This window comes from Trifolium pratense, linkage group LG5, assembly GCF_020283565.1.
Source record: "Trifolium pratense cultivar HEN17-A07 linkage group LG5, ARS_RC_1.1, whole genome shotgun sequence".
NCBI lineage: Eukaryota > Viridiplantae > Streptophyta > Magnoliopsida > Fabales > Fabaceae > Trifolium > Trifolium pratense.
In genome coordinates, this window is record NC_060063.1 from 53,979,762 (window position 1) to 54,050,885 (window position 71,124).

Sequence of the window (71,124 nt, forward strand, 5' to 3'; positions counted from 1 at the left end):
TAAATGAGCAAGGTAAAATCAAACATAAAATAAGCAAAGACTCTGATGCATAAAGACAGTTTGTCAGGTTCATTTACAGTAATGTTTTGCTACGTGAAGTTATCTGTTTATAAGAAGAAGCGATTGATGTGTGCCCTTACGATATGATGTTCACCAATATCGGGCTAGCGTCATTAATTTAGTCTCTTTTTAGGATGAAACATTTAATCTCTTTTTAAAGCTTTCTTGTGGGGGGCAAATGAGGAAATTAGAAAAATTAATTGGATTAGTTAGAACCATGTGTGTTTACATAAGGAAAAAGGGGCTTTAAGTGTGCGTCGAATTTGAAAATTTAACTTTTCTTTGTTGAGTAAATGGTGTTGAAGGTTGTATGTAATCAGAAGAGTATAATTGATTAAGGTGCTAGTGGCGAAGTATGGGCGAAAAGATGGTACAATTAAATAGGTGGGAGAAATGTGTCTACTTGGTGGAGGGATTTAATAAAGGTTAGAGATGGTGTAGCTTTTAGTGTAGAAAGATGGTTTAAGGAAAATATTAAGAGGGGTGTGGATAATGGAGAAAATACGTTGTTTGAAAGGATAGATGGTTGATGTCCCTTTTTGAGATAAATTTAGTAGACTTGTTTGAAAGTGCTATAAATGTTTTTGTCAAATGCGTTTGAAATTCTTGAGGTTGTCAAAGCCGTAAATTGTTATCCAAATGTTTCAATTGCTTATTGATCTCTATTAATTACGCCGATGACTGTTGCATCCGCAAAAAGAAGTTTTTCAAAGTTAAAATTATTAAAAAACTACTTGAGATCGTCAATATTACAAGAAATGTTGAATGAATGATCTAATCATTTTATGGATTAAGAAAAGCAGGGATAAATATATTGATATAAACACAATTGTTAATCTTACAAAAAAAAACACAATTGTTAATGATTTTGCATTTAAAAATACTCGTAAAAATTATTTTGTATTAATATATAAATATTAAATTTTTGTATACTATTTATTCGTTAAAACTAAATTACAGTATATATATTTTCATAGATTACTAAAATTAAAATTATAGAAACGGCTCTGTTTACTGTTTAGTTTCTTGTCTAAATGAAATATAATACTAGCTAAGTGACAAAGAAATGATCAACAAAATTTTCCATTTAAAAATTGTCTTTCACTTTTGGATTGCAAATTAAAAAATTGTTACAATGAACTGGAACGGGGTGGGGAGCCGAATGCCTTGATAATATATTCTTTTACAATTAATAATATACTGTTTTAAATTACATTATATGGTAAATAAGTATTTTATATTTGTACCAAAAATATATATTTTATATTTATGTCATGTGACTGCTGGGCTAAGGAAGCTGACATTCCTCTGCTAAGGAATCGGTTTAGGGATTAGTTAACAAATCCATTTAAATTTAGGTGTCGTTTAATCATCATTTCTGAGTTCATATGTACTCTATCCTTTTTAATAGTCTTTGGACAAGTCTTCATTTGTTCCTAATAGAGACATTCTTGACAATAATAATAATCTAATTACAAAAGTCATATGCATTACACACACTAACAATTGCAAGAAGAAGCAGCACAATTTTGAATTTTGGCTTTCGCTAGTTTTTTTTTTATGTGAAATTGATTGACACGTCTTTAGGTCAAAAAAGTGTATTTAGATTCTCTAAAGTTATAGTAATTTTTTACATTTTATTAGTTAAAATTCTAAGGTATTTTCATCTTTGCAACACAAGTAAATGCCCTTATATATTCAATATTTTCTCTTTTTTAGTTAATTTCTACTTGAATTTTGGTAAATTTAGTAAAATCAAATGTAGAGAATCGGCGAATGTTAGAAGCAGATTGCGAGATCAAAATTGACCATTTGGTGGTAGATATTTGGATCCCTTAACCATTTAGTCCTGCATTCGATCTTCGATCGATGTATATGGAGGAGCATTTGTTGGAGAGGTCAACCTCTTAAATAAATCTCAGTCAACTCGAGAAGATTAGCCTCTGTAATTGCGCATAGAGAATACATTTAGTTTACCCCAAAAAAAAGTTGAGCATGCTTACAAAGAATCAAACAAGTGTGCAGACGTATTGACAAGTATTGGTTGTCAATTAGATCGCACAATAATATTTTATGATTCTTGTCCTACTCCAATTAGGGAATTGTTGTTAGGTAATGAATTGGGAGTTAACCATCCCAAGAATGATCTATGTGTAATATTTTCTTTTGAGGCTTAGGCTATCTCTATTATCAAAAAGAAAAATATGTAGAGAATCCAAATAAGAGAAAAGTTCCACAATATTCATGTATTAATTATTCAATAAATATTAGTAGTTATTTGCTTATATTTGAAAGTAAATGTAGTATAATCTCAAAGGATGGGTAAATAATGACTAATACTCTATGCAATCTTTAATACATGAGAACAATTTATTTTTTAGATACATTAAATAATTAATATATTTGACTTATATTATACATTAAATAAATTATTTATTTATTTTCTGTTAAGTAGTTAGAAATTTTACTCTCAAGGTGGATAATGGAATATTCAGAGTTTGAACCTCGATTTTTATATATAAGATATAATGTTTTTACCAACTAAACTAAACTCCGAAGAATAAAATACATTAGTTATTATTTTTTTGTTAAGTAGTCTAATGACTAAAAATTACACCTTAATAGTGAATAAGTGAAATATCAAGTAAATCTCAACTCATACATAAATAATGTGATGTTCCTATCAACTGAGCTATGTTCACGCTGATGGGACCAAGAATGAGTGATTATAAATAAATATAGGCTTAATTAATTACACTTTTAATCTCTTATCTTTATTTTAGATTTCAAAAAGTTGATCGCTTATTTTTTTAAAGTTTTAAGCTGGTCCCTTATCTATTCTGCATGTTTCATGTTGGTCCTCCCGTCAAATTTTTAAGTACTACCGTTAAATTTGGACACGTGTCATCTTTTCAAGTGCAATTAACCAGTAAATATACTAATAGTTTTTTTTTTTACGAAAAATATACTAATGGTTGTATGCTTCTTAATTGGGAGGACAGGTGTCAGTTTATCCGTATAATCCGCGTTGTATCACGTGACTAATGCTTGCCCACCTTCTTAGTTCACGTGGCCAACTCATAGTGCATACTTTCGGGCCCCACCATATTTTTTATGTACAACTACAGTGTACTCCTCCATGTTTCACCTTATTATCGTCTCAAATTATATTCTCTCGCAAATTTTAAATGTTTTTTTTTTTCTTTACAAATGAACAGAAGACAATTACTTCATGCATATTACTCAAATTCATTATTATCGGGTTAAATATAGTGCTAGTGGTAAAACATAAGCTTTTTAACATGACTAATGACTCATTTGAAATGCATTAATAATTTGAAAAATAAATTATAATCTTTGTTTGAAAAACATTTACGAAACATGTCTTTTTTGGTCATATGAGCTTATAAGATATACCGTAAGTTATACGCTTAAAATATGGTCTTATCAAACAAAGTCTTAAAGCAAAAAATTGATGGATGTTTCTTTTCGTGCTTTCTGACTTTCTCAAGCAGTGAGTGTTAAAGGGGAGAAAATCTGAACAAGAAAAAAAGTAGTGAATTAAGTTGCAATTTAAGTAACGAACTTTATAATACTTTTGTCCCCTACACCCTTCTTTCACCACCTATGCAGATATTTTTATAAGGTTCGCTAGTTAAGTAGCGAATTGTGTTTTCCAAATTTTGTGCTCCTTTAAAACTCGCTACTTAAGTAGCGAGGGACTTGAGTAGCGGGAGGGGTAACTTTGGAACCTTAAGGTCACGCGAGAAAGTCAGGGGTGCAAAAGGAAGCACACAAAATTGATTTAGACATAAAAAACATAAAGACTTACAAAAATAAATTAAGAAAAATGTTAACTAGTCGTCGGGGCACTAGTTAGCGCATAACCCATAGATTAAAAATGTCAAATTTTATCAAGTTAAAAATTGAACTTTGATCCTCATCATTATCAATAATTAAAGATCTAAGTCTTTATTTAGGTCCTTAACCTTTAGGTCGACTCTATTGTTCCTATATTTCATGCAAAATCATATATTTCGAATAGTAACAGATGACAATGCTGTCACTATGGTCCATTGCATAAGCTTGTTTTCTTTTTCTTTTTTCTTTTTTTATTTTATTTTATTTTATTTTGAACACATAATCATCTATTCTATCTAGATAGTGATTTTATGTCCAACCTAAATAGTAAATTTCAGTACACATAAATTATTGAATCTTTAATTGCAGGTTAAAGATTTGAACCTCTTAATTATCATAGGAATCACACTGGTTTGATATTCTAAGTGGTTCATACTTCATTAAAAAAAATGTGGTTTATAATACCCACATAAATTTCGCAGCACATTTTTGTAATAAATTGTTTAGAAGGACTGCAACATTCAAGGAGTTTGAACTTTAGAGTGATGGAATTAAATGTGGATAGGGCTCAAATCCAAACCAATCCAATTAAAAATCGCAAATCGATTCAAAAAAATTGAAAACCGCAAAAAACCGAATAATTTTGGATGCATTTGGTTGCCCTTTTATAAAAACTGTTCGATCAGATCGGATTTTGGATTGATTTCTCAAAACCGATTAAAATCGAAGCATACTGCATACATATATTTTAATACTTATCTTTCTTTTTATTAGTATGATATATTACATTAACCTATTATATGTTGGTTTTAAATTATTTTAGATGCCTTGTAGTTACTCCAAATTCATAGTCTCATTGTGCATATGAAACCTGTACTTTAATAACGGCAAGTCTTCGAGCTATTACAGACGAGGGAAGAATGAATTATAGTTGGAGTGCTTTGAATTAGAAGATTCATCAACTTTTGAAATTGAATTGGGAGGTTGCTGTTAAGCATTCCTTTCGTGAATCAAACAAATGTGCAGATGCTCTCGCTAATATAGAGTGTTCATTGAGATGTGATAGTGTTTTTGACAATAGGTGTCCGTCACAAATAAGCAATTTAATACTTGTTGATATGTTGGAGATATCTACCCCTAGACTAGTCAATTTGTATTTTATTTTTTTTGGGGGGCTTATGCCCTCTTCATTATAAAAATAAAAATAAAATTATCTATTTCTTTTTTTTTTTGTTACAAAAAATTATCTATTTCTAACAATGTCTTAAAAATAAAAATGGATATCAAATTGGTAAGACATTTAAATCATAGTTTTCAACTGCTAGATACTTATAGAAATCGAAATTTAAATTTTGTATTCTTTAATTCTCCATATTCAAAGCATATGAGTCTACTTACTATTATTTGAAAAATATATCAAAGACTAACTTAGTTTTATAAATTTTGGTCAAATACCAACTATGACATGATTATTCACTCAAATTAGTGCATGTGACGTTAAGTATGAGTGACAGTTGTCATGTACGTAGTTAACGTTTACGTCATCAAAACACTAAACAAAATCAAGGGATATATCTGATCTCGTCTTACAAATTTAAAAATATATTTAATAATTTTTAAATTTTAAGAGAGTATTTAACTAAATTTGCGACTTCAAATAAGTATTTACCATTTTTTTGACTAAAAAAAATACTTCATCCGTCATAATTTGATTGACGCAGTTGACTGTTGTGCGCTATTCACACATGTTGATTTGACCTTATTTTTCTACTAATAAGCAAAAATAAATATGAGCATATAAGATGTTGTTTGATTCGTCTCGATTAGTATTTTCAAAATATCAAATTTTTATAATTTTTACTATTATACAATTAAAAGTATTAATTATTAAAGTTATACATCAGCATACGTAAAATAGTCAACTGTGTCAATTAAATTGGGAGGAAGAGAGTACAAGGAGAAGCAAGGTGGGGTTGTTTACTTGTTTACACATTGGAAGCATAGTTACTCAGACCACGTGAGAAGCTGGTAGTCACGTGCAATCATCCCCTACAGTTGGTCTACCCCCGCGTGCGGTGGGGACCTCTCTGACGTCGTCGTTAGTTGGTAACCGCTGTTAAGGATCGTTACTTGATCTGTTATTCTGTTATTACGACTTTTGCCCTTCATTTTAAAATCCCACTTTACCCTATTTTTAATCTTCAATGCTGACATACTACTAATTACTAATATTTATTTTATTCATTGAAAAATGTAACATCTCAAATTTTCGGGACGTTAATTAACTAAATTTAAACCGAAACGATGAACTTATTTTTTTAAAAGAATAAAATAAACTCATAATGCTAAATATTTAGTATTATTTAGTATTATAATAATAGACTTCTCCAAATTAATAATTTAGAGTAATGTAATTTCAAAAGATTGAATCTCTCTTTAACTCAAAATAAATTTCTAAACTAAGACTATTGATCTTTTACTACCCAAACACTCAATCTATAGATGATCATAACTCCGGATGCTTGTGAGAATGACAAGACTAGCACCGATGTCCACGAATTTCGGAGCCTCAACTACATGTCACCACGTTTCTGCTACGCAACTCTGATCTACTGATTTAGTAACATGACCAAATTTAATATTAAAAATTAAACAAGAAGTAATATGTTAGTGTGGTTTCTATCTTCACGTTGGAGTACAGATATAAGGATTGATTCTTAGTTTTTATTAGCTAAATATACTACTTACTAGTAAATCCTTAACCCATTATATATGCTCCACATATTATTCTTTTACTATCGATACATGTAATTTATTTTTCCTTCTAATTAAAACAAATACATTAGACCATATTATAAAATAATATTCAAACCCAATAAATTATAAAATATAATAATTTAATTTCGACAATGATAAAATATTTCAAAATAAAATCCGTGTAAAATATCGGAGTCTTACATTCTACCCTCCTAAAATAGTTTCGTCCTCGAAACTGCGGGGTCTTACAAAAAATTTCATACTATATCTTTGTTCAATAGAAGTATAATTTTTTCATTGAAATTTTTGATATCCTGATCTATATATTAGTATTTCTTTAACAAATAATAATTTAAAAGTTAAAATAACATGTACTAAATATAAAGAGGATATAAAAAAATTTGGTTTCGACTATCATAATACCAACAATACCCTTAATTTTTTTTATCAACAAATTTTTTTTATTAACAAATTCACTATAACATAAGGCACATCTTTTTTTTTTAGCAGCAAAAATATTTTATTAACAAACTCACTATAACATAAGGTATGTCTTTATTTTTTATTGGACATTAGTTAGACATAGACAGGCGCGTACCCGCTAGTTTAAATAAAAAGTAAACAAAAACTCATTTTATATGAATATCGGTAATTGAAAAGGTGAGTCTCTTGAAAAATAAAGGTTAGAGTTTATAAAGTTGAATTTTTGGTTTTTCACCACCAATTGAATCTGGTTCGGGGGTCAGTTCTGGCATCAAGTGATTCCAGTCCCCTCCCGATCGCAGTTGCGGGAGATCGAATTTGAATTTGATATAGAGTAGCTTTTCATGACAGAAATTAACTTATTTTCTTTATTTTCTTTTTTTACAAAAGAAAATGAAATAGTTTTTTTTACAAGGAATTAGTTTTTTTTTATTAAGTATTATTAGTGAGTATTTTACGTCTATCTTAAAATAAATTTTATACAAAGGTAGAATAAATTCTTCAACCTAAAATAAAAACAGAAGATATGTATGATTAAAATTAAATATCGAAATACCATATGAAATTAAAGTACACTTACTTGATAATCAAAATTAGATTTACCATCGTTACTTAGTCAAGGTAACACATTTCACTAGAACCATAGCGGCCGTTACAAGTGTCAACTTTTTTTAGGAACTCGTTACATACTATCACCTCCGATCTTTTTTATTAGAAACAATTGGCTTTTTAATTTATTGAATAAGTAATTATACTGTTTATATTATAGATCAGATAAATCAGTTATTTAATAAATATAAAAAAGAGTTTTTTTTTTTATAAAAAAGATCGGAGTGAGTACTACATCACTTAAGAGACAATTATTAAACCATGTGATGAAAAAAGTAAATAATTTGATTAAGTACTCCCTTCGGTCATTAATATAAGAAAACTTTTATTGTTTAGATATATTAAAACATTGATGCATCTAGAGTCTAGATACATCAAAGCTTCAATGTATCTAAAAAGTGAAAGTTTTCTTATATTAAGGAGTAAAGGTTAAGGGAGTATATGTTTGGATTCATTTTGGATTCATCAAAAATTAATTCTAGGTGTGTAAAATTAATTTTAACATGTTTAGTTGTTTTTTTTTTTTGGAAAGGTAAAAGCTAATATATTAATAAATCCAAGCATAAAGAATGCTAAGGTAAAGAAATAACAGTACAATAATTTATTGTCTAATACATGATATACACCTCCCACAACACTACAGGAAAATATGAAAATTCTCACGTTGATGCACCAAAGCAGAGAATGAGGAACATCACCACTACATGTTTAGTTGTTAGTATAAAACTATAAACTATAATTTCTATTAGTTGTTTTTCAATATAATTAATTTTACATCCATAATTGTTCTAACTTGAACCTAAAATTTATAGATTTTGACTCTAAATTTAATTTTTACACTATAATTTATTACTCCCTCCATACCACAATATATGTCACTTTGGGAAAAAAATTTATACCACAATATATGTCGCTTTATATTATCAATGAAGCATTTAATGTTATTTTTCCCATTATACCCTTAACTATTTATTACTCTCTCTTCTTTTAATTTTTCAATTTATTCATTCCATACTATAAATGAAGGACAATTTTGTAAATCAACTCATAATCTCTATTTTTCATACAACATTAATTATATTTCTTAATATGTGTAAAAATGCCAAAGCTATATATATTGTGATACGGAGGAAGTATTCAATTCACTTTTACATAAATATATTGAAACATAAATTATTTTACATACACTTCACTTTTACATAAACCTAAATTTGGGTATTTCTACTAGCAATGAATTAATAAATAGTCATAATTTTGATCTATTTCTTGCTATTAAGAAAATTCGAGAAGAACTCTTGGTGATGTTGTCGTGTAGTTGAAAGTGCAACTGATTTTCTTTTTCACGTGGAACAGTGAAGTGATTATTAATGGGTGGTGTGACAAGGGAAGGACATGGAAATTTAATACTTTTAACTAATAGGGATAAAATGAGAAAAAGGAAAGAATGTGTAAATGTTATGGGCATGAACTGAGAAATTTGTGATCTCATAGAAGTAGAAGCAATATTAACCAAACATACGCGAGAGCACGTGCTGGAGTGGAAAAAGAGTACTTCACTTTCATTGTCAAAAACATTATTAAAATGCTATAAAAAAATATTATTAAAAAAAAACCTAATTCACTTTATTATTTTTGGTATACTATATTAGGCTAATGCTACGGTGGACCACATTCACAAGTAGTCTACCGATTATGAATTTTACGAAATTCACTGTTGGATCGAAAGTTTATATCGTATAGATCATCTATAAATTTTTTAAAATTTTTTGAAAATCATTTGATATGTTATTGAGACCCATTAATATTTACGTTGTTTAATAAATCGTTAATCTTGATTTGTGTCAATAACATATCAAATTATTTTCAATTTTTGTAAATTTTTCTATGAATGATCTATATGATATAAACTTTCAATCAAACAGTGAATTTTGTAAATTTCGTATTTGTTATAATGTTATTCATGACTGGTCCACCATGGACCACTTGATAAAGTGATCCATATTAGAATTTACCTACTATATTAACCATTTACCGTAATTCTCAAGAGAAAGGGTTTGATAGTTTCACCACGAGATAAATAAAGTGGTCAAAAATTATTTCTATTAAAAATTAAACACAAGTGGATGGATAGCTGTTTTGGAAATTTGGATCGATCGTGCGTCTAACCTTTTGGCAGAGTTTTATGTTTCGTCAGATTCGTATCTTCCGGGCGCGAAAATGACCTTTATCATTCTCTTACTCTCAAAGAAGAAAATAAATGTGCTTATCAATTGGCTTAACATAATGCTCGATTAGATGTTAATATTAAATTGTCGGCTTCTTCCCCTCCGCAAGTAGTGCATGTGCCGATACAACAAATGTCTTGATGCAACGTTGTCATTAGTTTATTTTATTATTTTTTTTATCTTTTCAATAAAAAAACTCAAAGTTTTTATCATAAAATTAAGACGGAATTTATTAATCTTTTGAGTCCATTTGCTTAAGAGTAGTTCACTTATGTTGATGACGGTGTTCTTTCTCTCTCTCTATAGTATTCTATTCCATCGGTTCTTATTATAAAAGGAAATTTACTTTATAAATTCATTGAAAATCTAATGTATCTAGTATTTCTCTTATAATAATGATGGGAGGGATTATTATGTCCATGTCATTTTCTTTCTCGTGACGGTGTCACGTGGTGGTGGGTAAGGGACCTACAAATGCACCCATTAAAAAGCAAACAAAAAAAAACAAAAACAAAGAAAAAGAAAAAAGGTAAGGCAAAAACTTAGTGGGGGCATGTGCTCTTATTTTTCTCAACTCACCTGTCGTTTATGGGTCATTCAAATCTGAAAGCGATCCAACCACACACTCACACAAACAAAAGAAAGTGGTTGTTACTTGTTCTTTCTATCATCACATGACGTGGTTCACTCACGTGCCACTATCTCGTGTTTATTTTTTTTTATCCTCGTTTCTTTGTCGTTTTGCTTCATAGATATAACGTAGACCCACATATGGTAGGACAAGTGTCTCCATCCACTCTAACACTGATTTGAAATATATGGAAACACAAAGTAGAGTAGAATTACCCATTACCCATTACCCACCCATGGTGGTTTTGTTGTTATGTTCAAATTCATTTAAATAAATAAAAAAAAACTTAAATCGAATATTCACATTTAAAAATTGAATGAAAATGTTGTGCAATTCAAATGTAAAATTTTTGTTTCAATCTCAAGTCATTGTACTAGAAATAAAAAATAATTATTCGCCGGACCTTTGCCCCTCTTTTATACAAAAAAGAAAGTATTATTTGCTTTATATAGATGAAGTCTTGAACATTTTTGTTGTACAAAAACGATATTGTCCCCGGTCGAAGTTACGAGGCGAGGGTATGTTAGTCCTCATAGCTTAGGATATCGTGTCATTGATGGTGTTAATGTTTCAACTTTAAATTAATCATGCGATTTTTTAAACCATCGATATTAATAGTTTTTTTTTTTGTCAAGTAGTTAGTGGCTAGACTCTCACACGCCATCAATATTAATAGTTAGTAATTAGTATTGTTAATTTTTTTGAACTCCTAACTTCTTTATTAATTCACTATGTAATTCATCCTTTCTATCCACCAAATCATCCTTAAAGCTCTGACTATTTTTTCAAGGTTTGTTCACTTTAGAATACTCTCTCACGATTATCTCATTTACAAAAGACACTTCGATGAATAGAAAAGTGTAAACGTTATTTATAAACTACCCTAATCTTAATTTCTAATCAATATGAATTTTTTTTTTTGTGAACGGGATGTTTTTTTAAAAAAATTGGGTCAATAAAGTTGCTTCAAAGAAATTTAAGTGGTATTTTCAAAAAGAAAAAGAAAAAGAAATTTAATTGGTTGGTTGCCTTAGAATCTCAGGACTAAGTTAAACCACATGTTTCATTGTGGGCCTTAAGCCGATGGCATCTATCAACTGTAACCAGAATACAGTATAAAAGAAAAACTTCTATTTTCACCCTATAGTTCTAAGCTAAACCTCCTTTTGGGTTTCCAAAAGCTCAAATTGACCAAATTATCTTCAACTCCATATTTCAAAATTCCTCTTTCATTTCCTTTCATTTAAGCTTCAGTCCAGTGTCTGGTTCACTATCTTTTTTTCTTTATTGAAGTAAATTAGTAATGTATATGAACTGAGTTTATGCAAGAACTAAAAACTCTAAATTTAGATGCGGCACACGAACCCACTTTTGTTAAAAGAGGCTCAGGTTGATGCTACTATGCTAGGATCTGATTTGCAACTGATTGCAAATATTTTATGCTTCAATATCTGTCATGAAAATCTACTATCCAATTTTACCTTTGTTTTATGCAAGACCTAGGCAGTTCTTTGCAACATATAAATTTCCTTTCTTCCACACATGTTACCTAAACATCAACATGGACCTCTTTCTAGAATCCATTACAAACCAAAAATACAGTTAGTAAAGCAAATTATCTTTTTGCTTTACATGAAGCGCCAAAAGTTCAATGCATTGATTCAGCACCAAAATCACAACAGCGGAAAAAATATATATGAAAACTATGTCAATATAATACCAAGTTCTTCATCAACCAAACTGAAATATGCACTATTATAAACCAGCAAATTCCTGCAGCTCAATGGCAAACCAATATCCATACTAACGTGGAAAAAATGCAGAAACCATCTTCAATAGCCAGTTTATCGTGAGAAACAATTTTTAACATCATGTCCTTTCACCCAAATCAGCAATAAAAAAAAAAAAACTGAAATGCATAATTCCATAATCCCTTATAATTCCATAATTCAATTAATGGAAGAAACAGAAAGCAAAACACACAACAAAAGAAAGAAAAAAATACTACAACAATTCATAATTACATAACCCCTAATACAAGTACATAATGGAAATTCCTGATGTACAAACTAGATTGTAATTTTACTAAAACCATAAGCATAAATAACTTATACCCTATATAAGTCTGTGCAAACCAACAAAAAGTTACCTTATACCCTATATAGAGTTTATAACTAATACCCTCCAACATAAAGTTAACACTGCGGTTGCCCTGAGACCCTGAGCCAAGGGGCAACCTTTTTACATAGTTGCTTGAAAACAATAATCATTAAAATGGAAAAACAGAATGCGAAAAATAATGTAGATCAAGAACAACCCATGTTTTCCAACATGATGGACTTGACAACATCATTTACAAAGGCATTAAAGCATTGTTGGCAACATTTGGACATTAAACTTGACTTCGGATTCTGAATCTGTAGAATATTGTCAGTGTGGCTGCATACTGAGTTTGAGATGTACTTGGAATTGCAAGCAGCCAAGATGGTATGGGTGGCTTGCCTTGCAACTACCTTGAAGGTTTCAACACCTGCATGACAAACAACTGCATGTCAAATAATTTCATTCAATTAACAAGTATCATACACATGCTACCTGTTTAACAGTTTAAAGCATAGATACACCGATACAAGTACAACAGCAACAAAATTTTCTCTTAACAATTTTGGTCTCACTTATCACATGGGAAAATTGAGAAACCACAATAAGTAGAATATAAGTCTAGCATTGAGGTACTCTTTCTCTCCCTCTCTCTCACACACACACACACACACGTGCGCGCATCTAATGAATGGAAAGATGAGTATATTGAATGATAACATGGATATGCTGAATGTAGAATGGATACCAAATGAGTTTACCTAATTGTTTATCTCTAGTTAACCACTTCAGATTCAGTTTAACAAGAGACTGGATCTCTGTTTTTGAATCCTCAAAATTTTTCGTGATCCCATTCCCAAAGCTTTTGGCCAACGTCTTTTCTTTATTGAAAATACCCATATCCTTATTAGAGGTGAAGACACGGCCAGATTGGCAACTCGAGGGTGCTGATCCTACTGAAGTTACCAAGTTAGCAGCCTGTCTTTGTTCCTTTGCAACATTTCTTTCTTCGTGACAAGGAGCACCGTGGGTAATAGTATGGGCCTTTCCAGGCAATGGATGTTGCCTGTATCCTTCTGAATGAGTAGTATTGTTCCTCACGTGTTGTAGCATCTCGTCACATGTGACCCTACTTTGCCTTTTCTCTCCCAATATTGGAGACCGGTGATTTTCCAATTTTTTTTGGAGACTAGAATAGTCACGCTGCTCCTCCATTCTGATGTGCCTAAAGTCTGATGTTATGGGCTGTTGGTTTTTCAACTCTGGGAAACTACGAGGTGCGAATGATTTTTCTCTAGCACCACTACATGGAGGATCATTAGCCACTCCCTGTGGAATGCTGCTAGTTCTTCTAGGAGTCTGTTTTGTCACCTTTACCCTATCCCACATTTTCCAAGCTTTGCGAACATCGTCTTCCAAGGCACTACTAGATTGAGCACCTTGGACTGTGGATTGTGGATGGCCTTTGGAAGCCATTGAATGTGAGTCATCTAATTTGCCATGTGATAAAGAACTAGAACCTTCTTTTTGACTACTTGTGCCACCAGATTGAAATGAATTGCTATGGAAACTTAATTTACCACTTCTTAAAGAATTCCAATTTTCACGAAGCACCTGAATCTTATGTTGCGCACGCTGGACGTCCGACATAGGTTTTTTACCTTCAGGTCTACTCACTCTATCAAATAAAGGAATACTAGAAGACGGATAATTGTTTTGTTGTATAGGAGATGCCATTGGTCCTCTGAATACTTGGCTGCTTGTTCCTCTCACATTATCTAAGATGACTACATCAGGCTCAGCCATTAGCTTAACATTTTGTTGGTCTAACCCATCATTAGCATTAGTCTCCCGGGCAGCAGCAGCACAATCAAAACAAAACCAATCACCTTCAGGAACGGTGTAGCCCAAGCCAACACAATATGTATGGGAAGCAGTGTCACAAAGATCACATATTATTATAAGATTGTCATCTTTCACAACATTGCAAATACTGCATTTGAGTTCAGCATTAGAATTGACAGGACCAGTTGTCATATTTCCATGAGGATGATAAACCTACAAGACATAAAAAATCATCAACCTATTAGTTAATAACATAACAGCAATGCTATACGTTACGAACACCTCCTAAATGAAAAAATACAAACGCGTGTGCTGAACTTATAAGAAAAGAATAATACTAAGTGATGACACAATCGCAGAGGATGAGATGAACGGAATTGGAGACAAATGAGTCATCCTAGAGTAGAGAATCATACAAGACTTGGTTAAAATAATTCTTGCCTTGTTTTCCTACTTAATCTTAATTTATTTCCATATCAGGGAAGACTAAGCAAAGGGGAAAGGATGCCACGTGTCATTTGTGGGTTTCGTTTTCAAACATCTACTTAATCTTTAACATTTTCCATAATATAATGCGTTTAATTTCAATGCACTGTCAGCGTAAACGCCTTTATCATAACCACTTTTAAAGACTTTTTACTTTGCCTATGCATGAAAATTAAACTCAACATTGCATTTACATAAATATTATTAGCTCAATTTCATTAATCACCAACTGTAAATAATTTATCAATACCAAAATTATGAAAGGCATTTAATTTGAATGCAGTATAAGTGGAGTCACTTGCAAGTTGCAACATCGTTTAATGAAGTCTAACTACAGAACTAAGATCATTCATACATCTATTTTGAGCTCAATAATTAGGGTTTAAGAATTTGATTTAGGGTTTGAGAATGACCTGGTCACGAATAGGGACCTTAATATCCCGATGGTAACAAAAAACGCCATCTTTAGGGAGTCTACGAACGTTTGAGAATCTCTGGCGACAAATTGGACATCGAGATTCGTGTTTCGCCCATTCCATGATGCAAACGAAGCAGAAATAGTGGTTGCATGAATCAATTTTCCCCGGGATTGGAACTCCACGTTCCATGTAGCAAATTCCGCAGCAATCATCATTGTTTTCTTCATCTTTCTCTTGGGATTTTGGGCGTTTCTTGGAGGTAGCTAATGGAGTCGACATTGTTTGTGTAACCCTCTCAACTGAGCTATGAATCGAAATTCGGAAATCGTGAATTTTGATGAAGATGATGATTTGCACAATAACAGTGATGGGTCAATGCAAATTTGACGAACGGGATTATATAATAGGCCCAATTTGTGTGGGCCTCTTACAATTTGTGAGATTTTTAGTGATGGAAAAGATACACTACTAGAAAATATATTTTGATAAGATTTTATATTATTGGAATATTTTGATTTAAATATAGTGAGGGTAAGATACACTAAAAATCTATTTTGATAAGAAAAGATACACTACTAGAAAATATATTTTGATAAGATTTTATTTTATAATTGGAATATATATATATATATATATCTTCCGATGGAATAAAATGAGAGGATTATGAACTAATACGATGAAAGAAGAGCGATTAGTGTGCCTCAATATTTTGACACAATACAAATTGTAATCGTACTTTTTTTTGTCTCTTATGCAACTCTGATAGCATATGGTTAATAATAATAGGGCACTCGTGCAAAATTGTGATGCTTAGAAAATCACATAAATTACATGAATCAACCACATGCGTCTCAACTACAAAACTCATAGAAAAACAAACACCCAAAGCTACCAACAACCAAAAGAAGAATAAAACTTTAAATTGTGACCCATAAACAAATAAGAGATTGAATCCACTGAGCATTTAAATCAAAATTTAAACATTTATCTTTATCTTCAACCACTACACCAAGACAATGATTTAACATGATCAATTAAGAATTTCTCTCTTTGATGAAAGTCAATTGAGTTTCAAATTTCACTTTACTCTCAACATGTATGCTAACACCTTTGATAAAACCTTATATATACAACCCACCAAATAGATTGATCTAAAATTTGAAGCCTTTTATGTTTTTTTTTTTTACTAAATAAAAGATATTCATTCATTCAAATTGATAAGAGTACATCGATGCAATACAAATCAAAATCGCTAAAAACAAAAAGGATGAATCTGCGAACAAACTCACAGCATCCGTGTTAATAGCATCAAACGGCATATTGCAAAAGCCTACATATTTGACTATATTGAAGTTTCCGGAACATCCATGTCGCCGGATCTGTAGCGTTGATGGTACAAAAGTCATTGATTGGATCTGCACTGGATCAACCTTAATCTTCAAACCTGAAACAAATGAACACCGCACAAAGACGGGACAACAATACTCCGCACTAAGACGGGACAACAATACTCCGCACTAAGACGGGACAACAATAATGAAAATCAAAACAAAGGATAAAATCGCAAATATGAAAACAAAACTATAAGACTTAAACTATGTGAAAATCACTTATTTGTATTAAAAAGCAAGAAGAAAAAAATGTAAAGGGGTGATTTTAGGCCAAAAATTGACCTAAAACCACCCCTCTATGGGTGAGAGAAGAAGAAGAAGAAAATCAAAAAGAGTTTTAGGGCCGGCGGTGGTTAAAGAAGGTTTTTGTTTTGGTTTGTTTTGAAGCCTTTTATGTTAAAAACTAATTATATATGGCTTAAAAGAGCTATCATAAATCATAAAAAAAAAAAATCATTAGAAATAATGTTTTTCATATATATTTTGATATTTTATTTTTGTACTAAAACTGTGATAATATGACGGTGATTGCTTTTCAACTGAAAATATAAGACTATATATAATTTTGATATTCAAGAACGAGATAATTGAATGAAATATAGAGAGGTGAAGATTTATACACACATTTGAATAAATAATGTCATCTTGAGATTCTATAAATCTGCCAATTGCAGGGTCGCCCGGAGGCAAGCAGGCCCACAACCCAGGGCATCCAAATTTCGGGGGCCTCAATATTTTTTTCATGCCCATCAAGTAAATAAACAGTAGTCAAATATTGTTGTTGCGATTTCATAACATGAAATTAATGTTGTTGTATTGGTTTTTGGGTGAGTTCAGTACCAAAGAGGGCGTGAGTTCAACTCCCACTACATGAGTTTTGGTGTGAACTTTTCATAATATTAACAATACTCTTAATTTTTTTAGTAGCAACAATTTTTTTTATTAACAAACTCACCATAACATAAGCCCAAATATTTTTTATTTTAGCACAATTTTTTTTATTAACAAACTCACCATAACATAAGACATATTTTTGTTGTTGACATAAGTTAGACACAAGCAGGAGCAGAACGCGCGTGTCTGGCCCGCTAGTTTATTATAAATATTATTTTTGGATAAACAACTTTTATCGATACTGTAATGTTATTTTGAAAATTCAAGTTTTTTGTTTGATGTTTAAAATTGTTTGGTACTGAAATGTTATGCTGTAAACCGCATCAATCGAACCAGTTCAAGCCGCATTGGTTTGGTTTGAATAACTTTTTAAAAACTAACCGAACCAAACCAACACACATGCATTTTTATCTCGCGGTTAGAATAAATTTTATGCTCAAAATCGAACCAACCTGCGAGCACAGTAAGTCTAAGTAACAACTTCATTCATTCTCTCAATTTTTTTATTTTTTTTTGTAAAAGAAAAGAAACTAGAGGAGTACGGAAAAAGGAGGTCCACATAAATATAGAAAGTCTTCAAGTGAGGATGGATTTTGATATCTAATCTAACAAAACGGTAACACCACACAACGTGTACGTAAGAGAGCAAGAGACGCCGTTCTTCCTCATATTTCGGAACCTTCAAGCTACGGACATTGATTTTCACAAGGCCATATCCGTCATTTCACATCCTCACGCGTTATAGCACAGATCCTGAAACTCAAACTCACTTTCACACATTCCTAATGGCTGATGTTACCTATCTCCGTCACCACCACGAACCCGACGATGATCAAACCCTAATCCCTTTACCCTATTGGTCTTCTTCCCCTTCCGATTTCGATTTCGATTTTGATTTATACTCTTCCGATCCCGAATTCCCTCCCAATCACCACCACCACAACCACTTTTCTCGTGAAACTTTCGTCATGGATCTATTCCAACAACGCGTGGAACAATCTCATGTCATCGATCATACCGATCCTATACATCAATCGATAAACGACTCTGTTTTCGATAGTTTAAGTCTTGATTTAGGTTTCAATACTTCCGATTTCAATTTCGGTATCCATAACAACGTCGATGATGATGATGACGACGAAGACGATGATTTTCCTGATACGAGGGTTTCTGGATCAGATCCGATCAACGGTTTGCGTATTGTTGAAATTGATTCGGATTCCGATTGTGAAGAAGATGTTGAAGGAAATAATGTGTTTTATGGGATCTGTGTACATTCTGATGAAGAAGATTTTAATAACGTAATTGATGAAGTTGCGAATTTTCCTCTCCGTTGGGATTCACTTCAGTTGGAGGATAATCAAATATATGAAGATTTTGAGTGGGAGGAAGTTGATGGTGGTTTAGATGAGAGGGATTTTCTTAATAACATGGTTCCCATTCACGGTGGTTTAGATGAGAGGGATGTTATGGTTCCCATTGACGACAATAATAGGTCGGTTAATTCCGGTTCAGGTCGCGCTATTCCGTTTATTGTAGAAGAAGAAGAACAAGATCTAGAAGAGGTTAACATGATGATGAGGGTTGGTGGAGGAATGGAAAATCTTGAGTGGCAAGTATTGTTGAATTCGGATTCTGATAATATAGGCACAAGCCCTGAAACTTATCATGTAATTGCAGAGCCTTTTGGGGAGAATGATGATTACTTTTACACTGCAGAGTATGAGATGATGATTGCTCAATTCACAGATAATGATAACCCGTTAACCGGTAGGCCTCCGGCTTCTGTATCCGTCGTTCAGAACCTTCCTAATGAGGTTGTGACCAAAGATGATGTGGAGAATAACAATGCGCTATGTGCCGTTTGTAAAGATGAATTTTCTGTTGGAGAAGAGGTGAAGTTGTTGCCGTGTTCTCATCGTTACCATGGTGATTGTATTGTGCCTTGGCTGGGGATTAGGAATACTTGTCCCGTTTGTCGATATGAGTTCCCCACTGATGATGCTGATTATGAACGTAGGAAAGCCCCAATGTTGGCCCGGAGCGCTTGATTATATGTCATTTTTAGGATTGGATACTTGGATATGATTTCACAGTTTCTTGTTGCTAGGCTGTTAAGAGTTTAGGTTTTTTGTCCTGAAAAATTGCATGTGCGTTAATTTTTGAATTTTCATGTGGAGATTTTTAGTATAAGTATGTTCATCTTCCAATTGTATTTTGGGATACATCATAAAACTGAATCATTTTTCTAAAGAATATATACATTTGTTCTGCTATCTTAATGTTCATATTCTTATGGATTGTTATCTTTATCTTTTTTCAGTATGTATAGAACTCTGAAGTGTGATCAGGTACAACCTTAAACAACCAGAATGATGGGAGGGACGGGAGTTTTTTTTTTTAAAATTATTTGATCATGATTCAGCATTCTGAGTTTCACATGTCAATATACAAATTGACTAACTTGGCCTATTAGTTTGTTTTTGGTTCTCTTCTGGTGTTCTGTTCTGTTGTTTAATAGTGGCTATGGTTGCCTTATATTTTCGTTCTGTATTCACTGGTTTTGGTGGTTTTTTTTTTGCCTCTGAGTAAACAATTCTTACCAGAATCGCTTTTTCCGGTTAGTGTGTTTTCTAGCACTTGTCATTGACTCATTGCAGGGTTAAGGTTTGATGACAACTGGAGTTCAGGTTTATGGCTTCCCTGTTTTTACAGCAGGCTAGGCGCGGTGAGACTGCCATACCTACTTTTCTTGTATAATAATACTATAATTAGCATTTTACTTATGCAGTTATGTTATGCTTTTAGCAACAGGAATTCTAGTTACATATACACTCAAATGTTTAGTGAAATTACCTAAGACTGGATTAACGAGGGAATACAAAGATGACATTTTTGCTTTGAGTCGGTCAGTCTGATATTTTGGTTGATAATGAACACCTAGAGATTCATTCCTTTCTTAGAGTATTTTGGTCTGATATTAATGAGGGAACACAAAAGTAGTATTTTTGTTGATATGAACACGAGATTCATTCCTTTCTTAGAGGCCTATCTTACCAACAGTGGATTTTTATTGTTATGTTTCTGTATAATTGAGTTACTCGCTTAAGATTCGTAATCATGAATTTATTACCAGGAGTGTCCATTCTCACTTTAGAAACAATGATATTTTTTTATAGAAGTTTATTGAATAAAAATGACTATAGAGATGCATGAGAGAGGAGACGTTCTCTATCTTTTCTAGTGCACAACGATGAGGAGTTGGATTCTCTGCCGTTATACAATCGTGCATCCATACGATCTTCATCTAATGGCCGAGATCACTTGACTGTGTGCTCTTTCTATCTGCATTCTGCAGTGAATCTGTCCGTCCCCAATGATAACGAACTGAGTTAAACGTTGTCCTTCTGCAATGTACTATTATAGTATTATTACTTACCCTTGGTCCAATCATATGGTCTGGCATTCTATATCTTCACTACTAGGTTTTGCAAACTATTTTTTAGGAAACTTTGAATTTTGCAGTTTTAAGCATTTATTTTGTATGTGTCTTGCATATATTGTTTACTAGTATGTTGGTTTTATCTCATTAAATTGAGTCATTTAAAACATATCAAAACCTGAGTGTCACTAGCACACCAGAAACTTGTTGACTTACAATTTTCTGTCTTGTGTTAGACTATCTTCTGCCACAAATTGGCTAAAAGATCCATATGCGACGCCTGAAGCCGGAAAGTTGCCTGTTTGAAACTCCACTTGACAGTGGAGCTAAGTGTTGGCAACTTGCCATAGATCAGATCATGAGAATCATCATTACAGCGATATTAGACTTTTGATTGGCATAACTACTAAGTTAATGATTCATCGTCATTGCCCACCAGGGAAAAATGGAAGTTTAATAGTAATAGCTTATGAAGTTATGATGATATATAGTCCTTGTAGGCAGCTAAAAATGCATTTTTTTTTCTTTTCCTTTCCCTATAATATCTGGCATTGTCTTTAATTTAGAACGTGAAAATACTGCGCACGACATCTTCATTTTTAGACTATGTCCTTAAATACTGTGCACGGCAGTCATTCTTATATATCCCTGGGCTGAGTATAGATGTAATTAACACGGATTGGCATTTATTCTAGGGTAGAATTATAGAAATTATATACAGAATTTGAAAAAAGAATTGCAGATAGAGTCACAAAGCTAAGAGCCAGCATTGTACTGATATTGGATATATGCTGCTAACTACATTTTAGGCATACATAGTCCAAAAGTCAATGTCTATTAATTACCTGATAATGTATCAAAACTTGGTCATGATTTTTTTTACTTTTTTGCATTGCCTTATTGTTCAATTTCTTGTGTCTGTATGTCACTCCCTCAAATCAGTTTGCAGAGCAAAAGGTGTATATTCTAATCATTATTTGTTGTTAACTGTGGTCACCTTTGTATTCTTTTCCTAGTTTACAGAACCAAGATTATCTACGGCACTGAACTTATCTAAAAATACAGAAGTAAACTTAAATGCCAAGAAACTCCCTTACATACTTGTGTCATCTGCGTTAATTAATCTCATCTTTGAAAAATCTTCGAGGCTATTAATCCCTACTCTCTCTTCACCTGAGAATTTCAATCCTAATGCTTCATTGACACTTCTACTATCCTTCCCCAACCCAGAAACCCATTTTGAACAAAAGCCTCCAAAACATGGAAAATGGAGGTGATTCTTTGACCCATATGTATCCCTCTCAAGGTTTACATGATATTCCATTTTAGTAATACCAACTCCACCTTTCTAACAACAGCGGCAGTCCTATTCAGATTTCAGTCCATAAATCTTCTCCCAAGACATCATCAAACAGTATCAACAACAACTCTGGTAAAGCAAAAGCTCTCCTTGATGATTGAAAGAAGAAAAGGATGTTCTCGAACATAGAATCTGCTCGCAGGTTGCGAATGAGAAAGCAGCAACAAATTGAAGTCCTGCAATATCAAGTGGATCGTTTGCACTTTGCAGGCACTGAACCGTCAACTGTCCACAAGGATCATTTACTTGTTGGAATGTAACCAACAAATCAACCAAACAAAATGCTCAACTTGAAGACAAAGTTTCCTCTCTTCAAGTGGCCCTGTCTGATATGTTGGATACTACCAGAAATGCCGTTATATACCACATCCCCAATGGCTTCCCCGCCAACTCTTCAACTCATCCAGTTGCAACTTCCCGATCACAGCAATTTTGAGTAGAAGGACGCGATTAGCTCTGTAGAGGTATATCAAAATTTCATGATTTGTGATCTAACTAAGAACACTTATTATTTGTCATTTATTTATATATCTTTATTTTCGTGATGCATTTTGGGTGCAGTATAAACAATTGCATGTCGAATCTGATGCAAAGACACTTTCAGCCTGAAGCTGTGGTTGGTTTCAGCGATGTAGTCCTAGAAATCTAGCTGACAGGTAATTCTTGATTTTGAACATGGGATGATTCATTACTAGATATAGACAGACTTTACCTCTTCAATCAAAAGAACAGAGGAGAAAAAATTAGGACAAAAACTTAGGCATGAACTGTTCCAACTGTTCTCTGCTAAAAAAACAACATAACTGTCACACAAATTATTTTGATCAGGTCTAAAAACACAACAAAAATAGTACCCATTGTACTGCATACAAGTTTTGTCCAAAGAAATACTTATTAAAAGAACTGATAGAAGGGACGGTCTTGGGGATTATCAGCTTCTCTTTTGCGCTTATTTTGGTTTGTGCTGCTTTCACCCAATTCGGATGCTTTGACATTTTGGTTTGCGCTGCTTTCGTCCAATTCGGATGCTTTGACAAAAATGCACCTACACATACATAGATCACATTCATTTACTTTATGGAAAAATTGTTTAACAAATTTTAGCCCATAACACATGTTTTTTAATTTACTTGGGCATCTTTGGCTTTGCAGTTTTGGTCTTCTTTGCACCACCTATATGGGAAAAATTGTAGACTCTTATTAGATGTCAGCATAAAACTATTATACAGACACCGACACAATGCTAATTAAGTATCACGTTACTGGTAGTTATTTTACTACTGTTTACAGGTAAAAAAAATAAAATAAAGATAAGGAAATTAGAAAGTGTGTTTAATTTAGCTTTTTGTTTATTATTACAAAATAAAAATTATGCAAATGTTAACAGAGTGCACATATCATTATTATTTTTCTCTTACTCTTTTCAAGCTTAGTCATAAGATGCCTTGCGAGTTCTGCATCACACTTTTGATGTTTTTCCAGATCACTACAAAATGAAGAATACAAAGAGTTATGAACATTGAGAAAAGGAACTAGCAGTAAATATATACTGTCCATTAAATGATTTATGTGCTCTGATAATTAAATCACTATCAAAGGAGTATTTTCAACATAAAAGGAGAAAAATGAATATTAATGTCTAGATCAAATTTGGCTTTGTTTAATATGCATAAGTAAAATAAGCGTTGTATTATGCACACATTATTCTCACATTTGGATCAATAAATTTCATTATATCTCATTTAATTTAATGATGAGATCTATTGATCTAATGGTATAAACAAATTTATGTATGATACAACGATTATATAAGGATGTTTTCTCTCCCGACCTCCCACGTTTCTTTTATACCCTTAAAATCTTATTTTGCCCTTCAAAATTCTAAAAAATTGAAACACAAAATTTCGGTTTTTACGAACTGAAAAAATTGGAACACAAAATTATTTCGGTTTATGTTAACCGAAGAAAATTTCACGCAAAACCTTTCTCTACCTTCTCTCAAAAAAGCAAATCCTTTGGGGAATTTAGGATTGTTTGTATTTCAATTTTAGATCTTGCTGTTTTAACAAAACAGATCCTTTGGGAAAATTAGGATTGTTTGTATTTCAATTAGGATCCTCTTGGTCTTGGGTTGTGGAGATCTTGCCGGAGTTTCCGTCGCCGGAGTGTTCTCGTTGTGCTTTGTAGGGATGTGGTGGTGGTTGTGATTTGAGATAGTGATGAAGGTGGAAGTTGTTGTGTGGTTGTATAGTGATAGAGGTAGTTGAGAAAAGGATTAAATTTTATTTTTTTGAGAAACAGAGCAGCAGGTCGTGAAAACATGGTGTGGCTGTTGTGATTTGAGAAAAATGAAAACAAATTCGGTTTATACGGTTTATATTAACCGAATTTTTTAAACCATGACAAAAAAATTCAGTTGTACAAACTGAAGTACCCCTAAGGGCAAAAACAAAAATTTAGGGGATAGAAAAGAAAGACGGGGTCGGAGAGAAAACATCTTATATAAGTTGAGCAATATAAGTTCAGGCTCATTCTAGGGTGGGTGGGCAAGTGAAATAAGTCCAACCATCAAAATCACAGATATTTGTATATTTCAATACTTTTATGTTTCCTCTCCAAGGAGAACTTGAAATATTTTAGAGAAACTCAATCACATGCATAAGGCATGACAATCAATTATAAAACAGAATGTTTTGTATTAAATGTATATATCATGATCAAGTTTAAACATAAGGCAAAAGAGAGGAAATAATAGAATGGAGAGAGTTACCTGAGTGTAGTAAAAGCTATATTGAATTTCTGATCTTTATTAGCTCCCATGTGATCCATCTTGAATGCATAATAAATAAAAAACATCAAAATAATTTTCCGAGAGAAAAAAAGCTAATAACATGCTTCGTAATAGACTCTTTTCAACATTCATTCATTAAGTAAAAATTACATGAAATACATTATAATTTATATAAGTGTCCATTTTCATCAAAATAAAAATATATAAGTGTCTGTCCCGTGAGCTTAACTCAATTGACAGAACATTGCATTATATATGCAAGGGACTGGGTTCAAGGCTATTTGACAAAAAAAAAGTCTATTCTTTTGAACATTTATTAAGTGAAGCTTAGGTTGCCTTTAGAAAACTGAGTGAATTATCTACAATTAATTAAAAGTAGCTACATATAGTCCACTAAGTATGAATATGAGTTTTAACGGGTTGGATAGTTCAATTGGTTTAAACTAAGGGTTAAAAGGAGTTAAGGTATAAAAGATTCTGGGTGGTTCCAGATTCAAGTTTTGGTGGTTAAAATTACCTGATATGTTTTTAATTATAAGATTCTTTTGAAAATTTAGCTTGAGAGAGATTATGGGAGAGCCATTTTGGTATTCAAGAAAGAGAGATAGAGAGACCGACATTTTATTTATAACTTGAAAACATTATGTATATGAGTCACTTCTTTTATATATCTAATATTTATTTCATTCATAATTGATGTAAGACTAACCACTCACACTTGAACCCAACAATCTTCTCCTCAATTATAAGTCTCTCACATCCTATACTTGCACAATTGCTATTACTAAGGGAACATGACTCTTGACTACATTTGAGAGACTTTCGATACAAGGATCTATATGAAATCGGCTTATAACATAAGAATTGGTCAATATTTACAAACACATTTTCATGAGGTCATATCTCATCTAATATGAGACTTCTCAACACACCTGTCACACCCAAGATAGATAGGTCTACATCTCAAGCGTGGCCTAATAGCAAGTTACCCACTAAATCTAGATTATATACCTCTAATACGATATTAAAATTTGAATTGGACCTAACTTAAATCTTATAAAATCGATTTATAAAGTGAAAACTGCTCACTGCTTATAAAAATAATTTCCATCCATATATAATCTAATCTAATGTAGAACTTCTCAATAATTAAATGGTACGAATATGTCATTTCAAGAATTCAAAAACTACATGTGAATCTTTCTGCAAAGATTCACATGAAGAAAATCATTGATGTTTTGACTTTTGATGTTGAAATACACAATGTGCCTTCTACAAAGACTACCATAAAGCTTTGAATTTGGATTGCATATAGTAAAAATTTTATGCAGTTATACAGTTAGAACATATCAGACTGTTTGGTTAAGATCAGATGGTCTAGATTTAAAGTAATCATGTAGTTCGATCAAGTTTTCTTTCAATTTGGAACGTTCGATCATGGTTGGACAACCAGATCTGTCCTGACTGCATGCAATTCGGATCTCTAAAGCTTTCATAAAACATTTAATCCAAAAAACCCTAAAGCTATCACAAAGACATTTCACCACAAAAAATGACCAACCTCAAATAATACACATACCCAAAAAAGATTATCTCTGAACTAAAATTGCGATAATATGATAGTAATTGGTTTCAATTAAAATATAAGATCACATAAATTTTCAATAATCAAGAATGGGATAATCGAATAAAACATAGAGAGACGAAGAGTATACACACCTTTCAATAAATCGATTTGTATTTAGATTTCGTAAATCTGTGAATATTGAGAATCAGATTTTACAAATGAATGCAGCGTTTAATTAGAACAAGACTAATTTATTGTTAGGGTTTTCTGATTCAGCGGCCACTATACTTTGTTTGGTATTATATTAAATGGAATGAAAGACAGAGCAGGGCCGACCCTGAGGTAAAGCTACAAGTGTCGAGACACCAGGGGCCCAAGATTTCAAGGCCCAAATTTTTCTTATACTCATATTTTGATAATAGTGTTATTATAAAATAAAAACAATAACACACGCCTCATGAAAGGATATCTCAGTTGAACAAATTGACAACTTTGTCAATTGAGAAGGATATGTTGGGAAACATTAATGCTGATGTGATTATAAATGATTTTGCATTTCAAAATACTCGAAGAAACTGCTTCTTATGAATTTCAGAGTAAAGACATTTTCGGATTTTTTTATACTAAATAAACAATATTCATTCATTCAAATTGATAGTGTATATAAATGAAATACAAATTTAAATTCGCTAAAAAAGAAGAATTTGCGAACAAACTTACAACATCCATGTTAATAGTATAAGCCTATACATATTTGACTATATTGAAGTACCCGAAATACCCATGCCCCCAGATCTGTAGTATATTTTTTGGTAACCTCAATATTATTTCTCTTGTCCAAGACTGACACGAGTCATCAAGTTAGTAGATTACAAAACCCAAGGAGAATATACAGAAGCGCACCACCAACCGTTTATAATGGTACCATGTCTTTTAAAATCAGAGAAAATTTAAACTTGAATTCAAATCTCGTCAAAGTTATGCTGGATTCGAACGCATAGATTTTGTTATCCTGACATCAAATATTTTCAATCTTCTAGACATATTTATATTTTTGACCGATTTTTAAAATTTTAAAATTTCGAATTACTCAAAGGATAAATTTTAAGTAATTTAATTTTGGCATTCAACTGAGGAGGTATATTGGCATTCAACTGAGGAGGTATAGTATAGGTATGACTCGTTCCACAATTTATTTGCTAAATAAGACATCACAAAAATATAATTTTTACTATTTACACATCTTTTCTTCCCCCTAAAATTTTTACCCTTGCAAAAAAAAACTTCGGAATGCGTTTTCCGATATTTTTTTTTTGCCTTGAATAAAAATTTTCGAATTTGAACTAGAAAAACTTCAAAAAATAAATTTCAAAATTTTTATTCAAGGTCAAAAAATTTCGAAATTTTTATTCAAAGTCAAAATTGGTAATTCGGGAGGGAAAAGAGAGTCATAGGGAGAAGAAAAAATTTCTTCACCAAGAGGTGCAACAACTCGTTAGTATCATTCGGTCCAAGATTTATACTTATTTTTCGGTTGGTTTGATTTGTAATAAGTAAGTATTTGGAAAAACGTGACAATTTTTTTAAAGTATTGAATAACTTGTTTTATATGATATTTGGTGGCAAAAAATTATTTTAGACAACCTGTACTTAGAACAAAAAATTGTCAATGTATTTCATTTGGAGAAAAGAATTTCAGTTTTCTCTTACTCCTAAACCAAGAATACTTTTAAAATCAAACAAAATACAACATTTTTTTAAATAAAATAAAAAACATATTGTACTATATTTAATTTTAAAATTGTTTTAAAAAAACAAACAATACAATGTATTTAATTCCTTATTTTTTAGCAAATTATGCATATCATTTATCTCTACCATTTTCTTTATTATTTCTTTGTTGTGAATCTCTCGTTTAATAGCTAATATATATAAATAAATATAAGAAACCAATAGCCTAGGGTCCATGTATGTAGGGATACAATTTTTTATATACATATTATTACTATATTATAAAAAATTATACTTTATTTCATTAATCTGATTGACCTACGAAGAACAAATTAAATAGTAGAAGTTTTACAAACCCCTCATGTAGAACATTCCCTTTATGTTTTGCAAAACGATTCATTTTTGTTCGGTAAGATATCAATTTTCAGATGCTATTGTTATGGGAAATGGATTAAATGCTGTTACTGCGTTGACGCAGTACTCATTTCCAACCGTCCGATCAATATAAGCGGCTGAGATTAAACCGTCCGATCAATCATAGTCGTCCGATTGCTTTTAGACGGCTGAGATTTCTTACTGCGTGTAACTGCGTGAACAGTTACAGCAGGCAATCCTAATCCATTGTTATGTACTTTTGTGGTTTATCATTACTTTGTGCTTTTAAAACATATTAAATGAAATAAGTTATTTTTTACATTTGCCTTAGGGCCGATAAAACGTTAGGAACCACGTTTTTTTTGTTTTGTTTTGATAAGCATGCATTAGACACAAATATGGTGTGATCACAAAGATATGGACATGTGATCACAACATTCTAAGCTGAAGTTGAATTAGGACATGTAAATAATCCACACTTCATATCTCTCCTAACAATAGAGTTTCATATTTAAGGGCCAGTTTTGGAATTTTTTTAGCAAATATTAGATAAACAAATATATCATTTATTTATTCCCTGATTTTATCATTGAATCCAAAATAATCTGAGCATCATTTCCATTGGCCCAACAGAAAACTTAACAAGAGAATGGCACAAAAAATGCATAAAGAATGTAGAAGAGCACCTGGAGATAGAGACTAACTTTGTGAATAATTTTTGTAGTTTAAGATGTAGTGTAGTCAATAAGTGAGGTCAATGATCATTTAAAAACTATATATAGGTGATGTGTGTGACATTTAATTAAAACTTAAGGGATGTTAATATAATTTTCCTTAAACTAGTTATTATACCATGAAGAAAATCTCTTCCTCCCCCTCCACATAGAACTGAGGTAATCTTTCATTAAAATAGAGTTGGCAGATGGATATCCTTCCGGTTTATGAAACATGATTTCATCCATCCGCGCTTGAATTCCATCAGAAAACGTCAAGTCTTGTAGTAGTTCCGTACGTGTTTGGTCTGCTCCAACAAGAGAATTGCCTACACGGCTTAAAACCTTGGTAGGAGTAGGACTAGGTTTTTGAGAGTGATTGTTTATTGATTTCAATGACAAATGGAAAATACAGAGAGGGAAATGACCCCGAATCTGACCAGAGCAAGACTCCTATAGGTGGCTAACGCCTCCTACTCATAACTAACAGATGAGTAAGTTACGTCATCAAGTTAGTAGATTACAAACCCCAAGGAAAACACACAAGTGGAACCTTCACAGTTCATGATGGTACCATATTATTTTAGTTTTAGAGCTCAATTGATTTCTTTCTTTTCAGCTAAAATTTCCATCGGTTGCATATGATTACCATTCAAATGATATTTCAAAGTACTATAGTTTTTTAATCAAAATAAGTTCAAAATGTAATTGACATAAAACTCAGTGAAAATGATCATATACAAGACAACAGCAAGAAGTGAGGAGCCTCTAGGGATATCTTACACAACTATCATCACGCAGGAGTTAGGATCCTCTCCATTTGAGAAACGGAGAAGATCCTAACTCCTCGGGCAAGGGGATAAAGAAAAATGGATGTTAGCTGAGTGCCTGACCACAATAAGAGTTACCAAAGGGCACATGCTCAGTTGACTGTCATAGAAAATAAACTTCTCTCCAACGATACCTTTGCCACCAACACGACTGATGGTCCCTGAGGCTCGGATGACGGCTATCAGTTCTTTTACCACCTGATATTCCAACAGTCCATTTTTGAACTCCAGAGTATTTGCTGTATTTGAAGAAATGAACAATCTGCTTATGCTTAGTGAATTATTTGGCATATTTGAAGAAGGTCCCTACTCTATAAAAGGAAAATTTACCTGAAATAAACCATGGGCAGATTTTTTTTATTTTTATTTCACCTGAAGTTTCTTCTTCAACCAAGGGATAACCTGCAAAACATTTTTTGTTTCTCATTCTTTTGAGTGTATCCTCTAAAACATTTTCATAGCCATGGTTAATTATCTATACATAATAAGGAGTATTTTAGGTGGTCTCTTAGGATAGGTTTTGAATTTTAGGTGGTCTCTTAGGTGGGCTCTTTACCTGCACTGCACCTATTAGGTTATTAGTCTTTGTCCTAACTATCAATAGGATTTATATTAATCAAGTTGGCAACTACTTCCGCGACACATGCAAGAAATCAATCACATAATATATCAAAGTACTGCATGTACCTCGTCATCATAGAGTATCCTTGTTATGAAACCCTCCTCTTTCAGTCTGTCTACTTGATAGACACCTTCATTTATGAAGTTCTCGACATCTTCTCTTTTCTTTCCTGTATAGAATTTGCATAAGCCCAAAAGTTAGTTTACTTGTTTAAGATACAATTAGGACATAAAATGCAAATGCACCTCTAGCAGAAGAGACTTTATCCAGCCAATTTGAAGAGATATTATCCAGCAATGCAGTCAGCATCTCACGATGATCTTCAGACATGGTTTTACAGATTAGTCTATCTCCTGCCATTTTATATTTGCCAATTCTTTCAACTTGTGGTTCAATTCCAAGATTGTCATAAACACCTGAAAGAATTAAAACGAGTGTTACGCTTAAGTATAAAGTATAAACATCAACAAATTTAACAGGGTTTGACAACAAATTTCCCTGTATTAAAAACCATTAAGCATTATGACTACTTTTGAGTAACTAACATTGCAAGTTTTATAAATGTAGTAAGGAGATATGCCACCAGTCTGTTGTAATTTTTATTGTATATTTCAAAAGTTTTAATTTTTAAATATATAGTGTATCATATTTTTAAGTGAGAAATGTGGAAACATATTTTAGTTAAAAATTACAACTATTATTTATTTTATTTATGATAATTTTTGACATGGTCATATCTTATGTTTGATGTAGTCTAACTCCATTACTCCTCAGTGTTCTCCTTAATTAATAAACCACTTTCCCTATTTATCTTTGAACTTGACTTTAGTAATCTAATTTTCTGTATCCTCAGTTCTAGCGAGAAGGGGATCTCGGTTTATAGAATTTAATTAATAAACCACTTTCCCTATTTATAACTTGTCTTATACAACTTCACTGTATTAAGTACTAACATATATTGCAGCGGCATCATCGTCAACAACATCAAACTTTGTTTAAAAAGATGCAAGGAATAGTATAATCAGCATACCTCTGACAAATGTCCCTTCAACAGTGAATCCAAGCAAAGAAACAGAAGCGCTTGGAGGAGCATATATTTCTTCACATGCAGAGGCAATGTAATATTCTTTTTCTCGAATCAAAGGGAGATAAGCTGCAACAAATTTTCCTACAAGCATCATCAACTATCAAGGTTAATAATATACTTGAATGGTTAATAACACAAAATTCTTCAAATGCAGAGTTGTGATTGTGATGCCACCTACCTGATTTTCTGAAATTTACGATTTGCCTTCGAATTTCATCGAGTTTAGCCCAACCACAATCTACATTATCAATATGAAGATATACGCCAGAAATACGAGGATCATAAGCTGCTTTCAACAAATTATCACTAAATTCGGGCAGAAACTGTTCGGATATCTACATAGACATGCAAAATGCAAAGAAAAATGAAAAACTAAGAAATGTGCTATAAATAGTAACGAGTGAGGGAGAATGAAAAACCTTGCCACGCAAAGTGATTTTCAAGATGCTTCCGTGTTGAACGTGCTCCGAAGAGTCAGCCATTAGCATCCTAAGCTTGATGATGAATTTGTCGAAGCCGGTAACGGGCTTAAATTCAAAGTCACCAGTGGGATAATTATCATCATTGCTGCCACTGATAGAGTCTTGTTTAAGGGTAGAATTGGAAGATGGGGAAGAAGAAGAGTGGTTATGCAAGGGTTTGAGTTTGAGAATGAGAGTGAGACAAGATGAATGAGTACTAATTTTGGTGTGGGGGAGTGACATTTCCGTCATTTGAAAACTGCAAAAGCTGGGAGGGAAATGAAGTAAGAGTGAAAAGGTGAAGCTTTTGTTTAATATTAAATCAGTTCGAAATGTAGGATCGGAACTTAACCGAACAAATTCTATCTTACGAACAAAATTATAGTAGTTCGAAACATATCTTTTAATTTGGGTTTAAAGATAAAATCGGAAGTTTAAGGGGCCCAGGAACAATATGGGAAGACTAAAGAACAAAATTCCACTATCATGTCATGAGGAGGCAAAATTTACTGCACATACAATACAAGGCCTTTTGTTTCGATTGAAATTACTTAGCCAACGTGAATCCAAACAAGAGTTATGTATTTCGTAGAACTATATTATTTGTGTAGAGGAGCATTTCTGATTTGTCTTTAGAATAAAATCTCTCAACATTATAACCACATGGTTCCCATTTCTACTCAATAGATACAGGAATTAGATTTTTCAGTGGATTTCACGTAGATCTGCTACTATACAATTTAAAATCGAAGAAAATTTCTATTCCATGTAGATCTTCTATTATTATGCAACAACAATGAAAAAAATCTCTGCCTCTCCCTACATAGAACTGAGGTAATCTTTCATCAATGCCAAAATGGGGTTGGCAGATGGATATCCTTCCAGTTTCTGAAACATGATTCCATCCATCCGTGCCTGAACTCCGTCGGAAAATGTCAAGTCATGTAATAATTCCTTAAGTGTTTGGTCCACTCCAACTAGAGAATTACCTAGACCGCTTAAAATCTCTGGTAGAGAAGGACTAGGTCTTGAGAGCTCCACAACAGTAACCTGGCATAGATCAAGCACAATTATCAAATGAATCATGAAATTATCAAATAATCAAACATCATCAAAATGAAGGTGTTCTCAAACCAACCTGTCTGTCTTGAGGTATATTGGCCTTCAATTTTGCTATAGCAATAGCACGGGATAGCCCACCGATAGCATCAACCAAACCATGAGATGCTGCATCCGTACCAGTCCAAACCCTTCCTTGTGCGACCTCTTCCATCTTGTCTACCTAGTGATAGGATAGTAGCTGCAACTATTAAATGTATGCGGAAAAACAGAAAGCATGGAGAATAGCTTTTTCTTAAATTTGAAACATACAGTCATTGATCTGGAAAAAGCCGCCTTATCTCGAAATTGTTTATAAATATTCTGTGCAGATTTGGCAAATAGCTCTGCTTCATGTGGCCTATACCAGAGAGAGAGTAACCAGAGAAAGGCACCAACCCATGAATCAATCAAAAGTAGAAAATTAAAGCATAAATCAGAGAGAGGCCAGCACTACTGACAAACAGGCTATATAAAACATGGATAAAAGTCACCACCGGCAATAGTAAAATTATATTCCTATACTGCAAGCCACAGATCAGAGTAATCATAATTATACATTCAACCAATTTCAGTTAGATGTAAAGCAGAGTAATCATAATTATACATTCAAACAATTTGCATCCCAAAGTTTTTGCTCTGTTTCTGCTCCAACTTTTAGGAATTATCTTGAGATTGTTTCCAAGGATCCTGAAAAGGGCACCTATAATTGCTATCAGTACTAACTGAATGCATGTGGAATCTACACTAGATTTCATCAACTGTTGTCATACTCAACTACTTGATTCCTAATAAAAGAATTCAAAGAACAAGAGCTATAAACCAAGAATGGGATTAAATGATTTTAACTGGATTCAAATATTGCAGTTAAAATGGCACTACACTATCAGCTAATTAGAAGAATTAAGACTGGAGAGTGGAGAAGGTTAAGACTTAAAGCATTAAGTTTTCCCTTCTCAACAGAAAGTGTTCGACAGTAGGATATCACATGTCACAATGCACATTAACATTATCTACTAATATCTTTATGAATAAATGAACAAATTCTATTACCTAAAAGAACGCTGTTCAGCTGCAAGGAGCTCAGCATATTTACCCCTTGATATAATTTCTTTGTTGAAACCAATCTTCTCATAAAGTTTTCCAAGGTTAAACTTTCCTACAAAAGTAAATTATGTCATAAAATTAATAGAACTCTGACTGTTCATGATGTTACCGTGTCTTCCCTCATTATTTCAGATCTCAATTGAATGCTTTTTTCCCGCTACATTTTCCATTTGGTGGCATATGGTTACCATTCAAATGATATTTCAAACTGCTATATATTTTTTAAAGCAAGTTCAAAATGTATTTGACATAAAGCTCGGTAAAAATAGTAATATAGCTACAAGACCCCAGGGATATCTTACGCAACTATCTCAGGCAAGGGAGTAAAAAAAATACTGATTTTAGCTTAGTTCCTGGCCCAATAAGAGTTTCTTAAATTGAGTCATAACTATCAATATACCATTTAAGATCTAGCACATGGATGATCTTGTCTATATTTTAAATATGGCAGCATGTGTATGTTGGCTAATGTTTCAGAATAAATTTGTTATTAGTTTCTAATAAATTGTCATTCATGCATAGCCATCTCCTTTCTCTTACTGAAAGACCAAGGTTCACCTGCGACAACTCCAATTGAACCAGTTAAGGTAAGACTTTCTGCAACAATAACTCCTGCTCCCATTGCCATGTAGTATCCTCCACTTGCTGCCAAATCAGACATTGAAGCAATGACAGGTTTTGACGCAGCCAGAAGCCTGATTTCTCTCCACATTCTGTAGACCATGATATTAAAACTTTATCAGCTAAGCATGCAAACTTTCCAAAATAGTTAGCAATTGGCATCACGATTCAATGACAGATCACAGAAGTACTTCAAATTTACCTAGACCATAAGGTTATATGTTAACACAACTATCTGAAATCTAAAGGTAGCACCTCAAAAAAGTTATTAGGAAAATCAATGTAGTTCAGGTCCTCGTGAAGTTTTATTGCCATGGTAAAGATCATTGCTATATGGATCCAACCAACCATTTCTTGCATGTCTCATTAAAAATGATTGCATTTTGAACAGAGAGGAATGTACCAAAACTTACAGATCAGAAGCAAGAGCATCACCCCCTGGACTATCAATTCGGATAATAGCAGCCTTGAATTTATTTGATTCTGAGAAGAAAATGATGGCTCAGTGTGACCAGGAGACATAAACAATGATGCGAATATGATGGGCTAAAAAAATGTATAATAACTACGTAAACAAATTTCAGGTTCAGAAACCAGCGTCATATAAAAACTGTGAAGACCGATGTTATCCTTGTGCTATGGTAAGATAGGAAAATAGATTAGTAGTATGTTGCTATTTAATACATAAGTTGTATAAACAAACAAACAAACATAATTGATCCAACTGCTTATGTCCTGGAACTTAAGGATGAAAATCTTTTTAGTAATATATAAATGTTCATATATTTTCTCTCATTTCCACTAGCAGATTGATCTCTGTCAAATTTATACCTCACACTTTTGGGAAGGAAGCCATACTTAAAAAGTCCCAGTTTTAGTAGTAAAAACTTATAGAGGTGTCATCCCTAAGGGCTAAGCTTGTTCTTGCAGTTTCTTTTGTACGTACGAGTACGATCCAATTCCTTTTATATTTGTTACAATCATGTTATAGCAAATAATACAACTCTAAACAAAGATAACTATGATGCTGCATTAATGAAAACTGCCATAATCAATGTAAGTAGCATCACAGCACTTCGCTAGTTCGATTATTATGTGCTTTAAAATTTAAAGATGTTGCAGTTTATATGATCAAAAGTGTACCTCTGACCCTACGAATCTTCTCAATGAACTTTTCTCCGATGATACCTTTGCTGGGGGCACTTAATGGACTCTCAACACGACGGATGGTCCCTGAGGCTCGGATGACGGCTATCAGTTCTTTACCACCTGATATTCCAACAGTCCATTTTCTAACTCCAGAGTATTTTCTGTATTTGATGAAAGGAACTATCTACTTATGCTTAATGAGTTATTTGGCATATTTACTCTATAATAAATGCATCTAAAATAAGTTTATTTGGAAAGGAGAAACCATAGTAAGTTATATTTGATAATTAGAACAGCCCTATATTAAGTCTAGAAATAAATAAAATGTACATACCAATACAATAATTTTGAAAAAGAGAAACCACTTACATTATTAACCATTTCTAAGTATTAACAGTTCTTGTTATTAGTGAGAAGAATTATATTTAAGTTCTTTGATATGAAAATTATCGCAGTCATTAAAAACTATTGTAGACTTCTTCTGAACAAGAAAATAAAACTAACACAAAAAAAAAGGATTTATAGACATTTTTTTAAGTAAACCTTTATCTATGCTGAAGATATGCATAATACAATACAAAGTTCGAACTCTATACCTGAAATCAACTATAGGCAGATTTTTGTTGGTGTTCACCTGAAGTCTCTCCTTCAACCTAGTCATAACCTGCAAAACATATGTTTCTCATTCTTTAGTTTTAGCCCCCTTTTAAATGTATCCTCCAAAACATTTAAATAGCCAGTATTAATTATCTATACATAGGAAGGAGTGGGCTCTATCAGAGAATATACAAAATAACTTCCAAAATTAATATTTAAGTCAGACAATTTTAGAGTATCTTAGGTGATCTCTTAGGATACTTTTCGGGTTTTCCATATATAATTAGGATTAAGAGTCTCGTGCTATAAATAGGGATTATAATTGTCTTTTATAATTCACCCAACACATCTTCCCATTCAACTAGTGGACCATTGATACGCACCTTCTAGTGATCACTGGCTTCCTCATTTTCGTCCCAGGTAATTCTCAATTTATTGCTCAAAGTTAAACTTTTAAGTTCTTTGGGGTTTTTTGCTTTGTATAAAAATGCTTCAGCATGACTATTCCCCTCTGATTCAACACTGCCAGACCTGAGTTGCCAACATCTGTTTAGAAAAAATGTAACCTATTACTCTAGTAGCATTCCCATTACATTACCATTTTTTCAGTCATTGGTTTCTTATTATATGTCTCTTCTCCAATGCTATCATGACAAGTAGCAATGGCGAAGTGGACTGGACCCGCTGGATCGGCCCACATAACCCATCATTTTTAAGAGTGGACTATGATACTTTATCCCACCAACCACAAGATTGAAGGCGGAGTGGGAGGGCCATCTTACAGGCTCGTCATTTAGAAAAACTATTTGTATTTTTTAATTTTTATTTTCCGTATATTTCTTTATGCGGGTTGTGGCGCCAGCCGACCAACCCACCCACAACATGAAATTCTGTCTTACTCTCTCGATATGATTATATTAATCAAGCTGACAACTGCTACCTTGACACATGCAAGTAATCAAGCTGACTCGTGTACCTCGTCATCATAGAGTATGCTTGATATGAAACCCTCTTCTTTCAGTCTGTCAACTTGATAGACACCTTCATTTATGAAGTTCTCAATGTCTTCTCTTTTCTTTCCTGTATAGAATTTGCAGAAGCCCAGAAGTCAATTAATCAATTTATTTATTTAAAATACAAAGAGAACTTCAAATGCAAATGCACCTCTAGCAGAAGAGACTTTGTCTAGCCAATTTGAATAGATATTATCCAGTAATGTAGTCAGCATCTCGCGATTATCTTCGGACATGGTTTTACGGGTTAGTTGTTCTCCTGCACTTTTATATTTGCCAAATTTTTCAACTTGTGGTTCAATTCCAAGATTGTCTAACACACCTGAAAGAATTAACCTGAGTATTAATTAGGCTTAAGTATAAACATCACCATATTTAAATTTAAAAGGGAACAAATTTCCCTATATGCACCGACAAGATGAATGGAAGAAAAATTTAAGCCCTTTAACAGCAAATTTCCCAATATTAAAAAAAGTGTTTCCAGAAGAAAAAGTAAAAAGTATGAGCTAATACATTAAGCATTATGATTTCATTTCAGCAACTAACATTGCAAAAGGTTAATAAATTTAGTAGGGAGTCATGCCACCATTACTAAAAGTCAAACTTTGTTTCAAAAGATGCAATGAAAAGTAGAATCAGCGTACCTCTGACAAATCCTGCTTGAACGGTCAATCCAAACAAAGAAAAATAAGCACTAGGAGGGACATATATTTCTTCACATGCACAAGCAATGTAATATTCTTTTTCTCGACATGAAGGGACATAAGCCACAACAAATTTTCCTACAAGCATCATCAACTATCAAGGTCTTTCATAAGTAACAAAGATCAGTACTGTGTGTCAAAGCATTAGAGGATTTAAAGAGTAAATTTATATATCACCATATCAATATGTACTCACGGGCATGAAAACTTAACAGAAAAATCACAAACAACAATGCTCTATTTAAAGAAAAAATTACGTAATTAGGCAACATAATCATGCATGTCACTAATAATTAGCATAGATAATGTTAGTCTCTTGAATTGCTGCAAAAGGAAATACTAGAAAATAAATTTGCAAAGCATTACACCTTCTTAGGTTCTGTTTGGTAAAGAAAAGATTATTACAAAACAGCTCTACTTTGATCATACGAGTTTATATCCTATAAGCTAGTGGTTTCACTTTGCCAAACAGAGCCTTAGACGTGACACATTTCCATTAGACCCTAATACTACATAAGATTGTAAAAGATAGAATTTTCATTAACCCAAAATTTTTAACAGCATAAACAAGTAATAACAGATGACATATGTAAAACAGTTCAATAGCAAATATAATCTCAAATTGTTAATATTTTCTCATACATAGGTAAGATAGATTAACACAAAATTGAGTTGTGATGGTGGCATGTACCTGATTTTCTGAAATTTAAGACTTGTCTTCGAATTTCGTCGATTTTACCCCAACCGCAATTTAAAATATCAATATGAAGATATACAGCGGAAATGCGAGGATCATAAGCTGCTTTCAACAAATTATCACAAATTCGGGGCAGAGACAATACCCTAGAGAATCTACTATTCAGCTGATCTGATATCTACATAGAAATGCCAAATCCAAAAAATAAATAAAATAATAACTAAAATGAAAAACTAATCAAAGCGAGGGAGAAGGGAAAACCGAAAACCTGGCCGCGCAAAATGATTTTCAAGACGCTTCCGTGTTGAATACGCTCCCAGGGTAAAGCTATTAGCGTCTTGAGCTTGACGGCGAATTTATTGAAGCCGGTGACGGGCACAAAATTGAAGTCACCGGTGGGATAAACGTCATCACCGCCATTGACAGATTCTTGTTTAAGGGAGGAGGAGGAGGAGTAAAAAGAGAAGTGGAATTGGAAGGGTTTTGGAATTGGATGATGAGAGAGAAAGCGATCGGAAATAGGAGATGGTTGTGGTGGTGATATTGTGCGGTAGATGTAACGGAAACGGTGAATTGCGGTGCGGGTCAGTGACATTTCAGTTATTTTACCGCTTAATCACAAGTGCTGCAAAAAAATGAAAAAAACTCTCTCTGTGCGGTAAAATAAGAAGAAGAAGAAGAAGAAGAAGAAGAGAGTGAGACTGTGAAACACTCTCTGTGTGCGGCAAACGTAACAATTGGTCCATGTTCCCGCCACGTCGTTGTTTCGTGCTAGACTATTCTATTCTATTTTTAGATAAATAAGTTAAACCTCGTCTTCGTGCACACTTTAAGTATCTAAAAGTAGAAATTTGTATTTAATAATATAAAAAAATTTAATGTTTAAAAAATATAATGCACAAGTTATAAGAGAATATTTACTACATTTGTATTCTTAACATGTGTCTTTAGTGTATATGTTAACATTTTTCATAAGTTAAAAGAGTAAAATGTCAGATAACCCAATGTACCAAAAAAATAAAAAATATCAGATAGCTCTTGAAATTTTAAAATTCGTTAAAGACTCTCATAAAATTTAGAAATAGGCAAATATTCTCTAGAATTGTAAAACACCAATCAAATTGCCCTCTGCTTCGTTTGCTCCGTCTATTTTGAGCATTCAAAAGTACATTGTTTGAAGCTTCAACCTTCTTGCAACCAGATGAATAACAAGGAACCAAAACAGCAAAACTATCATAACCAGAATCATCATCATCATTATCATTGCTTTCAAAATCAAAACCAAGAGGTTCTAACCACCCAATAGACCAATATGAGTCATCAGATTCATAACAAGACAAGAAACACCAATCACCAACATCATACTCTATCAATTCTTGCCTCATCCATATTTTTCCCATCAAAATAGACGCAGTAAACGGAGTAAGAGACAATTTGATTGATGTTTACAATTTCAGGGAGTATTTGCATATTTCCAAATTTTAAGGGGGTATTTGACAAATTTTGAAATTTCAGGGGAGTATTTGCCATTTTATTCAATAGGTTAATTAAAAACTTATTTGACTGAGACATTATATCTAACATGTAGGGTTGAAGTTTAAATTCTAATATATCTATTTTAAAATGTGAAATTTTAGCTACTAAACTATTTAATAAAATAAATAAATAAATAGTCAAATTATTTTTTCTTTATTCACAAATTCACCACTTTCATGTTTAGATTGGCCTGCTAAATAAACTGTCGTTTAATTCATCAACTATCGACATTTGTATGTTTCCTATACATATGAGGATATTGTAGCTATGCTTTTTTTGTTTGCAAAATATGTTGTGTCTTGTGTAAAATTATTCATATTGGATAGATAGACACATTATTTTTATTCAAAATTTTAAGACATTCCTTCACTTATTTGTGATTCGGTCTTCACTTTTTCAAATAATGTGAGACTTTCAACTCTCATTTGCAACAATCTCTTGTGCAAGTGATTCGTTTCATTCATTGCTTCCCCTCAAGTGGGGGGTGTTGAAGCCACACTCCTAGACATCCCGCCTTTTGAGACTATTAACTTTTATACAACTTGCCAAAAACAATCACATAACTAAAAGAGACACTACATCTCCACTCAAAACTTTGAGACATTAATTTAATAGATTCTCTTACTTTTATACTGTTCAACCTTCGATTCTTCAAACAATGTAAGACTTCAAACTCCCATATTTTGGATTTTGTTCCACAAAAATCTAGCTATGCTTTGTTTTACAAAGCTAAATCTAGCTATGTTAATTCATGCAAAAGCATGAGTATTTAAAGAAATCACAAAACTCATAAAAACCAGTATAAATGTGCTCTCATCTCATGCACATTTAGAAGGGAAAAAATGGTAGAAATTAGACGTGTCATTAAATTCTGTTACTTACACCCCAAAAACAAATTAGAATTTTTTTTAGCACATAAGTAGATAAAAGATATCAAAATCTAATCAATATACTGTAGAAAAATAGAGACAGAAACTCCTAAATGTTACTCCCTCCATCCCAAAATATAAGGGAAAATTTGTCCAAAAAAATTGATGTATTTGGTTAAAAATTTAGACTAAATACATCAATTTTGTTCGACCAATTTTCCTTTATATTTTGGACGAGGGAGTAATTTGCAAAGAAATTCCTCTTAGCCTCTTATCTTACCGATTAAATTGATCAAACATGAGCAATTAGTTTATGGCCGTGAATTTTCATTTCTTGATTCAAATTTCATCATTTCATACTTAACAACAAATCCATAAACACAAATCAGTACAACACAGTAATTGAAGCTGTTATTTAGTTGAAATAAAGCCTAAAATTAGTACTAACAAACTAACTAACTGCTAATTAAACAGAGAAGTACATATCACCGGGGTCTAGCATTTGGCGCAAGTGGTTGATGCGCAGTGTGTGAGTGTTGTAAATCTCAGGATACCGAGTTCGATTCCTACTAAAAATTATCAAGCTATTTCCTTTTTCTCACCTTGCCACCACCTTGAATTGAAGACTTGCCTTTACTATTATCACCATCCACAAATTTCATCTCTTTGTTTTCCACTTTTTTTTCTTCCTTTTGCTTTTCCACAGTTTTATTTGCTTTCTTCTCTAAGCAATACTTGTTTTCATCATCATCATATTGATTTTCTTCAACTTCAACCACCACTTGCTTGAAACCTGTTAAGCCATAGTTGATTCCTTTGCCAATAGTATTCCCATGTTGATGACTTGGCCCAGAAGAAGCATCAGAAACCATAGAATCATCACTTTCATCATCTTCTGGATAAGCTTGATGAGTAGTTTCTTCATATTCTCCACTATCAATGTCTCCATCATCATCTTCTATGTGGGATCCAATGTACATGGTCCATCCAGATTCACTACTTTGACATTCCTCTTCACTTCCAATGATTTTGGATGGTTTCATCCTAAAGCCAACAACAAGAAGAAGAAAAATAGTTAACAAAAAAGAAGGTAGAAGAAAGGAAACAGTATATCTCTCTCTTAAATAGGAAAAAACAACAAGTGTCTGCTTTCTTCCGACCTATTAAGAAGTCCCACATCCATGACATGAATATCTGTTTATAAGCAAGGACAATCCTCACCTTACAATCTGATTTTGTGGAGTTAAGTTAGGCTCAACTCCCAATTCTAAGATGATATCTGAGTCTCTCCAAGATTGGTTGGGTCACATGTTATTAGGTTTCCGCTATCAGACTACCCACCATTTATATTCACGCACCAAACCCAATAGTGAATTTTTTTTATTGTACCCAAACAATTCTTCTAAGAACATGAAAGCACCATTTAGCCCTTCATGTTCAATTCAGATAACAAATAACAATCTTAAATAATTCAAGTCACTAATTAGAAAAACATAAGTTCCGCATAAAATTGAGACAAGTGTCTGTTATCTCTTACTTTATAAGTTGGTTTTGTAAGTAGTACGACTCATGGACAATATAAAATCAAATACACATAAAAAAGTATGTGTATATATATTCATATAATAACTTAGGGATAAGTCTCACTCACCATACCATATCATACCACAACACCTGGAAATTTAAATATCCATTAAATTCTCTGACTTACAAAGCAGCATGACAGCTATAGAAGCAGTCAATGAAAATGAAATACAAAAAACATAAATACAAGAAGAGTGAGTATGTTGCTTGAATTCGAAAGGACAAAAAGAGTGATTCAAATAAGAGAAAAAAGAAGATGCAATCATCATTAATGATTTCTCTGCACCTGTAATAAATATGAAAGACAGATACATTTCAATGCATTGGAACAGGCTGGTGATCACAGGCTATATAGGAAGTATACAAAAACTATAGAGAATATATATAACACCTATAGTTTAAGAGGACTTATTCATTACCTTATTTAGCTTACAAAAAAACTTTTTGATTCTTTTGTCTCTTCGAAAGGAACAAGATGCCTTTTTACATTTCTGATGAAAAACTGCAAAATCCAACTGGTGGAGAGTGGAGTTGTTGAATTTTAATTTAATTTTCTTCAGTTCTTTGTTAGCCAGCTAGCTTCTTCAATTTAATTTGCTGACTTCTTGGTTGTTCTTGGATTGGAGTAACCAAGTTATTATTATATATATCATACCACAGTTTCTTTTTCCTAGCTAGAGTTACACGACAAATAATGATTCCACTTTTTGTTTTTGTTTTTAGCTAAATTGCATTCTAATTTACAAAAACTTGATTTTGATCAGCTAATTTTCATAATAGCATTTTTGATCCTCTAACTATAGCTCATCTTGCAAAATGTTGGCCCACGCTGATTTGGGCGCACTAACTTTCATAATAGCACAAGTGGACAATGATTCACATGTCACGTCAACCTATCCTGTCACGTGGATAACGACTCACATGTCACGTCAGCATATATGGCAAGACATGGTGACATGACATGTGAGTTACTGTCCATGTGTGCGTTGCTTGTCAAGATCAGTGGAGGCTAGCCTTTTACAAAAGGAGCTAAAGTTAAAGGGCAAAAGGTTCTATAATGAAAGTTATGAAGCCAAAATTGTAAATTTGTGAAAGTTATGAGGTCAAAAGTGCAATTTAGCTTTTGTTTTTTACATTTGTTCGAGGTAGTGTAAGCATTAAATGTGGACATTTCTCTTGGACCAGGATTTAAATTTTTGTACCTCGCACATTGTGACTTGTGAGTGACTGATCTCTTCCATTTTATAAAAACCGAAATATACAATTTTTTATGATCGTGTATTGAGGAATTGTTTTATACGGAGTACAATTACTAGGTAGAGTGAATAGACAATTTAGTCCTTCAAAAAGTAACATTGTTCAATTTAGTTCCTTAATAGTCCTTGAATTTGTTATGTCATTTAGTTTCGTCCTTCTTTTTTTAGTAGTCTAATGGTTAGAAATTTCACTTTAAAGATGAATAAGTGAAATGTCTGGAATTCAAATTTCAACTCATGCATAATATATGTTATGTCCCTACCAACTGAGCTAAGCTTAAGTGAACATTTCATCTTCTTTTAACTTCAAATGTTACTTACTATGACGTGCAACATTAAAAGATGATATGAAGGTGCACGTGGGTTTGAAGAAGAAATTTGGTTGTGAATCAATGCAATATACTAAAACTTGGTTGGTTGAAGAACTTTTAATGTACACATTAGGATTAATTTTGAAACAGGTTTGTAAGAGCAATGTTTGTTTTATTTTATATGTCTCTACAAATGCAATGTGATTGCTATAAAGTTGCATCAGCTACATTTATCTTCAATTCTATTCTACTACGTAATAGCATCAAGGATAAGGACAGAGCCACAGAGACTCACCTTGATGCACACATTGACAAGAAGTACTGTTAGGTGGCAAAGTAATTAAATTGGCACATGAAATTTTAATTTTATTATGATGGTTTAAGTTAGGAGTTGATGTTTGAAAAGACATTTTTGTTGGTATGCTGATAAAGTGACAAACACTATTGAAATTCACATATACAACTGCGAGGTTTTTGGTTTAACAATATTGCATTCAGTTGAGTTAGATTTTACGGAATTTGAAATGACATAATTTTGACTCGATATACAAATCAATGAATCACATGGTTCATGATTCTGTCATATGGAAACACTTGGTTGAAATTTTTTATACTAATGGATCTAGTTCCTTCTTCCATCACAGTTTGGCAGTTAGCAAGCAGCCCTGCAGCCCCCTACCAAATATTTAATCAATGGCTTCTCCAAGCCACAGATGAGAGACGTATGTTATGGCATTATGCACTTATGACATTGATATGAGAATGAAACAATGTACCAAGACAATCAAACTAAATGTTTCAAGCTGTTGGGTTTCAAGTTTGAGTGGTTAAGTTTTTTTTTTTAACCAGAGTGGTTAAGTTTTATATTGACTATGAATGAAAATAATGTTGGAGATATGGAAGATGTGGCATCTCCTTCTATTGTGGTCTTGGAGCATTTGACCTGATATTTATCCCGAGATTCCCCGAACTCCCAACATATTAAGCAAATAAAGATTCAATCTAGCTAGAATAAATGTATAACCTATGTCTATAGAGAGTGGAGCAACAAACACTCTAAAATTGTTTACGTAGTTCGGCTCAAATTGACATACATCTGAACGAGAGAGTAACAATTCTTTGATTCACTATCAATGAGTTTTTACACGAGATGTAAGAGAGTTAGAAGAAATTAATTTTAAGAGCTCAACATGAGCAAATTATAATTTCTATCGTTTCTCTTTCTCTTAACCATAAGAGAGTTACAAAAGTGACTAAAAAAATTTGTTTTCATCCGAACAATCTCTAATTTCTCTTTTTTATCCTCTTTCAACTCTCAACGATAATCATTATCTAAGGGTTTACAAAGCGTTTCTCAACCTTAGACCATTAACCCATAAGCCGCCGCAACCTTTTGAGTTTCCTCTTTGATACGGAGAACCTCACAAGATGTTGAGTTTCAAGTGTAAATGGTTAAGTCTCACCTTGACTATGAATGAAAAAAATGTTAAATTTATAAAGAGAGGTGACTCATAAACCTAAAGTCTTAAGATTTTGGATGGAGATATAATGTCTCTCTCTTGTCCTCGAGCATTTGACCCGTGGTGTTTGTTCCCTGAATTCCCCATAAGAAAACACTCAACACATACATGAGCAATGATTTACTCTTAGTGTTCCATTTTCATGTCTCTTATTCTTGAACCATAGTCACTCTCCCAAAAGCCCTAAAAACTTAGCTTTCAAGTTTTTTAAGGATTTTCTCTTTTGGTACATAAAAAACTGTTATATACAAGTGAATAATTCATTATATTGATACTTTAATCTTTCACTTTCTATTTTTCTTATTTCATACACCACTCTCATATCAGGAATGGCCATAAAAAAATTATAATCCATTTACGGATTTAAAATTCCACCATTTTCTGCATACTAGGAAACTTTTAGCCGGTTCAACCACTCCACAAAAAGTAAGATCATTCCTTTGTATTCATTAAATCTAACCACTTAGCGGATTTAGAAAATTTATAAAATTTGGACAAAATCTCAATATTAAACAAAAATCTCAAAAAAATATAGTTTTACTCTAAACTAACTCACAAAACTCTCAATTTTACTCTAAACTAACCCCTAAAATAACAATTTATTTTACCGGAACATGAACAAGTGCCCGGACTGGACAGGCCGTAGATCCGCCCATATTCCATTATATACACACACATACTCATCATCTTTCATCTCCAATCAACTAATTTTGTAGTTCAAAAACAGCATTAGTTCTTCAAGTATGAGTCACAACGATCAAAACCAGCCTCAAGGTATCATACTCTATATTTAAAATAAATTTCAGTCGTGATTGGCGCTGAACTTGGTAGGGAGGACCACGGTTCGATCCCCGCAACTGCGATCAGGAGGGGGCTGGAACCACTTGATGTCAGAACTAACCCCGAACCACATTAAACTGGTGGTGAAATTAAATTCATTGTTGTAATATTTACAATTGCATTTTGGAATTCAGCTGTAGCATATGATTAACAAGAGTTACTCTCAAAATGTTCCTCCAAAAAGAGAAATTAAATTCAAAGGATCAGGTTTTTGGAAAAGATGATAATATTTTATCTATTATATTAAGGATGTTAACATTTTATCTATTATTGAATCAAGCAATTATATATAATTGAATAAATTTAATTTAATGAATTAATTTCAATTTTTTAACCTCCCATTTTGTGTATGATTTTGGTCTCATAATTTTTTTGCCAATTAAGTTTTTCTATTTCTCTGGATGGTGTTGCTTCTGTTGTTTGGACATTTGCTTCTGAGATTTGAGGAACAATATACATACATGTTAGTATGCAGAAATAACTTTACTGTGTAATACCTCAAATTTCATTGATTATCAAACTTGATGACAATTTACAATGAGAGGAACTTATATAAAAGACTAAAAATGAATGAAATATATATGCAATATGCAATTATATACATCCATCAAGAACCATAGATATATAAATCATAACAATGAACCAAATATATACATTCAATTAAAATGCACCTACTTTTATACAAACAGAAACAAATGAACAATATGAAAGAGACAATCACTGTAACATAATTTGGTGTTACAGATGATTGTTTAAGGGTGACTACTGGGCTTTGCCAAATGAGTTGGGTGGTTTTCTCCGGCCACGATTACCAAAATGTTTGTTTCACGATCAGTTTCGGTGTTTCTTTCCCGTCCAGACTTGTTCGAATCAGTACTTGTCGTCGGCAGTTGATCTATTTCAGGCCTAAGACACCGCGAACAAGCTACACTCAGCAATGCTATCCCAATAACTATAAAAATGGGTGCAAGCCCACCATACAGAAATGCCACCGAGGAGTTCCAATTCCATAGAGACGACCCACGATGACTAACCGATCCCTGATTCATATATAAATACAAATACAAATATAAATATAGATATTTCACTCAACGAAGTTACTTAGATATCTTCTTTTGTTCTTAGTAATTGCTCGAGTTTGATTGCATTCTTATATAGTTATGTAGCTTGTTAGTATTTGTTTAATTTTAAGAGATAGGATTCAAAGATTTTTTTACGTTCTTGAAAGGCTGTGCATTAGTTTATATTTAAACATATAAAATGTTACTTTATTTTATAAATTTTGTTCTCACAAACTTCTGAAACGACTTTATCTGAATTTTATTTGACGTGAATGTAGAAGTAAAGAAAAGAATACATTGGTATATACTGCATGAATGACTGCACATTGGATAATGTTATTTTGGCGTTACAACAAATCGAAGAGATTTAGTCGCACAAAAAATCGAAGAGACGTTGATTTTGAGCATTTCATGAGTCAAGGGGATCCAAAATTGTAACTAAGAACCTTATTCTGTGACCAATATGAAGAGCTGCGATAATGCAGCAATACTAATAAAATACATGATCAGTGAACATATAGAGACAATTACTAGGAGATCCAAATATGAACAAAGAACATTGAATAAATAATTATATCCCATTTATGCGCATAAATTCTGAGGAAGACACAGGGAGATAGGCCATTTCATAAATTACAAGAGACAAAATTATGTGAAAATGACAAACAATTCTTTTAATAAATCCAACGCCCGACTATCTAGACTAACACCAAAAACGTAAAAGATACAGATATGGTTAATTCTGTGGGGTGATGAACTGTGACTGCTTTTAGATCAATCGATATATAACTGGACAGTAAATGCACAGTTGCACGCGAGTTTTTTAAACGACTGTGATATGTGAAAATGCTACACTGTTCCCTACAGTGTAACTCATTGAGAGAACTTTGCAATCAATTTGTCAACATGGATAATGATATCGTCTATCCTGGGCCGCATAGCAGCCTGGGGCTGAAGCATCCACGAAACAAACTGATGAAGAGCATCTGGATATGAAGGTTTATGTCCAGCTGGCCATTTGACCTGAGCATTTACAATAGCCAATTGCAGGCTTCCACCAGACTCTCCAAGTGCATATTCAAATGGAGATACCCCATACCTAAAAATTTCAGCCACTTGAATTAATAAACAATTAAACATGCATACTAAAGCTACCAAGATAAATTTCTAAATAAAAAATCTCAGAAAAGAATTATTTGATTGTACTGATGTAAGTAGTTTCAATAGAAAACACACCTCAACCATTGGATTTATGTTTAGTGCCAACGGAACAACCCTCAAGACTCAAGAAAACACAGTCAAACTTCAAGGAACAGTTAGTGGATTTTATTTCACGTTGACTAGCAAAGAAGTAGTCTATGTATAGTGATCCAACAGCATGGGCATCAACATGTTTTTATTTTGTATTACTATTTAGTGTTGGGTGACTAACAATGCTAAAACTTCAAAATCAGTAATGATATTTAATGTGATCTCTAACTTTTAACCACACAAATATGTCACAATTTGAAACAGTGACTCTGGTTATTAAGTAGGACTTGCCCCTTGTTTCTCTTCTTTTTTAGTTTACACTAAAGAAACAAATAAATATAAATTCTTAAATGTGTTCGTTTTTAAATTGTAAAGGTAAACTTGACAAGCACTTCCACACACAGACACATGCAAACAACATATAGCAAATATATGGGAAACAATATTGGCAGGGCATGATGACAAAGTAGCTTTGATAATTGAAATATACAACCTAAATTTCAATCCATCGTTAATTTGTAGGATCTATGATGCACATTAAGGGTTCAGATCAAATGCATTGCACATGTGAGGACCAAATATGGTTATTATGTTTTTTGAAGGCACAGTTAGCAAATAATGTAAACATCAAATTAATATAATCACAAAAGAAGAAGGATTAATCCTCACATTATTGCATATAATGTGCATCCTAGTGACCAAACGTCAGTCCTCTCGTCTATATCAGCATGGCTTGGGCAATCCCACAGCTCAGGGGATCGGAAAGGAGCAGAGCAATGTTCAGATGCCCATTCCTACATAAGAAGACAAGTAGCAAGCACCAGGTCAGAAAATCCAAGCTAGACGACTGAAAACAAACATTTCTTTTTCATATTTCTAAATCCTACGCAAAATAGACAAACTATTAGAAGAACTAGCATTGCCAAAATGAAATCCTAAGCAAAGAAATTTAGTTATAAATGGAATATAGGACCAGTTAGTGTACAATATAAAATCCAAAATCCATTACCAGCCTGATGATGTATACATCTATCACATTAGGCGATACAAATTCACATAATACAAATGGAGCAAAAGAATCATAAGACATTCCAAAATGTGATGTATTTATAAGCACCAAACATTTTTGTGCAGTATCAAAGAAACGTTCTGCAAGAAGTGGGAGTTCTAAAAGAGAAAGAAAGAATCACCTGCAACTGGAGTGCCTCTGATCTAGAGCTAATATGCCTCCTTGCAGGACGAGCACTGCCAAAATCCATCAGTATGGCCAGTGGTGATTGTCCTTTTATGTGTGTTAGGAGAACATTACCAGGTTTGACATCATTGTGTGCATATGGAGGATCTAAATTGTGCATGTGCTTTAGTCCTGCACAAAGCTGTTCAGTTGATTTTACACGGTTAAAACTTAAAAAGGTCTTTATATTGAACAATACGTCAAAATAATAGTGAAAGGAAAATGTCAACAACCAAATAGAAACCAAAAGATGAAATAAGCAGACCAGAGAAATCCATTCTTCTTCTACACTAGGATTCTCATAGCAAAAAGAATCCATGTCACATGAATTGAGTGCATGACAATGATAAGTATAACATAGCAATATTGATCCTATCAGACAATAATGTGTTTATGACAACCAAGAGTGATTATAATGTGTCAAACAAAATATAATGAATGTTGAATTGCAAGTAAAATGCATAATGAAAATACTGTTCTCTTTACCTGCCGAAATATTTGAAGAACATCTGAGGTAGAATAGTGTTCCTTTTTGGCTTTCATTGTTTTGGCATTGTCTAACAATGTTCCATCCAAATGAACTGGAAATAACAAGTATGCTTCATGGCTCCAAGATGTTTCTGGGGTAGGCTGCCAACAAAAGGGACATATTCTACATAAACATAAAATCACAAAAACATGCCGAGCCAATACGGAAAAAGGAATAAGTGTTGGTTGCAATTACTACTACTCCACCTTCACAGAAATGATTGCATGATCAAGAAGTGGGAGGAGATTGGGGTGACTAAACAGTGACGAGACGCGTATCTCCTCTCTGACCAACTCCAGCTGCTCATTGTTCTGAATGAGGACCTTTTTCATAGCATAAGATCCATCATCTGCAGTTAAGAAACGGTACAATTGACCAATTAATTCATGTCTTTGATATTGCAATACAAACCATCATAATTAACATTTTGTAAAATGCGATTTCTGTAAAAATATTGCAGTTGCTTTCCAAACCTTGGTTTGACTAGAAGTGATAAAAAGCAGCTTTTGCACCGAATTTAAACTATAAGTTTTATATTAAAATTGCTTTCAGAGTGAAAACATTCAAACATAAATCACTTACTTCAAACTCAATTTTAACAAATCAAACTCGTCAAAACACGAATCAAAATTGAAATTGATCGGATCGGAGAACGAAAACGTAAATTAAATTGAATGTGAGAAGAGATCGAGTAATAACCGTAAACTAATCACATAGATCAGGCGATAATTGAATGAATTAAAAAAGAAAGTGATAATGATAATCGAATCGAATCGAACCGGAAAGATGAGAAGAGTCTTTGAGTTTATTAGCGAGACCACCGGTAGCAGAGTCATTAGGAGCTTCTTTAACAAGATAAACAAAAGCGAATCCACCTTCACCGAGTTGTCTCAAGATTCGGAATCGATTCTCGTTGATCCAAACATCACCACCACCGTTTACAGAGTCGTATAATGCGTTTAAACCAGAGAAAGAACAACCCATTTTGTTGTATGAATGAAAGAAGTGTGAACTGAAATCAGGTGTCGAAATAATAAAGTGACCTGATTTCACGTCGTCGGTTGAGTAATGAGTTGTGTCTGATTGAAATGAATTGAAATGAATCTCAGCTAAATTGTAAAGTTTACTTTTAATTTATTTATTGAGTTTACTAATCAGCTCCTTTCTTGGATCACTTCATTTTCAACCAAACACCTGTGTTTGTCTACTCTTTATTTTTGTGCACATTTCTCTTTCACAAAATTTTTATTTTTATTTTTTGAGTTTTTATTTTTTCATTTTTAATCAAAATTATGATTTTAAGTTCTTTTTTAATCAAAATTATAAAAAAAATTCAATATAAAGGGGTATAAGGACCAAAAAAGAGACTACACATAAATTAAAATTTTATCTCATATGATAGAAATACAAAGTTGTTTGATGGGACGGCTCTGTTTGGGAAGGTCAATAAGCTAGCTTATAGCTAAAAGTTCAGTTTGGTAACAGTTTTAAAAAAAGAGTTTATAGTTTATTTTACTAGCTTATAGTTTATTTCTCAAATGTTATTTCAAGTAGCTTATGAGTTTATAGCTTATCATTTTTTCTTTCAATTTTAGCCTCATTTTACTTGAAAAAAATTAAATATTAATTAAACATATATTTTTTATGTCATTTCATACTTATAAACTAGTCCAACAACTAATTTTACCAAACAATACAAATTCAATCAGTTAACTTATTCGTTATAAACTAAAAACTAGCTTATAAGTTATCCGCTATTTCTTAACAAACAGAAACAGAGACACTATGATTGAAGTTTAAACTCTTATGTGCACTTTGTAAGTGAGTTTCTAGTAGATAGTAATTTTATCATTTAAAAAAAAACAATTAAACAAGGAGTAGAAACTCCTATCAAATCAGCTTGTAACAAAAGGATGGCCTCATAAGAAGGATGAATAGTAATTTTGGATATTGATCTTTACTTTCTTCTTGTTTGTCGAAGTGTCATATTGATCTATAAATATATTAAAATTGCAGACAAATCTATTATTAATTAGTCATTTTAAGTGGTAAATTCAACTTCTGAATGTGTGTGTGTGTTTTTTTTTTTATCAACTTAATTCATAAAATTATTAATGAAAGAGATCACCAATAACATATTTACAAATTTATACTCCCTCTATCTCAAAATATAAGGGAAAATTGGTCAACTAAAATTAATGTATTTAGTCTAAATTTTTAACCAAATACATAAATTTTCTTTGACCAATTGGGACGGAGGGAGTAGTTTGTTCTATTTTTTTCTTTTTTCATGGGTTGATTACTTGATTCACGTTCCAGCTTAAATAAATTAATGTTTAATGCATTTGTTGATTTTTGTGTATCTTATTTTAATCACACTGTGCCAACTTACTTAAGTTTTACCCAATATTGTAAGTCAAGTGAATAGCAAGTTAGTCATTATAAAAAGTAAGATATATAAATAACAAGTAGGTTGCAAAACGCAACATCCCAATTTTAATTAGGGGAGACAAAATAACCCGAATAACCTACGTTTTCATACACTTTCAACTCGAGATTTTCTTTCTCCACCCTATCAATTTTCTCGCACGTCCTACAAAATACTCTATGTCCGCTAAGTAGCAGACGTTATAAAAACACCCTCCTTTACACGTGTGCTACTTAAATAGCGAACGAGTAAAATATAAAACTAGTAGAGCGCGCGAGAAGGTGGTAGGGTGGCAAAAAGATCTCTCTTCAACTCTTGATTGCTTTGTCCAGAAGAAAAGCATGTTAGATAGAGATAGACAAGTTAGCCTGCATATAATTTGAAAATTGGCATGGAGAAACAGAAAAAGATGAAGTAGCTTTATAAAGTTTAGTTATGAACATTCACCATAATGGCTCTTCACTGAGAGCTACACTTACTAGCACTACAAAGAAAAAAATTATAAAAAATTGAAGTTGAAATAAATATATGTAATTTCACTTACTAGAGCTACACTTTCTATTTTGAAACACACTCATCAAAAAAAATATAATTTAATTTCTCAACTGCCACTAGAGAAATCCAACCGTTGAGATTTAAGTGTGTAGAAGTCGAAAGAATTGTTGCTATAGAGGATCCAAATCTCAATACAATACAAATCAATGAAAGCATCAATTGATAGGATACTAATCCTACCAAACTAACAATCTAAGATTTTTAACCATGTAATTACTACATCTTACTAATATCTGAATTATTTAATTAACAAGGATATAATCCTCTATCAGATAGTGCCCCTAAATGGCTGGTTGTTGCTGAGTGATGCAATGTATATTTCCACCCGACAAAACAATCTCCCTGGAACCTTCAATTCCCACAACCTAGGAACCAGCAAACATTATAAAATGTCATTCAGTATCCAAAACAACTCAAAAATGATACCTAAATGTTACAGTTCATAAACTACTTGTGAAATACTGAGTAAAGATACAGTTTAATTCTAGAATATAACTATTAGCTTTGCAGCCCTGCCATATTTGCCAATTTTTGTGGATTTAATGTCCGATGCATCAGTTATTCATATGATGATTAGGTTGAATAAGAAACAAGGTTTGTTTTATAAAGAATCAATGCAAAAACTAATCACGGTGATTGATAGCATTAGCTCTAAGCTATCTTTAGAACAAATACTAATGAATTGAGCCACAGATCTTCGGCCACAAACTCCGTCACTCGGAAATATAACTAATTCTTTTCGTTAATCTACACTAAATGCAGTGGTTAGTGCAACAATACATGGCTTTGAAAGATTACCATATCGAAGAATTTCAACTGAAAGAGTATTTCAACAGCCAACTGTCTACACAAAAAAATTACTTACTTCATGATCAGGGAAGGCTTTAGACAGAACTCGGATAGCTTCATCATCCCACTTTTTATCTCCAAATTGTGGAGCAATGATAGCACTGTTTGCAATGTAAAAGTTTACATATGAAGCAGCAAGCCTTGTTCCGGGAAGTCTTGGTTTGGCCTCATTATCCTGACAAACATAGAATTTGTGTAGTTGCATGAATAATTTATCACTCAGAAGTGTAATAAACAGTGATATTCATTCTTAACCATACCAGGTATCAATCTTGCTCCAAGTTCAGTATATTATTTTTCATATAACGAATTGTAGGATAATCATTATTAGAATATCCTAATTTAAATTCTACTTGATTACAACTACTGAAGTATTGGCAATATTCGACTTGTTCTCATTTTGTTCTTTGAAAGCAGAAATTGAAGCTTGAAATTGTCATCCAAAACAATTAGATGACTGCTTACTAACTGCATTACGAAGATTGCAATGCCCAGCATAAATTGCCCAAAGTACTTACACTCAGGATCTAAATATAACCTAAATTCAATTTCTGATTCCTTTTACAGTGTTACTAACATTTAGATTAAGTTGAGAACAAAACAGTGAGAGGACGCAATGGATCTCATATGAATCCTTTCACGTGGACACCAACAAATTCTTATATTTACCTATATAGTTTTCCATGTGGTATCCAATCCAACGATATATGTTTCACGTCATCTTGACAACAAACAATTAAACTTGGTATTAACCAAAATATAAGGCTCGCGATTTGTAAAATATAAAACTGTCTTGCCACAGAAATGAAACTTCAAATAAAATATGACATCTTAAACTTCTACAACTGTGACCTCAAATATGACACCTTAAACCTCAAAATCAAATATGACATCTTAAGTTTAACTGGAAAAAGAAACAAAAAATTGGATGTTTACCTGAAAAACTCCAGCAGCCTCTTTCTCCGTCATGTATAGTGGATCGGGAACATGGAGTTTAATGACTTCAATTTTTCTACCCTTAGCATCAGTTACACTTGAAAGTAAAGAATATGCTTCTTCAGATCTTTCATACTGAGGATCAGTTTTATCATCAGTCCATGACAAAAGAACCACACCAGGCCTCACAAAACAGCACATGTTATCAATATGACCGTTTGTATCATCATCTCCTGTATAAAACAACATACTCCTTAATAACAACATAGGGAATATATAGTCTCTGTAGAAGTGTCTAACATCCCAGGTTGGGAAATTCTTTAAATGTGAGGAAATTGACAGTCATTTTCAACAATGCGGATAGGCCTCTACTCTTAAAGTCTACTACTTCAGTTAGGTTTCATGTGTGAATAAGACATCGAAATTCTTCTTACCCAAAACAAATCTATAAAATCATGATAAATGGTCTACATAAATTGATTAAAAAAACCATATTAAATATCCCAAGCAAATACTATCAATTCATAGGAAGATTCTTAATCTAAAAGATCACCATCAAGTTTATATACCATATAATCCACGAGGCAACCATATAACCTTCGTGACTCCAAGATATGCCTTAAGTTCATCCTCTATTTGGTTCTTACTCAAATGTGGGTTCCTGTTCTTGTTCAACAGACACTCTTCAGTTGTAAGACATGTTCCTGAAGGAAGAAAAAATTGCTGATGTAAACAGCAAAACATATATATTTCAAAAGCAATAAGCAGATCCAAGTTTAAATCGGTATAAGCATATATGATCTGATCTCAGAACAGATTGAAATGAAGGTAATGGAGTAAACTTCATTATGAAAATATAAGAAAATAATCCTGCCTAACTACAACTTATCCTCGTTTATGAATAAATTTGCACTGAAACTACATTTAAGTGATGTTTAATCATGAAATCAAATCACTGCATTAACTCTTACCTTCTCCATCCACATGAATGCTTCCACCTTCAAGCACCATAGAATGCGAAAATCTAGGAATCCTCTCAAGTTCCAAAATCTAGCAAACATACGGTGGTAGTATCAAAATCAGGTAACTAACTATCACAGCTAGAACATAACTAAAATACAAACCAGCCTAACCTTCTTAGCGACAAATGTGTCCAGACTCCAATCATTGTAACATCCATCTTCTAAACCTAAATTTTTTATAAAATTCCATTAGTTGAAGAACCAACAACCAAGAAACAGTAATCAATTCAATGAATAATCACACAGTTTTTTTCTTTCAATATCTAAATGTCAAAAACTCTTTGCACTCACCTCCCCAACTATTAAAGGTCCAATCAATTCCAGCAATTTTATGATCCGCATCATCCGATTTCGATGTTTCTCTTCTCACAACAAACTGTTAAAACAAATAAAAAAAATGGAGAACAAGAAAACCATTGTAAAACAATAAAAACCACAATCTTGCATTGAATGTTTATAAATCCAAACACATCGAAACTCTTCAAAGAACGGACACTCCTCAGATTAGGTATGTCCCGGTATCGGACACGCCGACACCGACACTTACAATTATACTGAATTATGTCATCGACATGTCAGTGTTCGTGTCGTGTCTGATGTTTGTGTCAGTGCTTCATAGAGACAAAATGATCAGAAAAAACTCACGGTAGGTCCAATATCACGAAACCAAGAATCATTAGTACTAATCTCAACGACTCTAACATGATCCGGTAACTGATTCCGTGCATTCTCCCACTAAAATCATAAACCAAACCAAAATCACATAATCAGAACAAAATTCTCATGACAGCAAACATAAATCAATAATAACAAGTTTAACCTACTTGAGCAGCACTAGCACAAATGGTTACTCTCTCGAATTTGGAGATCGCAGAAGCCACTCTAGCAAACACACGTTGAGCATGAACAGCAGCGTCACGCCAATTATCGGCGCGTTCCTGTCACGCAACAAGAAGCATAAGGAAAAAGAAAAGAGTGTGTGTGAAGAAGAAGTATGTATAATTATACTTACGGGCCAACCGATCCAACACTGGGAGTGAGGTTCCCATTCTGCAGGCATGTGAAAGCCATGAGAGGAAGGTGTGTTTTGTAGATTCATCTTTGCAATATTCTCGCTTCAATTTTTGCTCTGTTTTATGAGAATTGATTTTTCAGGGTAAATGAAATGAAGATGACATAAATAGATAAATAAATAAACATAAATATGTACTGATAATATGCATGAAAATATTAAAGTTAAATTAATTACAGAACAGAACAGAACAAGATGCGGATACGGATGCTGAACTGCGTAAAGTGTATGCAGGTTTGGTTTGGGTTTTGGTTGCAGCTTTTGACCAACGGAATCGAATTATTGGGTTCCGTGCAACTTGCCTACTGCCACTATTGGAAATTTGGAATCAAATATTCTTTTTCACTCGTTCCAATAATTTATAAAACGAATCTCAAAAATAGCGACAGGTTGTATTATTTAAATTATTTCATTTTTTTATTAAAATAAAATGATGTTTATTCAAGGCCGCTAAAATGAAAAACATGATACCGATCGTTAGTTGGTTCAGTGATGATTAACGCTAAACTTGGTAGGGATGACCGCGGTTCGATCCCCCGCAACTGTGATCGGGAGGAGTTGGAATCACTTGATGTCAGAACTGACCTCCGAACCAGATTAAAAAAAATGAAAAACATGATCTCGTAAATAACCTCATGTTCATGACTATAAATAATGTGATAAAATTAAGATAACTGGTATGCTTATGCATTCGAATCTGCATCATTGAAGAACTTAGTCACCATATAAATCACTAGTTTACCAAAGTTGATCTATTAATTTAATCAAACAAATGTTGCATTACAATGAGAAATAAGCAAACAACCACTACACCAAAATAGAAAGTTTCATCAGAGTTTTTACCTAAAAACCACTTTCACGATGAAAATTTCACCTTATCCATCAAAGATTCGACATAAATAGTTCCTCTCGCAAATATGACATCATTCCAAAAATTTCAGATATATATATTTTAGGAAAATGCTAACTGGTGCCCCCGGGGCACTGGTTAAGGTAACTAAAGATAGTATTATTATCTTGAAACTTGTGAAGTCAACATCTTAAAAGTTTAAATTTTTGTTTTTTCAATGTTAATTTTTTCTTTTCTTTCCCTTTTTAGTTCCTTAACTAGTGCCCCGGAGGCACTAGTTAGCATGACCCTATATTTTATTTCATATGATGGGTCTGCACGAAGTACTTCATGTTTTCTCTCATCAATAAGAACTTGGATTGGATGCAATCAACACTCACGACTGCACATGCAGTATTATATTAAGATCGTTTGATCGAGATGGAACGATTTCTATTTGAAGATGAATTTTTTTATATTTTAAAACGTCTAAATAATCTGAATCATTTATTGTTAATCAAACAGCTATGATACATTGACGGCATCGTAGCGACCATACCCAATCCATTTCCCATCAATAGGAGATGTCTACTAGCAATAGATAATTGAGATTACTTCAGCACAGAGTACTTCACATGATCGGTCCTGCATAATAAAGTATTGATAGATACCCCTTTAAGGTGATGGGTCCTGCATATGGTACAGGTACAGTGGTGATGGATACTCCACCCATGTGGGAGTAGATTCTCTCCTATGAGAATCCTTTAAAATATGGTTCACTAAAAATTACAAATTAAAGATTTTTTTTTCTCTTTAAAATATCCCTAAAAAGAAAAAAACCACAATGTCCCTGTTTTTCGGCGAATTGCTGCAAAGTCATTCTTATACTTCTCGTAACGGCCCGAACTTTTAATAAAGAAATTATTTTAAAAAAATTATTTACCAAAATAATTAAAATAAAATGGATGTTTTAACGGACTATTCGTTACATATAAAATTCTCAATTTACAAAAATCCATTTTATCCCGGACACTCTTCCGGTCAAACCATCAAACAAACATCTTCTTCGATATCTAAAATGTTAAATATAAGGGTCAACTTCCTTATCTAAATTGAATCATACTTACCATAAGAAAAATGTCACAAATAATAACAAAATACTTCACCAATCAAAAAGATTTTAAAAATATATATATATTATTTATGGAAAATGCTAACGAGTGCCCCCGGCACTCTTTAAGACCTTAAATAGAAAGTGTTTTATAGAATTTTGATGGAAATGCCTAAAATCAACACATTGAAAATTGCATTGTTTAATTTTTTTGAATAAAAAGTTTTTTTAAATAAAATGCTTAAAGAGTCTCTCATTATTTATTTTCAAAAAAGTGGACGGATAACTCGTCATCAATCATATAAGGAGACACACTATCAGAATATCATCAAAGGGATAGAACAACACAATGCGAAATTAACAATTATACACATAAGAGTATTTAAGGACACAATGTATGCAATGCGACCTAAACTCTCTAGATGCATGAGGTTCCAGGGTCAAAGGTCATAAATGAACACTCCTCTGCACGCCAGTGGACACCCCCTAAAAATACCTTATTTATAAGGTCCGCTACTTAAGTAGCGGGAGGGTAAAAAAGGAAAGGTGTAGGATGCGCGAGTAATCGGTGGGATGACAAAAGAAAATCTCATAATGAACTCAAATAAAGCCCAGATGATAATACCTTTTGACATTCTACATATGAATCAATTATCGATCAAGATAAGTTTCATGAGTACTAAGCCACATTCGAATAATAAGCTAAACATCAAATACATGAACTAACAGCATCTAGTCATTGAAAAATGGTTTACTTATATCACAAGCAAATTAAATCCATAAAAAAAAATCACATAAAATGTCAAAAGAAAGAAAATCCAACCATATTGCAACTACAAAAATATTCCTATTAAACCTACACAGTCCTGGAAAAAGCATGCTTGAATTACTTTACTTATAAAGAGTTAGAAACTTTGATCTGCCCATACGCAAACAAGAGTATAATTGTAAAATGGCACAACTATTTAGCAGTAAATTTCAAACGAACACTTTCAAAGAAATCCAAATCAACGAACACTTTTTTTCCTATCATGCTACCATCTACCACCAATAACTTCTGATATGCTTGTAGTTCCGGTTGCTGGCCTATAATTCAACATAATCTTTGGAATAAAACCATAGTGCTTCATCACTGGTTTGCTCTACTCTATTATCTCTCATATTATAGATAATTGTTTGGTCTTCAAGATCGCTAGCCAATATTAGTGTATCACCAATCTTAGAAACACACAATGGAAACATACAGTATTGATAGGAATAACTCCAGCCACTAAACACTTGAAGACTCCGAAAACTAATTTTAAGGAATTGAGTCCAAGATTGTTCAACTCCAAATTCCTTCATCTGCCATATAACAAAATGAGTTGTCTTCAGATGGTGAGAAAAACAAAGACAATCCATCAACACAGCAATAGTTTGTATGTCTCTGTACCAAGATCAAGCGAGAGAATAACAAATTGCTCATCAGTTGTGTGATTGCCGATTAATTTTTTTTTAAGAGAATAACCAGCGGTGTTAAGTTAGTAAGGGAGATTTTTATTAATTTTAAAAAACTTCGGACGAGGTTGGTGTCTATTGTAAAATTAGAGTGTTAGAGGGAGTGTCTGTGTCATTTAAAGAGGTGTTGTGTTTGAGCCTTGTATGATTTGATTATGATTGTATCTTTTTGATTCTTTTGTAAACTGTTATAGTCTACCAGCACGTCTTGTGCTAAGGAGGCTGTTTGTGTTAATATATTTCATTTTATCTTCATCAAAAAATCTCAGAAGAGGTGGATACATTTTTTCCATATCTATATATAATATACTTGTCATTAAAAAAAAAAAGTTAGAGGAAAAAGCAGGATTTTTTTTAATGTTATTAAGAGAGGCTGTGTTTTAAATTGTTTTTAATAATAATTCAGTGTTTTAAATTTTAATCAAGTGATATAAATATTAACTTGGCTTAATTATAACTTTGGTCACCCTATTTACATCTACTCACGAAATTGATTCCCTATTTTAATTTCACTATGTTTTGGTCCTTCAATATATTTTTATACTTAAAAATGGTGATTTAATATATATATATATTATAATGGAACTGAAAATCAAACTTAGGACTTCTGGCATACTACTCAAATCTTCCACCACTAGACTAAACCTAGTGGCTTTAATTTAACATATTTTAAATGACATGACATATGACCTAATGACGTAAAATCATCCGGGTGATTTTATTATTTGCTTTTCATTAATTAAATTATAATAATTGTGAGAAAAGTAGTAAAAAAATACTTACAGAGATAGTGTGTGTGAAAGGCAAAGTGAAATTTACAAGTAACAGTCGATCTAATCTAATCTAATAGTAGTAATATATGGAGGAAACAACAGGCAACGTTTTATTTTTCATATGTGGTTGACGATATTCTAGCTAGGTTTTGGGGCAGTGGGAAAAATAGGGTTTTTTATTTTTTAAATATTAGTAGAATTTCGACTCGTGCGGTGCATGAGTCTAATTAGCCGTAATATCTAACAATAAAAAATAAGATACCAAAATTTTATTACTAAAATTAAAGTATATGAAAAAGTCGAGTAACATCCGGTCCGGTCAACAATAAATGTTCATACAACAGAAAATACATGCAATATATTACGAAACTTTCGTATAGACTTCATTGAAAGTTTTATTCGTATTTTCATCGTCTTCGTTAATAATTTTTTACTAGTATTGGATGTGTTTAATTTTGAGAAAATAATAAAAAAATATTTTTTAATCAAGAAAGAATGTTAAAAAAATAATAATCAATCATTACAATATTTATCTCTATTATTAGTCATAACAATATATAATTTGGTGTTCATGCATAGGTTCTGTGTCATTATTATTATTATTATTATTATTATTATTATTATTATCTTTGTTGAACTTTCTGGAATAGGAAGGTTTTGGTAAAGAACCTAACAATCTAGCTGCTAATGGGGTGAAACTTGTCATGTAATAAGTAACTGATTCCTTTCATAGTGAAAAAATTAAACTAATTCATTTCATGATTCACTATTTTGCTCTTATGTTAATCCTACTTAAAAATAACCTTGAAAACAACTTCTTAATGTATAATATATTTATCATTGAAAAAAATCTTATTCCTAAGGTAGTATAGTTGGTTTGTTGTTGGTCTATTTAGAAGAAAAGAAATAACATAGGATATTTTCTCATAAGGGTAAAATGTATTATGCCTATGAAGAAAGATCAATGGGTCTATCCTGTCAAAAAAAAAAAAAAAGGTCTAACATAGGCATGAAAACTTGAGAATGATTTTAAAGTTAAACAAACTCAATCTAGGCTATATAGTCTAACTTCAGAAGTTACATTCCAAATGACAGCATTTTTGGTTCGTAACTTTTGAAATGATGAAAAAATTTAAAGAACGGACCTTTTGGCAAGTACATTATGAATCCATGTTTTCAAGTTACAAAGTAACAAACAAGCCAGCCTTACCCCTTATCTAACATGGTTTCGGAAATTACGTTCCAAACGTAAGCTCTTTCGATTGTAAACACCGAATTCCTTTATAAGGGCAAAGTGGTCATATTGGGGGGCCTGAGAGTAAATTATATAGGGCCTAAAAAGCAAAATTCATTATTCAATTAATCTGGTCGACAATCTTTAATTGGTTGGATTTATCATTTATGTGGCTATACCAAGCCCAAGTGCCGTCCTCCAACAAATGTTGATAATTTAGTCCCAAAAAATTGCTAATAATTTTTTAATTAGAGTAAATTTGCTTTAAAGATTTGAACAATTTGTTTAAAGTTTAATCATAGAAGACGTTTCCTTATATGTTGGATGAAGGAAGCTAACATTTGAAGCTGAATAAAAAATCAAAGGAAGCAAGCTATCGGACAAGGATCATGCATCTAAAAACTGAAAGAAGCACGGTCACAAAAAAAAAAAAAAAGCATTTTTATTGAAAGTTGACATTAAAAATGTTAACATGTACGAGTATTAAACTAATACATTCAATTTTCTAAGCACTAATTTGTTTTTAAATTATTAACAGCATGTTCGTCAAGACTACTAAGCTAACTTAATTAAGTTAGTTTATACAGTTAAAAACCCGTTTAATAACTGTTTTTTTATCATGAATTATAGATTATATTATAGCTTATTTTTTCCCGTTTTTTTTAGGTGTATAAGTTATTTTAACCATTTCTTTTAAACATCTAATTTTATCAAACATTCAAACAATTCAATTATTTCTTTTTTTGACAGAAACAATTCAATTAATTTATCAATTATAAACTATTCAGAGGCGTCTTGCACACATGTGCAGGGTGTGCAATGGCATCGGGCCTCAAAATTTTGAGGGTCTCAACTCAAAATTTTGAGGTCCTATAATATTACTTATATATTATTTATACCTATAACATATCAGATATATAGTAATAGATTAATTTTTAGGCTCTAATTAAAATAATAGTTATATGTTGTTAATGTTCATAAAATATCATATGAGTATCAATAGATTAGTTATCTATATTCGTAAATATAGTTAGTCCATTTTAATCTTTGCATAAAATTTAATCTTAGATTATGATGTTCCTTTTTGACGTTATATACAAAGATAATTATTTTGTATTTCTTTTTACATTTAATTTAATGCAATTGATTTAATATTGATAATTTATATGTTTATAAGAATGATTTTTTTTATATATTATATGCAATTTAAATCGACAATTTTTCTTAAAAAAAATTATATTTTTTTATTAAGGGATCACTTTTATATTTTGCACAGAGCCTCCTAAAACTCAGAGACGGCCCTGAAACTATTAGTTATCAACCATCAGCTATAAAATATACTACTACTAAACTATAAATTAATTAACTTATAAATTAATCTGCCAGGATTTTTATTTTTTGACTAAAATCTGCTAGGATTTTAAAACACGCAGTATATGATTCTGTTGAATAAATTTTTGATCGTGGGTAGACTTTTGCTTCAACTCCACATTACACGACAATGTAATTAATGGTATTAATGAGATGATATAAAAGTCAACAAATTAACTAATATTGCTGTGAACTATTTTGACGTTCAACTGAAAAAATGGGAGTATGATACAGACAGATTATTCACATTTCAGAGTTCAGACAGATTAAAAAAGGATAAATAAATAAAAGAATAATGTTTATTGATAGGCTAAATTGCAGTTTTGGCCTCCCACGTTTCATAATTGTGCGATTTTGGCCCCCCACGTTTCAAATGTGCGATTTTGGCCCCCCACATTTCATAATTGTGCGATTTTGGCCCCCCACGTTTCAAATGTGCGATTTTGGTCCCCCACGTTTGCCTCCTTTTGCATTTCTTGGTCCCCGTTGACTATTTTGACCAAAAAATTGATGACATGGAATATTTATTACACGTGTATTAATTGTATTGGCCAACCAAAATTTATTATTATTTTTTAAAAAAAAAAAGGATAGGTCACTGAAACCAATATAGCATAATCAATTCTTGAAACCTATCCTTTTTTTTAAAAAAAATAAATAATAAATTTTGGTTGGCCAATACAATTAAGACACGTGTAAAAAATATTCCATGTCATCAATTTTTTTGTCAAAATAGTCAACGTGGGGGGCCAAAATCGCACAATTATGAAACGTGGGGGGCCAAAATCGCACATTTGAAACGTGGGGGGCTAAAATCGCACAATTATGAAACGTGGGGGGCCAAAATCGCACATTTAAAATGTGGGGGGCCAAAATCACACAATTATGAAACGTGGGGGGCCAAAACTGCAATTTAGTCTAAATATAATTCAAAAAATAATAAATTAAAAATAATAATAAAAATATTAATTAGTACTATATTTGTGACGCTAATTAATTAGTATGACCCATTTATAAATAAGGACATATGTTGAGAGTGAAAGTGTTTTTCATTGATTGTAAAAAGTGACGAGGCGGATGCTAGCATGGGAAAGTTTCCTAGGTCTCCCACCATGGGAAAAGTATGTCAACCGTTGGATGAAAAATGTTATCATGTACCAACTTTATCTTAATTTCTTTTCTCTTTCACCCCCACCATCTCTGGCTCTGCAACAATCTCTTTGTTCTTTCTCTATGCCATTTTTTTTCTTCACCTTCAAATCAAAATTTTATCTCTTAAAAACTAGTAAAACAAAACACCTTATTCTAAGATCAAAGCCACAAATATTACATAAACATTAATAATTAATAATAATGAAAACCCAAAATAGCTATTCCCTTTCTTCATTTCAATGTCTCTTTTGAAGCTTTCTCCATCTAAATCAAATTTTGTGTGTTGCATTTTTTTACTTCTCAAAAACTCCATAAATATTAAAATTGATTACTCGCAATTGGATCTTGTTATTATTTGAAGGTTTTTATATTTCATATCTAACCCAAATAAATCCATCAAATTGTTTGAGGGTTTTCGTTTTTCTTACTAATTTGAATGAAATTAATAGGAGATTAAATTGATAGATTTGTGTATAATAATTAGTTTGAAGAAAGTAATTAAAGAGTATGTGGTTGTGACTATGAGGTAGAAGAAAGAAAGGAACATGAGACGCAATGGAGAAAGAGAAACACAACAATGAGAGAGAAAAAAATAGAAATGTATAAGATGCAGTTGGTACATGATAACATTTTTAATCCAATGGTTGACATGACTTTCCCATGATGGGAGACCTATGAAACTTTCCCATGCTAGCCTTCGCCAAGTGACGAAGGGTCTTGCACAGCCATTTAACCAAACCACGTTGTAATCTCACTTGAAAAATACTTACAAGAATTTGGTCACTAGTTATTTAATTAGACTCACAGAAAAATTTATATCATTTAATTATTTTAAAAATACATATTATTTAATTATTTTTTTTTTAACCTTTTATAACTGTATGTATGTAACCAAATACATGAACTATCTCCTTGTGACCACTCAAATATTTCGTCATATTATTTTGGGTTCAAAGCAACATATTTTCAAACCCGTAAGAAAAATCAGGTGGAGAGAAAAAGTTTCTATGAGAAAACAAATCTATTTTTGGTGAAAACATGACTTCTACTATTATGAATTGTGTCCCACCATTAAAATTCTAGAATTTGTAATCCAAGAGTAGCAATATCATGATCACACTGAATGCTTTCTCTATAAATATGTGAGATTATGGAAAAACATATGTTTTGTGAGCTAAACACAACTTAACCAGTGATTACGATGAATCCAAGGAATCATAGACGGATTTCTAAAAGCAAAAGTAACTAAAGTAGAATTGATCTCAATCCAGAATAAATTTCAACCCTTTTTAGTTTTTAGGCTTAATTAGTCAAATTGTCCCTTAAAGACATTTTTGGTTTCACATTGGTCCCTTAAAAAAAAAAAGTTCGAATAGGTCCTGGACTGGGCAATGGGCTTAAGGACATATCCAGTAAGCCCAATTAATATAAGAAGGAGGATAGGCCCAAATCAAGCAAACCCTAAATACCCATTAGGCGACAAGTGGCCAAGGCGTGGCTAACAACAGCGTGGCAACGCCCAGAAGGGTAATCCCGTATCGTATAAATATCTTCTTCTTCCCAGTGTTAACTGATTGACTTGAAAAGGAAGAAATTAACTTCTCATAACCGTCATAGCTTGGGGACCAAGGTTTTCGTCCCTACTTTCACGCTACGTCACCGAAGAAGATGCTGCAGACCGGATTCCTAGGAACCTTAGCTTGGAGAAGAAGACTTACCGGTCTATAAATAGTTCCACATTTTCATTTGTAAGGAAGAGGATCTGACTTATAAAATTCTCAGGGTTGTTGAAATTAAACCAAGTGTAATCACACCATTTAATCAATAATACAACCCCCTTTAGTTTTTACCAGAACAGGTCCCTTAAAGAAAAAATGTTCGAATAGGTCCCTTAAAGACATATCCGTTAATCAGTTTGGTCCTACTCTGACATTTTTTTAAGGACCAAACTGATTAACGAAGATGTCTTTAAGGGACTTATTCAGACATTTTTTTCTTTAAGGACCTATTCAGATATTTTTTTTCTTTGAGTGACCGATCTAAAACTAAAAATATCTTTAAAAAACCATTTTACTAATTAAACCTTATTTTTATTATAAAATCTCTATAGCTAACATCACCCAACATTTTTGGCCAGAAAAGCATAGGTAACACCAATGTTTAACAAAAACAACCAAGAGTTGCAAACAAACGGAACAATTTTCACCCCCAAAGAAATGTATTTCGACATCCCTAAACATAATTGTAACTGCATGAAAGCCAATCAATTCATGACTAGTGAAGGAACCAAAACTACATCATTATGTGTGTTTGACTTTTATAATCATCGGATTCGGATGTACCACGAACAACTTACAAACATCTGGAAACCGAATAATGATTCTTTTGGCTGGGATATATATACATGATGCATGTGATTGAGAACTAAAATAATTTAATTTTCCATGTCCTCATCTATATGGAATTTTTGTTAAAAAAGAAAAAAGGTATTTAAATGATTTGGTAGAAAGTTTGTATTATAAAAAAATAGACTATACAAATTTTAATGTAGTGTTCGTAGTTCAAACCCTTATTTTTACATAATATATGATGTTGTTATTAACTGAACTAAGCTCACGAAATGTCAAATTACATTGTTCTATCAACAAAAGTAATGAACTATATGATTTAGAAAATTCACCTAATCTAATAAATACATAAAAACAGTAAAATTACCCAAGTGTTCACTTTAAGGATTGTTTGAGTTAATTTTTCATTTACCAAACTTACTATTTGGATTAAATAAGTTGATTCCGCCAACCAAACTCACTTGTTTTTTTGGTAGATACCAACCAAACTACTACTAAAAGTGACTTTACCTACTACTACTTTATAAATATATTCTTTTTCCTTCCAAAATAAAATATATTCTTCTTTTTGAAAATGCGTTTATTTAAAAGAAATAAAAAGAATTAAGATGCGCATACGTCGGTGTGAATTTTAAAAAGCAAAATTGCCAAAAGTGTGGAATTGGCAATATCATTAAAAATCTTCCAAAAATATCAACATCCATTCACATGCTTTTTTCAGCATTTTCCTCGCCATCACGTGCTATACTACATCTAAATTATTCATTTTTAAGAAAATTTCAACATGCTACTTGCCTACTTCTACTAATTTATTAATTTTAAAGAAAAATTCAAAAAGTGTTCTAAAGAAACGAGTAGCAAATATATTAATTAGTCTTGCGTATGTAATTTTTCAAAAAAGTAAAATTAGTTGAGGTCTATTAAACATTTTTATAATTTGAGGTATTTAACCAAAAAGAACAAGTCATATAAGTAGTAAATTTGGATGTGATACTAATAATTAATTTATAACCAACTTTTATTTCAATTCACATACATATGACTTTTTCTCGTTGGTTAATTTTTTTGAAGAAAGCTCTCGTTGGTTAATTAATGAGTAAATACTCTAAATTATGACGTTTTTTTTTTTAAAAAAGCTAAATTAATTCATTTAAATTGACATCATAGAGAATCGAATTCGAAATTTTAAAGAAGAGCAGACTTCCAGGTCTTGAACCAATATCACCAAACAAACCCAAGTGAATTTTAAATTATGACGGGTTAGTTTAGAAAAACAACTTTTTTAACATGATATAAAACTTTTATTTTTAGTATTTTTTAAACTTGTATTCTAGACACTTGAAGTAAGAGAAGAATTTAATTTTAATATAAAATAATAAAAATAAATCTGGTCCCGTTGGTGACGTGCTTATGACCTTCCCCAATAAAATATGTAATGAAAATATCTCATCAACTTCCATGGTCAACCAACCAATTTGTTCATGTGTTGCAGTGAAAACTACTTTAAGGACATCGATGATAACAAACAAATTCTTCTCCACATTGTTCGGCTGCATATGTGCTTGACAAATAAAGTCTTATTCGTAGTATCCGTCTTGATTTTGATAGGAAAAATCTACTTTGATCAAAAAATTAAAATTTAAGTGGGTTGAGTGAGATTCTCATACAAATCATCGTTAGAATTTTGTTTTAATTTGTAAATGAAGTAACAATGACCACGTGAAATTCAACTTCGTAGGAATTAGGGTCGAGATAACTTTTTAGAGGGGTTAAGAGTAAGGGAGATGAAGGTCATTGTGATACCTAGCTGCATCGTATTATTTCATGAGTCATGATTATGTGCAAATTTAAAAAGTCATGCTAACAAGTGTAAAAAGAGAACACTTGTTAGTATTTTCATAAAAAGTTTAATTAATAAAAACAAAACAAAATTAATTTTGTAAAATATGATAATGTTTGTTTAGCAAGACAAACAAAATTTTCCTAATAACATACTCTAAGCACGAGTTATGCCTAGAGCAAAAACAAAAGGTACATTACCCACCCACATGAAGGGGAGTGGATTGTCTCCCCTGAACAATCCATCCGGTTAAATCATCACCTTTCAATAAAAAAAATTAAAATATAAAAATAAAAAGTAAGATGATCTAATGACTGTCATTAAAACTGAAGAGAATCCCGTAAACAGTACACCGGAGTAAATCCTTTCCCCACATGATGGACCAAAACC

The 71,124-nt window shown here is 32.4% G+C and overlaps 6 protein-coding genes, 1 long non-coding RNA gene and 1 pseudogene across 12 annotated transcripts; 1 reads left to right on the top strand and 7 right to left on the bottom strand.

Annotated features, from left to right (window-relative positions):
• Positions 1 to 12,503: 12,503 nt before the first annotated feature.
• LOC123885278 lies at positions 12,504 to 15,926 on the bottom strand. Its single transcript, XM_045934555.1, has 3 exons — positions 15,471 to 15,926; positions 13,488 to 14,784; positions 12,504 to 13,156 (listed from the first exon to the last, which is right to left on the bottom strand). The coding sequence occupies exons 1-3, from the start codon at positions 15,753 to 15,755 to the stop codon at positions 12,933 to 12,935; spliced, it is 1,806 nt and encodes a 601-aa protein (XP_045790511.1). The 5' UTR covers positions 15,756 to 15,926; the 3' UTR covers positions 12,504 to 12,932.
• A 2,428-nt stretch (positions 15,927 to 18,354) lies between these two features.
• LOC123884896 lies at positions 18,355 to 20,037 on the top strand. The gene has a single exon (XM_045934121.1). The coding sequence runs from the start codon at positions 18,547 to 18,549 to the stop codon at positions 19,810 to 19,812; it is 1,266 nt and encodes a 421-aa protein (XP_045790077.1). The 5' UTR covers positions 18,355 to 18,546; the 3' UTR covers positions 19,813 to 20,037.
• A 3,133-nt stretch (positions 20,038 to 23,170) lies between these two features.
• Positions 23,171 to 24,816, bottom strand: LOC123884897. Its single transcript, XR_006801015.1, has 4 exons — positions 24,556 to 24,816; positions 23,982 to 24,049; positions 23,694 to 23,736; positions 23,171 to 23,608 (listed from the first exon to the last, which is right to left on the bottom strand). It is a non-coding gene; the product is annotated as an uncharacterized LOC123884897 (long non-coding RNA).
• Positions 24,817 to 30,341: 5,525 nt separating this feature from the next.
• On the bottom strand, positions 30,342 to 32,992 carry LOC123886899 (annotated as a pseudogene).
• A 391-nt stretch (positions 32,993 to 33,383) lies between these two features.
• On the bottom strand, positions 33,384 to 40,496 carry LOC123884520 (serine protease SPPA, chloroplastic-like). 2 transcript variants are annotated; one of them, XM_045933629.1, is made up of 13 exons: positions 39,995 to 40,496; positions 39,721 to 39,904; positions 38,970 to 39,107; positions 38,477 to 38,647; positions 38,289 to 38,392; positions 37,312 to 37,379; positions 36,710 to 36,876; positions 35,980 to 36,049; positions 35,504 to 35,658; positions 34,892 to 34,997; positions 34,112 to 34,199; positions 33,879 to 34,022; positions 33,384 to 33,790 (listed from the first exon to the last, which is right to left on the bottom strand). In XM_045933629.1, exons 1-13 carry the CDS (start codon positions 40,319 to 40,321, stop codon positions 33,560 to 33,562), a joined length of 1,953 nt encoding a protein of 650 aa, XP_045789585.1. In that variant the 5' UTR covers positions 40,322 to 40,496; the 3' UTR covers positions 33,384 to 33,559. The 2 variants fall into 2 exon arrangements, with proteins under 2 accessions (XP_045789585.1, XP_045789586.1); XM_045933630.1 differs by lacking the exon at positions 39,995 to 40,496 and having other exon boundaries at positions 38,970 to 39,123; positions 39,721 to 39,851.
• A 1,987-nt stretch (positions 40,497 to 42,483) lies between these two features.
• On the bottom strand, positions 42,484 to 44,376 carry LOC123885269 (protein SOB FIVE-LIKE 3). 3 transcript variants are annotated; one of them, XM_045934546.1, is made up of 3 exons: positions 44,135 to 44,376; positions 43,783 to 43,805; positions 42,484 to 43,175 (listed from the first exon to the last, which is right to left on the bottom strand). In XM_045934546.1, the coding sequence occupies exons 2-3, from the start codon at positions 43,788 to 43,790 to the stop codon at positions 42,716 to 42,718; spliced, it is 468 nt and encodes a 155-aa protein (XP_045790502.1). In that variant the 5' UTR covers positions 43,791 to 43,805; positions 44,135 to 44,376; the 3' UTR covers positions 42,484 to 42,715. The 3 variants fall into 3 exon arrangements, 2 of the variants coding, with proteins under 2 accessions (XP_045790502.1, XP_045790503.1); XM_045934547.1 differs by lacking the exon at positions 43,783 to 43,805; XR_006801118.1 differs by lacking the exons at positions 42,484 to 43,175; positions 43,783 to 43,805 and adding an exon at positions 43,820 to 44,001.
• A 4,873-nt stretch (positions 44,377 to 49,249) lies between these two features.
• LOC123884582 (serine/threonine-protein kinase 16) lies at positions 49,250 to 52,970 on the bottom strand. Its single transcript, XM_045933707.1, has 6 exons — positions 52,497 to 52,970; positions 51,924 to 52,066; positions 51,675 to 51,818; positions 51,145 to 51,330; positions 50,624 to 50,748; positions 49,250 to 49,802 (listed from the first exon to the last, which is right to left on the bottom strand). The coding sequence occupies exons 1-6, from the start codon at positions 52,699 to 52,701 to the stop codon at positions 49,577 to 49,579; spliced, it is 1,029 nt and encodes a 342-aa protein (XP_045789663.1). The 5' UTR covers positions 52,702 to 52,970; the 3' UTR covers positions 49,250 to 49,576.
• A 1,684-nt stretch (positions 52,971 to 54,654) lies between these two features.
• On the bottom strand, positions 54,655 to 58,911 carry LOC123884944 (agmatine deiminase). Of its 3 annotated transcripts, none has more exons than XM_045934169.1 (11): positions 58,757 to 58,911; positions 58,520 to 58,636; positions 58,332 to 58,445; positions 58,153 to 58,242; positions 57,799 to 57,883; positions 57,619 to 57,674; positions 57,457 to 57,535; positions 57,055 to 57,189; positions 56,486 to 56,718; positions 55,566 to 55,724; positions 54,655 to 55,065 (listed from the first exon to the last, which is right to left on the bottom strand). In XM_045934169.1, the coding sequence occupies exons 2-11, from the start codon at positions 58,604 to 58,606 to the stop codon at positions 54,982 to 54,984; spliced, it is 1,122 nt and encodes a 373-aa protein (XP_045790125.1). In that variant the 5' UTR covers positions 58,607 to 58,636; positions 58,757 to 58,911; the 3' UTR covers positions 54,655 to 54,981. The 3 variants fall into 3 exon arrangements, with proteins under 3 accessions (XP_045790125.1, XP_045790127.1, XP_045790128.1); XM_045934171.1 differs by having other exon boundaries at positions 58,796 to 58,909; XM_045934172.1 differs by having other exon boundaries at positions 58,762 to 58,909.
• Positions 58,912 to 71,124: the final 12,213 nt, after the last annotated feature.

Excerpts from the sequence above, each read along its gene's own strand:
- LOC123885278 (XM_045934555.1), bottom strand. The coding sequence starts at position 15,755 with ATGTCGACTCCATTAGCTACCTCCAAGAAACGCCCAAAATCCCAAGAG. Across the intron at positions 14,785-15,470 it reads AGGTCCCTATTCGTGACCAG|GTTTATCATCCTCATGGAAA; the intron begins GTCATTCTCAAA and ends TATGTCTTGTAG. Across the intron at positions 13,157-13,487 it reads AACTAGAGATAAACAATTAG|GTGTTGAAACCTTCAAGGTA; the intron begins GTAAACTCATTT and ends TTTGTCATGCAG.
- LOC123884896 (XM_045934121.1), top strand. The coding sequence starts at position 18,547 with ATGGCTGATGTTACCTATCTCCGTCACCACCACGAACCCGACGATGAT.
- LOC123884520 (XM_045933629.1), bottom strand. The coding sequence starts at position 40,321 with ATGTCACTGACCCGCACCGCAATTCACCGTTTCCGTTACATCTACCGC. Across the intron at positions 39,108-39,720 it reads CTTAAATTTCAGAAAATCAG|GAAAATTTGTTGTGGCTTAT; the intron begins GTACATGCCACC and ends TGATGCTTGTAG. Across the intron at positions 34,200-34,891 it reads GCTGAACAGCGTTCTTTTAG|GCCACATGAAGCAGAGCTAT; the intron begins GTAATAGAATTT and ends TCTCTGGTATAG.
- LOC123884582 (XM_045933707.1), bottom strand. The coding sequence starts at position 52,701 with ATGGGTTGTTCTTTCTCTGGTTTAAACGCATTATACGACTCTGTAAAC. Across the intron at positions 51,819-51,923 it reads ATGCAATCATTTCTGTGAAG|CCTACCCCAGAAACATCTTG; the intron begins GTGGAGTAGTAG and ends TTTTGTTGGCAG. Across the intron at positions 50,749-51,144 it reads CAGAGGCACTCCAGTTGCAG|GAATGGGCATCTGAACATTG; the intron begins GTGATTCTTTCT and ends CTTCTTATGTAG.
- LOC123884944 (XM_045934169.1), bottom strand. The coding sequence starts at position 58,606 with ATGAATCTACAAAACACACCTTCCTCTCATGGCTTTCACATGCCTGCA. Across the intron at positions 58,243-58,331 it reads TTTGTGCTAGTGCTGCTCAA|TGGGAGAATGCACGGAATCA; the intron begins GTAGGTTAAACT and ends TTATGATTTTAG. Across the intron at positions 55,725-56,485 it reads AGGCTGCTGGAGTTTTTCAG|GATAATGAGGCCAAACCAAG; the intron begins GTAAACATCCAA and ends TATGTTTGTCAG.